Source organism: Eutrema salsugineum, unplaced genomic scaffold, assembly GCF_000478725.1.
Source record: "Eutrema salsugineum unplaced genomic scaffold, Eutsalg1_0 scaffold_7, whole genome shotgun sequence".
In the NCBI taxonomy this organism is placed as follows: Eukaryota; Viridiplantae; Streptophyta; class Magnoliopsida; order Brassicales; family Brassicaceae; genus Eutrema; species Eutrema salsugineum.
In genome coordinates this window covers 1,892,879-1,958,592 of record NW_006256486.1, presented here as the reverse complement: position 1 = coordinate 1,958,592, position 65,714 = coordinate 1,892,879, and the positions used below count along the sequence as shown (strand labels likewise).

The 65,714-nt window shown below is 34.8% G+C and overlaps 8 protein-coding genes and 1 pseudogene across 9 annotated transcripts; 4 read left to right on the top strand and 5 right to left on the bottom strand.

Annotated features, from left to right (window-relative positions):
- The first annotated feature begins 4,802 nt into the window (after nucleotides 1–4,802).
- On the top strand, nucleotides 4,803–7,048 carry LOC18010555 (auxin-responsive protein IAA18). Its single transcript, XM_006392914.2, has 5 exons — nucleotides 4,803–5,420; nucleotides 5,790–6,091; nucleotides 6,207–6,339; nucleotides 6,555–6,622; nucleotides 6,715–7,048. The coding sequence occupies exons 1-5, from the start codon at nucleotides 5,140–5,142 to the stop codon at nucleotides 6,747–6,749; spliced, it is 819 nt and encodes a 272-aa protein (XP_006392976.1). The 5' UTR covers nucleotides 4,803–5,139; the 3' UTR covers nucleotides 6,750–7,048.
- Nucleotides 7,049–18,505: 11,457 nt separating this feature from the next.
- On the top strand, nucleotides 18,506–19,903 carry LOC18010554. Its single transcript, XM_006392913.1, has 3 exons — nucleotides 18,506–18,862; nucleotides 19,123–19,320; nucleotides 19,406–19,903. The coding sequence occupies exons 1-3, from the start codon at nucleotides 18,506–18,508 to the stop codon at nucleotides 19,901–19,903; spliced, it is 1,053 nt and encodes a 350-aa protein (XP_006392975.1).
- Nucleotides 19,904–20,117: 214 nt separating this feature from the next.
- On the bottom strand, nucleotides 20,118–22,625 carry LOC18010528 (pentatricopeptide repeat-containing protein At1g51965, mitochondrial). The gene is made up of 2 exons (XM_006392912.2): nucleotides 21,813–22,625; nucleotides 20,118–21,703 (listed from the first exon to the last, which is right to left on the bottom strand). The coding sequence occupies exons 1-2, from the start codon at nucleotides 22,596–22,598 to the stop codon at nucleotides 20,501–20,503; spliced, it is 1,989 nt and encodes a 662-aa protein (XP_006392974.1). The 5' UTR covers nucleotides 22,599–22,625; the 3' UTR covers nucleotides 20,118–20,500.
- A 1,593-nt stretch (nucleotides 22,626–24,218) lies between these two features.
- On the bottom strand, nucleotides 24,219–27,746 carry LOC18010527 (probable mitochondrial-processing peptidase subunit alpha-1, mitochondrial). Its single transcript, XM_006392911.2, has 13 exons — nucleotides 27,572–27,746; nucleotides 26,890–27,132; nucleotides 26,492–26,788; nucleotides 26,241–26,408; nucleotides 25,959–26,126; nucleotides 25,782–25,859; nucleotides 25,604–25,670; nucleotides 25,367–25,464; nucleotides 25,222–25,291; nucleotides 25,037–25,107; nucleotides 24,883–24,932; nucleotides 24,668–24,780; nucleotides 24,219–24,546 (listed from the first exon to the last, which is right to left on the bottom strand). Exons 1-13 carry the CDS (start codon nucleotides 27,608–27,610, stop codon nucleotides 24,500–24,502), a joined length of 1,509 nt encoding a protein of 502 aa, XP_006392973.1. The 5' UTR covers nucleotides 27,611–27,746; the 3' UTR covers nucleotides 24,219–24,499.
- A 454-nt stretch (nucleotides 27,747–28,200) lies between these two features.
- LOC18010553 lies at nucleotides 28,201–32,310 on the bottom strand (annotated as a pseudogene). Its single transcript, XR_002897364.1, has 7 exons — nucleotides 32,202–32,310; nucleotides 31,302–31,477; nucleotides 30,410–31,182; nucleotides 29,804–30,313; nucleotides 29,259–29,717; nucleotides 28,738–29,187; nucleotides 28,201–28,640 (listed from the first exon to the last, which is right to left on the bottom strand). The product of XR_002897364.1 is annotated as a myrosinase-binding protein 2 (transcript).
- A 4,700-nt stretch (nucleotides 32,311–37,010) lies between these two features.
- On the bottom strand, nucleotides 37,011–41,525 carry LOC18010552 (myrosinase-binding protein 2). The gene is made up of 8 exons (XM_006392907.2): nucleotides 41,414–41,525; nucleotides 40,506–40,725; nucleotides 39,963–40,406; nucleotides 39,263–39,865; nucleotides 38,726–39,172; nucleotides 38,103–38,633; nucleotides 37,558–38,016; nucleotides 37,011–37,438 (listed from the first exon to the last, which is right to left on the bottom strand). The coding sequence occupies exons 2-8, from the start codon at nucleotides 40,695–40,697 to the stop codon at nucleotides 37,193–37,195; spliced, it is 2,922 nt and encodes a 973-aa protein (XP_006392969.1). The 5' UTR covers nucleotides 40,698–40,725; nucleotides 41,414–41,525; the 3' UTR covers nucleotides 37,011–37,192.
- A 5,620-nt stretch (nucleotides 41,526–47,145) lies between these two features.
- Nucleotides 47,146–50,024, bottom strand: LOC18010389 (nitrile-specifier protein 2). Its single transcript, XM_006392905.2, is given in 4 exon segments — nucleotides 47,146–48,077; nucleotides 48,080–48,263; nucleotides 48,945–49,682; nucleotides 49,816–50,024. Coding segments are annotated over 4 exon segments (1,863 nt in total). The 5' UTR covers nucleotides 50,014–50,024; the 3' UTR covers nucleotides 47,146–47,334.
- Nucleotides 50,025–54,913: 4,889 nt separating this feature from the next.
- On the top strand, nucleotides 54,914–55,402 carry LOC112082827. The gene has a single exon (XM_024150355.1). The coding sequence runs from the start codon at nucleotides 54,914–54,916 to the stop codon at nucleotides 55,400–55,402; it is 489 nt and encodes a 162-aa protein (XP_024006123.1).
- A 3,438-nt stretch (nucleotides 55,403–58,840) lies between these two features.
- LOC112082826 lies at nucleotides 58,841–60,284 on the top strand. The gene is made up of 5 exons (XM_024150354.1): nucleotides 58,841–59,046; nucleotides 59,146–59,272; nucleotides 59,360–59,654; nucleotides 59,745–59,959; nucleotides 60,054–60,284. The coding sequence occupies exons 1-5, from the start codon at nucleotides 58,841–58,843 to the stop codon at nucleotides 60,282–60,284; spliced, it is 1,074 nt and encodes a 357-aa protein (XP_024006122.1).
- The last annotated feature ends 5,430 nt before the right edge of the window (nucleotides 60,285–65,714 follow it).

The window sequence follows — 65,714 nt, the reverse complement described above, 5'->3', positions numbered from 1 at the left end:
CTTGCCAGTGTAAATATGCGGGTTTTGTGGAATGGTACCACATCTAAAATAATACATTTTCGATGGCTTTGATTACTTATTGGGCCACGTTATTTGATGTGAGTCCATGGACCATCATAGGCATGACTGAAGCCGAAGCTTTATGCCATAATTTACTTATTCTTTTGGGCGATATAATTTATAGCTTCCCTTCGATGAGTAATTGTTCCTAAGCCTTTTTATTCTTATATCCTCTCGATGGATAATGGAGAAAACAAAAGAAGCTTTTTTCACTTTTTGGGAGTTGTGGTTGAGAACTTTTATGCCATTAGAGGGCCTTTTTCGTTGGCTTAATGCTTCCGATTATTATCACAATGATAGTAACTTTTAACTTTTTTAAAAAACTAACGAGTTCTAGCTTTTAGCTTCCAAAATAGTTCGTTATATACTTTTTTTTTTTTTTTGTCAACAGTTCGTTAAAATAATGTCATAATAAGAAGAATTTAAACCATAATGGTCATTAACAAACAAACAAAAAAGATCATTATGCCCATGGTCGAGTAGTATAAACGTACAACATACATTAGATGCGGGCTTTAACTGGTTTCGACATAAAGTAGAAGGCAAATTTAGGAAATCCACATAATTTGATCAATGAAATTTTTTAATGTCTCTGACATTTCAATTTATTAAAATTTAATATACAAAAGTTAGAGTAAAAAAAGGGTCAGTATGCATATAAAAATCTGTTTCATGAATTAAAAGCTGTTCTGTTGAATAGAATACTTCAGACTGAATCTTCGTAGAGAGAAATCAAGGAAGTTTATTCCAAATATTTTCCTCTGCTCAATTTAATTTGAATGTCTGCAATATGAGAGCTTATTCAACTAGATTGAACTCTTGTTTAAAATTTCACTAGACCTTAGTAGAGTGTTTAAAGTGCACTTAGCGCGTAATCAACAAATCAAAGTTGAAATGAAGTTTTTAGAAAAAATAAGGCATTAGATTATATATCTTATTTATTTAAGAATACATTAACTCAAAAGATATTGTTTAGTCATTACCATATTTGTGTATGTGTTAATAAAGTATGGTTTGTTTATTATACAATCTTTTTAAAAATGATATAGTTGTAAGTTCGACTTCATATTTTTTGCAATGTTTGCGACTGTCGCCATATTGTCAACTTATTCCTTACTCCCTCCGTTTTTTATTAGTTATCGTTTTAGAGAATTTTATTTGTTTTAAATTAGTTGTCGTTTTCAGTTTTCAATGCAACACTTATTAGTTTTTTATTTTTTAGGATTATTTTTAGTATGCAATTTGTTTTATTATTGGTTGAATTGTATTTAAATAGATAATTAATGATGTTTTTATATTGAAAAACTAATATAATTAATATTTTCTTGTGTGCATAACCTTAAAACGACAACTAAATAAATTCGGAGGAAGTATTTTTTATTGTATTTTTTAGTCTTCACTAAAATCCATTATAGATAATTAGATTTCTAACTTAAAAACAAACAAAAAAGTCAAGTTTTAAGAAATTTTTTTTTTTAATGCTTTTACAAAATTTTAGCTGATTATATTTAGGGGATTTACCCCCGAGCGTTTACTTACTGTCTCGGCAGTCACGAAGAATAAGATCATGTTTTTGAACAAGAAATTGAAACAATGTATCAATAACCAAACTAAAACCAACAAAAAATGATACCAACCTAACCATACATAAACCTAAAATAATTAATGTTATTTCAACAAAAGGAAGCATGTATTCATAAAAAGCAACGCCAGTTAAATAATTATCAAGTATTCACAAACACGCAGCACAAACATTCACAAACACTCGGCACAAACAATATTCACAAACACTCAACACAAACAAATATCACGTTGGATTTGGAAGCGAATCTTTTTGCACTATATAATGCATACAAATAATTGGCAAATAAATTCACTTTTATCATGCGATTAGACTCAGAAAAGTTCCTACAAAATAGTAAGTGCGTAAAATAGTTCGATGATAAAGCCTTTTCTCAACAACAAAAAAAAGTAGTTCGATGATGTGGACAAATCGAACTAATAAAATATAAAATATATAATGTAAAGAAGAAGAGTAAATCAGGATAATCATTTTTGGGTGTGGAGCCATATCAGACGACGCATCTGTGAAAGAGTATCATTTTACCACTACTATTGCTTTTTATTCGATTTGACATTTATTTCACGATTTGTTTTATTCCTTTTCCTCTTGTTTCTTTTTTGTTTTTCTGGAGTCGGCTATCTTTTTAATTGGGCGTCTGGTAATAATCGTAGCCGTTGCTTGTGCGTTTATTTGAGTTTCTACGGTTGTGATTAAAAGTTACTAGTCCTTAGATCTAAATCTAACTGTACAACTTTTGTCTACCGTCCAGATAGAGAGAAGAAAGTACTGTCAAAGTCAGAGATTCGGTCTCTCTAGTCTCTGTCTACTCGACTATATTGCCACGTAGCTTCCATAAAAGAAAAAGATAATCAAATCAAAACGCGCGATCTACATTGCACTATGAAACACAATCGCTATTTGTGCTTCCAAACCCCTAGAAGAGCAGTGTCGGTGTTTTTGGCATCTTGCAGCTCTCTATTTGCTTCATTAGAAAAATAGTAATCACTAATGACATAGGGTTTTGTGATTGGTAGCACAATTTAGAGTAGAAAGAGATGATCGAATTTTGAACCTCTTTTTTTCCAGTTACCAAATGAACAAACAGATGAATTCACAATTTAAATTAGCTGTTTGAAATTGAAACAAATTTTTTATAGACAGCCTAGACTGTCTATTACAAATTACCAACAATCGTTTTTTGTTTTTTCTCTTCTTACCAAACAATTCTAATTTTCGCAATAGCCATTCAACTTTTATTTGTATTAAATGTTACTTAAAATTCGTTCCGAATAATAAATATCATGTGATAGATTAAGATCGTGAGTAAAACTTTATGTAGAAAATAACTTTTTGAATAACACTTTGAAATGGAGGGAATAGTATGTAAGAAAACATTTATATAAGAGCTTATGACACATTACCATCAATTCAGATATCACAGAAAATTATAATATAAAGCACTGATGATTAAAGAAAGGGGAGTTAAAAAATGGAGTAATTAAGGAACCGTGATTAAGGTTGTGTGTCAGTCTTTTGTCTGCAGATTAGCCGATGAAGGAAGACTGAAATGAGATAGAGAGTTGTGTAATAAGGAGACAAGAAATGACTAGTGATCAATAATCCATTCCATGGAAATTCCCAAATTAGCCTTCGTTACTTGACCGGAACTCTCACGAACGAATTTTTGTTCGGGTTTTCAGTAAAATCATTGTCACACGTGGAAGAAACATGGCCAATGTGTTCATTAGATTAACCAAAAGCCTAACCGTTGAATATTGCTCTTAATTAATGGAACACAATAATTCCTGTTTGTATTCATGTAAACATGGACAAGCTCCATTCTAAAATCAATTATTTTACTTATTAGCTTTTGTTTAATCATTCGTGTGATAATTAAGAAAGCGACTGATATCTTATTTCAAATTTGATTAATTTTGTAAATGTTCAAATTTTACAATAAAAGCTATAGATGTATATATATTTTTGAACATAGAAAGCTATAGTGATATACTGTATAATAGAATGGTCTAACGTGATAAAAAGAGTTTATTTTGTACATATATTTATCTCGGAGCTTATTAAATTCGAACGATCAAAACTGTAGGATAACATGAAATATTCCTCGTATCACTTGAGTTTTAAATATGACCATAATGGCTGCCAAAGAAAAAAAGGAAAAAACATGACCATGATGGTAAATAGGTAACGTTTGGCTAGGTAATGTTTGGGTAGATAATTAAAGCAAATGGAAAACGACTTTAATAAAATGGGAATTAAAAAATCATCAAAATGAAAACTGAGATGGGTTTCGTGTATAAATGTCCAAATTCATTTAACTTTCCTAGACATTGGAATATGTGTCTTATGGGACAGAGTCGATAGGAGTGTGATCCTAACATACCAGAGAAATATCGTAGAATCGTCTGTTTCTTTTTACGGCAACCATATTTTAATATATACTTGTATTTATTCTACTCAGCTGCCTATATGTACTTGGTACTTACCAGAAATTTAGTGGCATTAATATGTTTACAGTTTACTAATTAATCGGTGATTGTTACTATTGACCTAATGTTAGTAATAGTCTCTTTCTTTAACAAAAAAAATAACATTTTCTTTTTCGAATTTTTGGTGTATTTAACCTTTTTTTATTCAATATTAATGAGATTTTTGTTAAACAACAGCTTTCAATGAATATGTTTATTTAGCTATACACTACAGAGTAGTGTGACAAATGAAAAAAATAGAGCAAAAATAGAACATAAATTAAAACTAACATTAAAAAAATGAAGAAAAAAGAGAGGGGTTTAAAAAGAGGCCTATGGGGTTGAATCAAAAGAGCACGCTTTGCTTCATCCACTTTTTTTTACCTTTCTTCGAGAGAGAGAAGAGGGTTGCGTGTGTTCCACACCAATAAATTCCTTTTTTTAATTAATTTATCTCTTTGTTTTACTGTTTTCCTTGGTCTCCAATTTATTAATTTCTGGTTTGATCTCTTTTGTTTTCGTCTGGTTTTATCACTGTCTCTCCTTCCGTATAAATCGGACTTCGTCTCCTCTTTTTGCTGTATTCCCAATAATCTCGTCCTTTTCATAATTAAGAGACAGAACAAAAAAAAAAAGTGAAAACGGAAGTGTATGTGAGAGAAGAGAAGAAGAACCCACCAAAAAGTTCACTTTTTTTTTTTTTTTGAAAAAAGTGAAGCTTTGATTTGTATAAAAGACCCACTGATCACCTCTCTCGCTTCTCACACCATTTTATCTCCCTCTCTCTTTCTCTCTCTGATGTTTTCTTAGTTGCTTTTAGGGGTTTTGAGAGTTGCAGGCTTGCAGCTATTTCGTTTTCGTTTTCTCTCTGCCCTTCACAAACCAAAAAAGCAAGAAATGTATTCATCTTGACGATTTTCAAGTAGACAAATTTGTTCTTTTGCGTGAACAAGTTGTCAACTTTTGAGACGAATTTCCAGCCTTTTTTTTCTAGTGTTTGGTCAAAGAACGCAATTTCTCTAAAACCTAATGGAGGGTTGTTCAAGAAACGGTGAAATCTCTCCAAAGCTGCTCCATTTGATTCCACAAGGAGGAAGAAATTCGTTTCACGATGACAAAACCTCTGTTTACAACACTGAAGAGAAGAAACTTGAGCTAAAGCTTGGACCACCTGGTGAAGATGAAGACGAAGATGGTACATCGATAAGAAGACACATCAAGAAAGAACCAAAAGACAACTCTATCCTCTCTCTCGCTGGCAACCACTTCTCTCCTTCTTTCACCACCAAGACATCCGCATCTCAGAAAAGGTTCAAAATCCTTTCTTTTTGTTAACCCCACCCGTTGATTTTACATCTCTGAGTTTTGTTTTCATCTGTTTTGTATCCTTTAGATATGATGATATTCACTTGCTATTAACCAATAATGGTCCCATCATCTGCAAAAAAATATTCATTTTAGTTTAAGATTGGATCTCAAAGTTTTTTACCTTGTCACATGTCCAAGTTTCAGGCTTTTTACTGCCTCTGTTTTGCCTTTTTTCAGATTTATTCACAGTATTTGCTCTGTTTCTCACTTTCACTTATGTAATCATCTTCAGATTCTTTTAAGAATTTCCTCTGTTGTTGATGACTCTTTATTAATAAGTTTCTTCATGTCTATGATGTATTGTGTCACAGAACTGCTCCTGGTCCAGTGGTGGGTTGGCCTCCGGTTCGATCATTCAGGAAGAATTTAGCTAATGGGAGCTCTTCAAAGCTTGGTAACGAGTCCAACTCCAATGGTGTTCTCCTCAAGAACCAACAGAGTGAAGATGATACTGGCCGAGGAAAGCCAACGGAACCAAAGAGACAAGGAGGCATGTTCGTGAAGATTAACATGGATGGTGTTCCCATTGGTCGTAAAGTCGATCTCAATGCGCATAATAGCTATGAGAAGCTATCTTTCACAGTCGACCAGCTCTTTAGAGGTCTTCTTTCAGGTAAATTTGCCCTTTGACTATTTTCTTGTTCGTGGCAAAAAGGCTCACAAAAGATTATTCGTTTCTCAACTCACATCTCTTTTGTGATTATTTTTTTTTTTTCTGATGTTATCAGCTCAAAGAGAATCACTATCCTCTGGAGAAGAAGAGAAACCAATCACTGGATTATTGGATGGAAATGGGGAGTATACTCTTACTTATGAAGACAGTGAAGGAGACAAGATGCTCGTCGGAGATGTCCCATGGCAGTAAGAATCTTTTTTCCTCTGTTTTGTTTTTTCTGAGTCTGATTCAGCTTTTTTCTCTATCTAAAGGAGAAGAATTAGATTCCTAGTCATATATTCATTATATCTAACCATACTTTGATCAATAACAAATATAAGAATCTTAGTTTGGTAATATTTTTTCTAAAAAATATTTGTGACTTAAGATATCAAAAAAGTTGAATTTTCTTGATTATCAGTATGTTTGTATCTTCGGTGAAAAGGCTGCGTGTGATCAAAAGCTCTGAGATTTCTTCAGCATTAACATGTAAGTGAAATTTTCGTCCTGAGATTTGAAAACATTTCACTGTCGTATGACTCGTTATGTGAAATTATAGGATTTTTATTTGAATTTTGCAGATGGGAATGGTAAGCAGGAGAAGATGAGAAGCTGAAGAAAGAACTTTGACAGCTTAAAGAAGTAGAGATGTTATAATTTTGCTTTTGCCTTTTTTACTCTGATGAGTTCTGGTCTTGAAAAGTTTCTAATTCAAGTCTGATGTACATGGTGCTTGGTTTGCTACATCTTCTTTTGACTTTTGAGATTTTCATAGATGAGTTTTGTTGGATCTCAAGATCAGACAATTAAAAGGTTGATTTTGGGTCTTGAGTAAATTACAGACCCTTTTAGGCATTATAGTCTCTTCTGTTTAAAGCTTTAGGATCATGATTACTCACACTTAATGAACACCAATTTTAAGTATTACTATAACTCACTATTTCTGCAAAGCATCTTTTTTGAAAAGAGGAAAAGAGAAATCTTTTTCTCTGCAAAAGTGCTTTAGCTTTCATTAACTCTACTTCAGCTATTGTAATGAACTATTGAGGGTGAAAGGTTTTTAAGACATCTAACAACTTTTCTTTAAATGAGTTGTAAGGACAGATCTGCTTAACCCGTTTCTATTCATATCTTGATATATATTTGTCTTGGCTAACAAAATTATATATATTATTAGAGAAAAACATCGGCACTAGACTAAATATCATCTCCTGATTAATGATCTAAATATTTGATCTAACATAATAAAGATTTCAGATTGGGTTGTTGCATACTTGCATGTATGTGATCTTGAAGAAAAAACTAGAAAAAAATTGGTGGCTATGGAATTTTAAGAAAGAGACATAAAAAAGTCATTGAATGCAATGAAGAGTCTTTTTCGTTGAGAGACTTGCCTAACTCTTCAAAGGAGCAATAGGAGACTCAATAGTTACTTTTTCTATCTGCCCTAAAATGAACATTGTATTTTCTTTTGTAGTCTACATTGATATGATGGCTGATCTGTTTTCCTCCACATTTTAGGATCATTCTGTCTATGACAAAAGAATAATATTCTAACCTAAGATGAAGCCACGTTTACTCTTTTAGTAATGAGTTAGATAAATTATTTTCATCAACATGTTAACGGCAAGTAACATTGAATCCTATAAAAAATGAGGACTCAAAGCTAGCGGACCAACGTTTTAAATCTAAAGAAAAAGAGGTTTGATCCTAGATAAAAAGATTTGATCCTAAAGAAATGCTTCAAATTCTAAGGAAAAAATGGCCAATGACTAATGCTCACATAAAGCCCGAATTTTAAGGAAAAAAAAGTTTAATATACTTATGAAAGGCCATATTTTGCTCTTGAAAGTCTTATTAAAAGGGGTAAAAAATTAATTTGGTGTTGTCGAGAAATTCTAGTCCAAAAAGATAGTATGAGCTTTGGTGTTGTTAAGAAAATTGAATCTCTAGGGAAATAAATATTTTACACTAACATGTTATTCTAATTTTTTTGATGGATCTAGAATTTGAAAGCGGTTTAAAAAACTAAAACGAATGATTAAAGGGAGAAGAGAGGACGAACAATTTAACGAACCAAAGAGATGTGTGTAATACTCCGTCTATTTTATAATAATTGATTTTCTAAGGTTTTATTCATGTTGCACAATAGTTAATTTTCTACATTTAATTAATGTTTGTCTGTTCTTTAAATTAATGATTTATAGTTAATATATGTTATTTTAACATATGTTAATTGAGATAGATGAATTATGATTGGTTTATTACAATAAAAAGCTGTTTTAGTAAGAGAAAATAATATATTTATAGCTAAACATTAAAAGTTTCTTAATTAGCGTGAAAAATCTAAAAAATTAATTATTATAAAACAGAGGGAGTATTTTTTAGCAAAAGGAAAGGATATTTTAACCAAAAAAGAAAGAAATGAGGTGTTTATTTCCAAACAAAAAGGTCTTTTCATTTTAAAAAATCATTAAGAGATGGATTTTCCCAAGTTGGTCATGGATATACAAAATTTGGTGTGTGTGTTGGAATCCGATATTAATAAGCATTTGGACTTGTAATATTGAGTTTGTGTGTGAATAAGAAATGAAGTTTAATAAGCAAATGGGCCTTATAAATTCATTTGAGATTTGAGTTTGAGCCTATGGAAATGAAATGTTCCTTTTGGTTATAACTAAAAGTGGAAGTTTAGTGGAAGTGTATTTGTCCCACATTGCTCACAAAGGAGAAAAATCTCTTGTATAAATATGACCTTCTCACAATAAGGGTCAACAACATTGTGGAAGTAAAAGGGCATTATGCAAAAACACCTACGCGCGCCGCCGCCGCCACCGTCGTCGTCGCCGGTGCCGGTGCCGGGCTCGGGCTCTTTGCTCGTTGCATTTTTTAATTGGCTCTTGGGCTCTTGGGCTCTATATAGCTGGGTGTGGGTCGTGGACTTCTTAGTTCCTGCGAAATATTTTTTGCATATTGAAAGGATAAATCTTAGGAAATAAAAGATTGCGTCCAGATAATAAAGGAAGATTTCCGAATCCTTTTACTCGTGGAAATAGGAGAATATCTCGTAATATTCCTTTTCGCAAAAGCTTATTCCTTGCAGATCAAGCTGAACCTTCCAGTATAAATAGACGCCCTCTTCTCTCATTCTAGATCATCGAATGAAGAATCGAATTCTCGAATACACCAAACACACAACAAATAATTCTTTCCAACAAATCCCTCTCGTCTTAATATCGTAAGTGTCTCGAGAGTTATAGTGTAGTATAATTTCAGTTCGCAGATTCTATTACAGGTGTTGCGCAATAGTCTCATCACGGTTGTATCCTGGGATTCAAAAATTGCAAACAAACCGTCACACATTACAGGCGATTTATTGAGTTAAGGAAAGAGATCATATCTCGACTCCGTGTTTTCGTCTGTTTTTAATCGGTTTTCTAACTCTCGTTTTAATCTCTTACCTTAACATATCGTTTATAAAATTGCTATTTTCTATTCGTGATTTCAATCGGATTTTCGCGGTCTTACAATCTTAACTCAATAAATCCGCTTCCTGCTTATCGCTTGAATCGGATTGAATTTTGCGAAACAGTTCTTATAAACGGTTTTTGAGAAAACGAGTTTTTAAAATCGATCTACAAAGTGTCTGCGAAAGTTTCTTAGCTATTTCGTAGAACTTTTGATCTGTTAAATACGAATCTTCTGAAACGGTTTATGCGGCAGTCTTAGACAGGCCCGCAAAACGTGTTAGGGTTTAAGAACGTCATCAAAAGACGATTCTGGGAACACCTATTTTCGAGTTCTAAGAATACCTATTGGTAATATCTGTGGAAACTCAAAGCGAATCCTTTTCGGAAAAACGCTGTTCATAGCGACTTAAACGTTTTAATTGCTGATTTGAATCTTGGTTCTCAATACTAACTTCAGTTATCTTCTGTGAACAGATTCAACTATGACTGATGGTGATGTCAACATGACTACCAATGGAAGCTCGGGTGAAGTCAGGATGCCAGCGTCGGTAACCGCATGACTTCAGCCCGACAAGTTCGATGGTTCGAACTTCAAGCAGTGGCAAGAAAGGATGCACTTCTTTCTGTCGTCAATGCAGCTGAGCAAGTACCTCACAGAGGATCCCCCAACAGTGCCAGACGGAAACAAAGATGTTACGATTCTGGTTACCGTTGAAGCATGAAAGCACTTAGACTTTCTATGCAAAGGGCACATCAAAAATCGCCTGGTGGACCAGCTGTTCGATGTGTACAGTGAGGTCAAAACTTCCAAAGAACTTTGGGATGCTTGGGAAAAGAAGTACAAGTCGTACAATGTCGACTCTGGGAAATTTGCTACAGCGAAACTCCTCAAGTTTGAGATGGTGGATTCTCGTCCCATCATGCCACAAGTGCACGAGCTGGAACTAATCTTTCAAGAGATTAGGACTGAAGGAATGAAGCTATGTGAGACATTCACAGTGAACTGCTTCATTGAGAAGTTACCTCCAAGTTGGGCAGACTTCCAGAACTATCTTGCTTACAAGCAAAAGGCCCTGTCTCTGGCAAATCTGATCTCCAGATTGCAGAATGAGTCACTAAAACGTGACAAAGTTGGAAAAGACGATGGTCAGATCATGACCCATGATGCAAACGTGGTTGAGTACAGAAAAAAGGGCAAAGGCAAACCATCCAACAAGGCTGTGCCTAACAAGTTTCCTCCACGAAACAACACTAGCTTCAAGAAGCAAGGTAGAGCACCCATGAAGAACAAGTTCAATGGGAAGTGCAACTACTGCAACAAGCTTGGACATAAGTCTTCAGAGTGTCGCCGAAAGGCTAAGTCTGAGAACAACCAAGTTCACTTGACTGAAGTAGACCTGTGTGCAATGGTTACAGAGGCTAACTTGGTGGAAGAGAACCCCAAGGCGTGGTGGTATGACACAGGTGCTACCACACACATCTGTATTGACAGAGAGATGTTCAGTACCTATCAGAAGTGCAAGACTGATGATCAATTGAAGATGGGAAACGTCTCCCAATCCAAGATTGAAGGTACTGGAAAAGTTGTGTTGAAGATGACTTCAGGCATGAAGGTTACTCTCAACAACGTGAAGCATGTTCCAGACATGAGGAAGAACCTGATCTCTGGTACTCTAATGAGCAAGCATGGTTTTGCAATCAACTTTGAGTCTGACCAGCTGATACTTAGGAAGAATGGTGTTTTCATAGGAAAATGTTATGTTAAGTCAGGATTAATCAAAATGTCTGTAATGACAATCCTGAAGAAAAACAAAGTTGTACCTGATTCCAAAGATTTAATTAATAAGAATCCAGTTGCTTATGTGGTTGAGTCTTCTAATATTTGGCATGAACGTTTAGGACATGTTAATTACAAGTCTATTCAAAGACTGATGAATTTGAACATGATTCCAAAATGCAAAATTAGCAAAGGCAAATGTGAAATTTGTGTCCAAGCAAAGCTCACAAAAACACCAGCACCTCATGTTGAACGAACTACTGAACTTCTTGGATTAATCCACACTGATCTGTGTGATTTAAAATATCTACCATCAAGAGGTGGTAAAAAGTATTTTGTGACTTTCATTGATGATTGTACAAGGTACTGCTACGTGTACTTGCTGCGTAGTAAAGATGAAGTCTTGGACAAATTCAAAGAGTACAAATTCGAAGTTGAAAAGAAACTGGCAAAGACCATCAAGATGGTCAGAAGTGATAGGGGTGGACAATATGATGGACCTTTCAATGAGTTTTGCCAGATAAACGGAATCATCCATCAAACTACAGCCCCCTATTCACCTGAATCCAATGGAGTTGCGGAAAGAAAGAATCGAACTCTGAAGGAGATGATGAATGCAATGTTGCAGGAATCTGGGACACCCCAGAATCTGTGGGGGGAAGCACTGCTCACCACAAATTATATCCTCAACAAAATACCTCATAAGGTAACTGGCAAAACACCGTATGAACTTTGGAAAGGTAATGTACCTTCGTACAAATACTTGAAAGTGTGGGGGTGCTTAGCAAAAGTCGCAGTGCCACCTCCAAAGAAGGTCACAATTAGACCTAAGACTGTGGACTGTATCTTTATCGGATATGCTCACAATAGTAGTGCTTATCGATTTCTGGTACATAAGTCAGATGTATCAGATGTCCAAGTGAATACTATCATGGAATCAATGAATGCTTCTTTCTTTGAACACATATTTCCATATAGGGATAAGCAAACTACTAAACACACTCGTGAAGAAAGAGATGTGACTACTTCTGTAAATGAGATGGAAGTAGAACAGGTTGAAGATGAACCTAGACGAAGCAAAAGAGCTCGTAAGGAAAAATCTTTTGGTGAAGATTTCATGATGGTCTTTCTTGTCGAGAATGAACCGAGATCTTACACTGAAGCCATGTCTACACCAGAAGCTCCATATTGGAAGGATGCTGTCAATAGTGAGATGAGTTCTATAATGCAGAATCATACCTATGAGATAACTGACTTACCTCAAGGGTTCAAAGCACTAGGGTGTAAATGGATCTTCAAGACCAAGCTGAAAGCTGATGGTTCTATAGATAAGTACAAGGCACGCCTTGTGGTTCAAGGATTCAGACAAAAAGAAGGTCTAGATTTCTTTGACACCTATTCTCCAGTTACGAGAATAACTTCGATCAGAATATTGATTGGCGTAGCAGCCTTGCGAGGCTTGGAAATCTATCAGATGGATGTTAAAACTGCTTTTCTAAATGGTGATTTTGAAGAAGAAATATACATGAAACAACCCGAAGGTTTCGAGGTTAAGGGTCAAGAGCACAAAGTGTGTATACTCGTGAAATCATTATATGGACTGAAACAAGCTCCAAAACAATGGCACGAAAAGTTTGACAATGTGATGATGTCAAATGGTTTCAGCATTAATGAATGTGATAAATGCAACTACTACAAATGTACTCCAAACGGATACATCTTACTATGTCTGTATGTGGATGACATGTTGATTATTGGCAGTAACAAAGATATCATTCAACAAACCAAGAACATGCTCAATGGAAAATATTACATGAAAGACATGGGACTTACAGATGTCATTCTTGGGATTAAGATCATTCGAACTTTAGATGGAATTACTCTGTCTCAAGATCACTATGCTGAAAAGATCCTAGAGAGGTTTAAGACCTACTCGAATGGAATCGCAAAAACTCCAATGGATATGCAAGCTCACCTAACCAAGAACACAGGTGAACCAGTATCACAGGTGGAGTATGCACGGGTAATTGGAAGTCTGATGTACTTGACCAATTGTACAAGACCCGATCTAGCGCATGCGGTAAACGTGTTAAGTCGCTACACAAGTAATCCAGGTCATACTCATTGGAAAGCAATAACTAGAGTGTTGAACTATTTGCGATACACTAAGAGTTATGGGCTACACTTTGGTAAAGAACCAGCAGTGTTAGAAGGGTATAGTGATGCTAATTGGATTTCAGATTCTAGAAATTCCAAATCCACAAAAGGATATGTCTTTACACTTGCTGGAGCAGCAGTATCCTGGAAATCTTCCAAACAGACATTCCTGGCCAGATCAACCATGGAGTCAGAGTTCATAGCTTTAGACAAAGCAGTCGAAGAAGCAGAGTGGCTTCGGAACTTCCTGGAAGATATCCTGATGTGGGAAAAACCAGTGCCAGCATTACGTGTACACTGTGATAGTCAGTCGGCTATTTCTCAGGCACTGAATAATCTGTATAATGGCAAGTCTCGTCACATACGAAGACGACATAAGACCATTAGGCACCTGATCTCAAGTGGTGTACTCACGGTTGATTACATCAAGTCAGCGGAAAATTTAGCGGATCCGTTCACCAAAAGCTTGCCGCGAGATCAAATCGTTAAATCATCTAAGGGAATGGGCTTATTGCCTATCACGAAAGAGGATGTTTGATGGAAACCCCACCTACGCGATTGGAGATCCCAAGAGGTTGGTTCAAAGGGACAACTAAATCAAACAGAATCTGAGAAAAGCACTGTAAAATGCTCAATTTTCATGATGAAAACAGTGCTTCCTGTAATTATGTAAGGTTAAGCTTTATGGATTTTAATGAGATAAGACCATAGCCTTCATATACATGTATATAGAGTATAACAGGATACTTTCTGTGTATGTGACAGGTACTTGGCAATCACCTAGTGAGTGTGAAATGAGGCCGTTTCTAGGAGAATAAAGACAAGGCTATACTCTCCAAGTTCACTCATGATAAACCAGGCACGTTCAAGGCCACAATGAACACAATAGAGAACTGAATGCTACGAGAAGACAAAGCTGGGTTGTATCTGTTGATTTGGTTTACACCAAAATCCGGGTGGTTCAAAACATCATGTTCACTTCCTGGAGAGTAAATCCGACAGATATTAACAATGAGTAGTACAAGGCTGAAAAATGCTACTTCTTCAGACACAGTTAGTATTCGCTTATACTCTCGAAAAGTCCGTCTGTCGAGTCAGTAGTCTAGTTTGAGTCTAGTCTGCATAGTCTATCGAGTCTGCATATGTATAGAGTCATTTCTATTCATGTGGGGGATTGTTGGAACCCAATATTAATAAGCATTTGGACTTGTAAAATTGAGTTTGTGTGTGAATAAGAAATGAAGTTTAATAAGCAAATGGGCCTTATAAATTCATTTGAGATTTGGGTTTGAGCCTATGGAAATGAAATGTTCCTATTGGCTATAACTAAAAGTGGAAGTTTAGTGGAAGTGTATTTGTCCCACATTGCTCACAAAGGAGAAAAATCTCTTGTATAAATATGACCTTCTCACAATAAGGGTCAACAGCATTGTGGAAGTAAAAGGGCATTATGCAAAAATACCTACGCGCGCCACCGCCGCCGTCGTCGTCGCCGTCGCCGGTGCCGGTGCCAGGCTCGGGCTCGGGCTCGTTGCTCGTTGCATTTTTTAATTGGCTCTTAGGGCTCTTGGGCTCTATATAGCTGGGTGTGGATCGTGGGCTTATTAGTTCCTGCGAAATATTTTTTGCATATTGAAAGGATAAATCTTAGGAAATAAAAGATTGCGTCCAGATAATAAAGGAAGATTTCCGAATCCTTTTACTCGTGGAAATAGGAGAATATCTCGTAATATTCCTTTTCGCAAAAGCTTATTCCTTGCGGATCAAACTGAACCTTCCAGTATAAATAGACGCCCTCTTCTCTCATTCTAGATCATCGAATGAAGAATCGAATTCTCGAATACACCAAACACACAACAAATAATTCTTTCCAGCTAATCCCTCTTGTCTTAATATCGTAAGTGTCTCGAGAGCTATAGCGTAGTATAATTTCAGTTCGCAGATTCTATTACAGGTGTTGCGCAATAGTCTCATCACGGTTGTATCCTGGGATTCAAAAATCGCAAACAAACCTTCACACATTACGGGCGATTTATTGAGTTAAGGAAAGAGATCATATCTCGACTCCGTGTTTTCGTCTGTTTTTAATCGGTTTTCTAACTCTCGTTTTAATCTCTTACCTTAACATATCGTTTATAAAATTGCTATTTTCTATTCGTGATTTCAATCGGATTTTCGCGGTCTTACAGTGTGTTCGTATTGTAATGTGTAATCCATTAAATTTAGAGTCATTGACAATAACAGTATCATTGATGCTTTTTGTCAACATCCGTCATCGAAGACAACTAGAGTATATCCCTTGCTTTGACGATTATGAAAACGAGACACTACTATAAATTCTCGAGAATTAAAAAAGCATTCATAAAACGGTCCATTACCCCATTTAAAACGATCAATCAGTGTCATTGATTATGTTTTAGCCATTAAGAAGGAAAATATATTATCTTAATTAGCACTTTTAAGTTTTAGTTACATTTTTATAAGAGTTATAGAGGGAAATGCTTGATTATGGGAAGAGAAGGTTTAGTTCTTCATATATAAATTAATGTATTTTTTCATTAAATTGTTTTTTAGTATTTAGAATGCTCTAAATGCTTTATGATTTTCTTATTTCATCATTTATATGAGATTAGTATCATTTAGATAATCAAGCAAGAAACAGACTTTTATAAGAGCATCTCCAATGTATTCCCCCATTTTTATCTCCAAAATGGGGAAACTGCAAAATGGAGTTAGATTTCTCTCCAATGTATTCCTCCATTTTCAACTCCAAAAAGAATATTCTGAGTATATTATTTCTTTTTATTTTATTGTTAATTACTAATAATGCACTCTATTTATAAAAATTACAAATGAATCCATTTATTTTTTTTTTCTTAAAACTTTCATAAATTATAATATTATTCTAAATTCAACCACTATAATATAAAAATAACATTACACACCATTTAAATAAGAAAACAAAGTACATTTTAATTTAAATATCACCATTTTAATTTAAATATCACCAAGTGGCATAAAAAAAACTAAAATGAAAAGAAAAATCGATGATGGAACATCAGCTGTTATCAACTCAGCAAAATCCGCCTCAATCTGGTTCATTTGGACAATATTTTAATGATCTTGGTGGATCTGGCAGTTTACCAGATTTTTATTAATCAGTTGTTGTAATAAATTTATTTTATGTTATTTGTAATTTTAGTACTTCTTATGTATTTTTAATTTTATATTATTTCTAGTTTCATTTAATTTTCTTATATTTTTTATTTTATATTTTCTCAAATTTTAAATCTATCTATCTTTAATTTTAAATTAAATATATATAATATAAATGATTAAATTATAATTTAAAAATATAGTTTTAAGAATTAATGAAAAGTAAATGATTATTTTGTAAATAAAAAAGTTCCCCTGCAAAATGGAGTTGAAAATGGGGTTACTCCGTATTTGGAGGAAAAAATAGCATTCCTCCATTTTGCAGGTGAAAATGGAGTAGGGTTGGAGAAAAATTTCCTCCAAAATGGCATTTGAAGGAAGAAATGGGGTAGGATTGGAGATGCCCTAAATCAATAGAGAAAATTTAAATAAATAAAATGGCAAAATAATTGATTAATACAAAATAAATATATTGGCGTTAGTCAAAGAGGGATGTGCAAGACGATTAATTTCCTTATATGATTTTTTCTAAAATACACAAAAATGGAAAGTGTAAGCATCGAACAAGCAATGATGGGTGCAAAACCATTGAGTAACCGGGGACAGTTACAAAAAATAGCCATGAATTTCGTATAAATTTGGTAACACTTTTAATACAAATTTTAATTTGCGCATCAGGTCAGCCCTGCTTAAATATGCTGGCTCCATAAATAAAGGCACTAGTTCTTACTTCTTATTGTGTGAGAGAAGCAAATTTTGTGGAGGCAGAGAAACCATTTTTTTTCTCACTCGAAGGCGAGTTCTACTTTTTATTTACTTTTCAGAATGTTGTTACATTGCGTTTAATTTCATAATGCTTTTCATCTTTTTTGTATTTGATTTTCCCAAAGGTGAACAATTTTGAACTGTTTCTCGAATATAAAAATGATTCCAAAGATTTCTTTTTTGTTTTGTTTGTCTCTCCATGACATCATTTTTGTCTTGCGTAATTCAGGTTTTCACGAGTACGTGGCAGATCGTGTTTGAATTATTTTTTTCTTCTTTTCTTCAAAACAATACTCCCTTTGTTCAGAATTATTTGATGTTTAAAGTTTTTGCACACAGTTTAAGGATTCATTTAATTTTTATTTTTTCTATACTAAAAATATTATTTATAATTCATTTAAATATCATTCAGCCAATAATAAGACAATCTGCAAAATATAAAAGGTCAAAAACTATAAAAATTCATTAAATTTTGTATTGAAAAGTGAGAACATCAAATAATTCTGAACAAAAAAACCTTCTAAAACATCAAATAATTCTGAACAAAGGGAGTAATAGTTTTGCCAACAGTTATTTATTTATATATTTACTACTCAAATTCTACTACACTCAGTGAAAAATGTGCAAGATTCGCAAACATATTTGGTCTAAACGGGTATAATAAGTATTGTCAGTATTGCTGTTCCGATAACTCTTTGTCAGAAAATAAGTAATGACTATTGACCCTTATATTATCCTAGGGATATAATTTTCAATTTTAACCCATTTCTTTATTCATAGTAATATTCTCCTTTTAGCTATTCATGTCAATGTTCTATAGTTGGATGCTTTGGATTTTTGTGAGAAAATATAACCAGAGACATTGAAACTTTAACAAGATAATAAAAATAAAAGCTTGAAAAATGAAAAGTAGTAAAAAGATATTTAAAATTCAGTGTAATTAAATTTTGGGTATTCGTGTTTTTTTGTCATTCTTAACAAATCTTTCTGAATCGTCACATCACAGACTACATAAAAAGAAAGTGTTGTTGGTTCTTCCATATCAAGATGGGCAGAGCAGCGAGATGGTTTAACGGATTATTTAGCACGAAGAAGAGCAGAGAAAGAATGAGTCGCGTTTCCGGCAATGATTCTGACAAAGGCGGTGAAGGTACCGGTTACTGCAATCTCCCGGCAGATCCTTTTCGGTTGAGAACTTTTCTGACGGGTAAAGAGAAGGATCAGAACAAGCACGCAATTGCGGTTGCAACCGCTACTGCTACAGCCGCTGAAGCAGCGGTTTCGGCGGCTAAAGCGGCTGCGACAGTGGTTAGACTGACTGGTGAAGGAAGACCGGGAGTTATCAACACGCGGGAAGAACGGTTGGCGGCGGTGAAAATTCAGAAAGTCTTCAGGGGCTCTTTGGTAATTTCACATCTTCAAATTACATTTATTTTCTCTTGAAAAAAATCTTGACACACCGGTATTGTTAAAGTTCGAATTTTTAATCAGAAACGATTGTCAATCTGATATTTTTTCCTTCAAAGATCATATTTGGAAACGGCATATTAAAGTTGGAATCTTTTTTTTCTTTCTGTTTTGATATGAATGTTAAAGCTCGAGACTCTTTTTTTTATTAGAAATAGAATCAATTGTCGATAATGTTTTTTTTTTTTTTTGGTTAGGCGAGGAAAGCGTTAAGAGGTTTGAAAGGTATAGTGAAGCTACAAGCTCTAGTGAGAGGATACTTGGTAAGGAAACGCGCTGCTGCGATGCTGCAAAAGATACAAGCTTTGATCAGAGTCCAAACCACGATGCGATCCAGACGCGTCAACCGCTGCCTCAACAAAGAGTACAAAATGGTCCAACCTCGAGATTCTTTTGTAAGAACCAATCTCATTTCCATTTGTTTCTTGTTCTTCAAGCCAAAACACAAAGACTAAAAGTGTGTTCTCTATTAATAAACAGGATAAGTTCGATGAAGCGATGTACGATGCGAGACGTCCAAAGATTGTAGAGATGGACGACAGATACAAAAGGAGATCGAAATTTAAGGAAGTGCACAATGTTGTTGCAATGTCTGAATATGGAAACGATTTTGTTTACAAAGGGAATGATTTGGAGTTGAGTTTCTTGGAGGAGAAATGGAAGTTTGCGACTGCGCATAACACACCGAGATTGTCGTCTTCGTCGCACCATCACGCAGGTAATAATCGCTACAATGTTACTAAGAGTGTTTGTGGAAACGCTTTGTGTGAGTATGGAATGAGTACTCCTGGCTACATGGAGGAAACGCAGTCGTTTAAGGCGAATTTGCGTTCGCATAGCGCACCGCGTCAACGATCTGAGAGGAAACGGTTGTCTCTAGATGACGTTATCGCGTTTAGGAGTAGCGTTAGCGACGAGAGATTGCTGCAACAGCAACTGCAACTGCAACGCTATTCTTGTTCCTATGACCCGCGCTGACTTTGATCATTGTAAATTTGCTTCTCATTTTTTTTTAAAACAACGTTCTTTTTCCATGAATTTAACAACAAATTTTCTTTTCTTCTTTTCGAATTATTTTTGTTCTTTTGTGCCATATTGCATCAACCTTGAAAGTTAGAATGACAATGGAAAATTGCAAATTTCTAAGGATTCCGGTTATAATCTCTCTATAAGACTATTTATTACATTTTCGATCAATCTTGTTCTGAACTTCTAAATTTCAGTTATTCAACAACAAGCAAACATTGAAGAAACCAGTACATATATTCCTTAACTAGTAAAATCTAGGAATGTTTATTATTCCAAAAGCTTATCAATCATTGATGATAACCTTAGAACCACAAAATTAAAGAACTATGTGATTCAAACCTTCAAACAAAAAAGTGTCATCTGATTTCTTATGAATCAAATCATTCAGCTTCAAGTACCATTTTCGCACAAATTGCCAATAATATGATCATCAGGCAGAGCGTTTTTGAGAAGACGGCATTTGTGAAAAGCTCATTGAAGAAACTCAAGAATCTGCAGTTTCCATTCTTCAGCCAAGGATCATTCTTAAAACCTCATTTCGCTAATTTACAAAGGGCTGACCACCCAACCAGTTACCGGATTCTTCCTACGAATCCGTGCTTTACCATGAGAGCCAGATTGCAACCGTTCAAGCACAGTGTAAGTAATGGAATCTGGTGTGAGTCCTTGCTGTTTCATCTTTGTGTACAGATCAACTGCTTCCGCGATTCTCCCACTCTTCTCTAGACAATCAAGCAAAATGTTGTACGTCACAATGTTAGGTTGACACCCTTTAACAAGCATCTCTTCAAACAATCTATACGCCATTTCTACTCTCTCTGTTTTCCCAAAGCATTCAATCAGAGTGCTGTATGTGACCACATCAGGGTCTAGTCCTTTTTCTTGCATTTCTTTGAATCTCACATGGGCCTCATCAACATCACCGTTCTTCCCCAGACAATTGATCAAAGAGTTGTAAGAAACAATGTCGGGTTTAAAGTCACTACTCTCAAGCTCCTCGAAGACTTTCACAGCCTCATCAACTTCTCCGACCCGACCAAAACTGGAGATAAGTATATTGTATGTGAATATATCTGGAGAAGGACCGTCTTTTTTCATTTTCTTGAAGAGATCATGTATATGAGATATTTGCTTTAGCTTCCCAAGCGCCGAGAACACGTTGTTGTACATCATAGTATCGGTAACTACACCTTTCTCATGAATCTTGCTCAACATCTCTATAGCTTCAACGGTTTTACCCGCACCGCACAAACTCTCTAGCATCGACATATAACTGTCTCTCTCTCCTTTCACAGGGAAGCTCCACATATCACAAAACAGCCGGTGAGCCTCACTTACATGCCCTAATTTGCTCAGCGTTCTAACCAAGTAAGAATATATCCCCTGAGTCATATACCTTTTAGACATCTCCACGATCCCATCTAACTTCACAAGCTGACCTTCAGCTACTAAGAGATTCAAAACCAGACTATATGTATACTCGTTGGGTCGACAACCCGTTTCCACCATTTTGGAGAAAACCTGGACAGCTTTATCAACCATTTTGCCTTTTGCAAGAACTTGCATCAGAGTATTGTAACCAACAACGTTAAGAGTAAGCCCTTCAGATATCATCTCATTGAATAGAACAACTGCTTCGCTATATTTCCCAATCCTCCCCATCGTCCTGATCATAATCGTGTAAGAATATTCATCTCCTCTACAATGCCTTTTCTTCATGTCTTCGAAAACTTGGCAAGCCTGATCAATCTGACAAAAGGCTGCACAGGATTATACATGAAACTCAACTGATAAATGAATGACCAAACACTTGCTTAGTTTGTGTGCACGAAAACAGTGAGAGCTCAAAAGAAAGTACCTTTTCATCTTTAGCCAAAGCATCAAGCAACATATTGTAAGCGAAGATGTCGAGTTTATGCCCTCCTCTTCTAATCTCGCAATACACATCGAATGCTTTTGAAGAATCACGAGATCTCAAGTAAGCTTGAAGCAGACACTTGTAGGTGAAAGAGTTCATCTTCAATTCCCATTTCTTCACCAACCTTAAGCACAATTGTAAGTCTTCTGTGTCCCCGAAGAAACCGATTAAGATATTCACGGTGGAGATGTTGCCACGGACGTTAGATTTCACCATCAGATCGAGAATCGAGCGGACACGATCGAATCTGTCAGGGAGATTTGATCTAGAGAGGATTAAGATGATGCGATTGTAGAGGAAAGGGTCACTGTGAGAGCTGGGGCAAACAGAGGGAACGAATTGGAAGAATTCGACGGCGAGGCGAGGGCAATTTAGGGATTTGAGAATCTCGGAAGCTTCGTCGGGAGTGAGGGAGAGTGAAAGGGAAGAGAGGTAATCAGAGAGGTCAGAGAAAGCATCAGAGAGATCAGAAGAAGCTCCGATGTCTCCTCCGCCGTGTTGGAGAAGGAGATTGGTTGCTCGGCAGATGAGATGGCGGCGAGGAAGAGGGTAGCCGCGTACGTCGGCGGGGAGAGGAGTAGGAAGGGAAATTTCGGCGGAGAGAGAGCGGCCGGAGGGAGATGATGATGTAACCTTGGCGACATACTTGGTGGCGTAACTCCGACAGTTGGTTACGGTGATCGTATCGACGTAGTTGAGGAAGCGGCGGCGGCGAAGAAGCCTCATTTTTGCGGCGGAGAAGGAAACGAGCTCTCTTGAGCAGAACTTACAGGTACAGCCTCGACGTAGACGAAAGTTTTTTAATGGGCTCAAATTGACACAAATGGGCCGAAATTTGACTTCAGTCCATCTATTATAGTAAATCCGAAGTGATTTGAGCTGTGGTTCAATGCTCAGCTTTTGATGTCATTTTAATTAATAAAATCCTTATGTTCTGATTGGTCAACTAATGTTATATTTTGATTGGTTGATATAAATTAATTATTATTATTTTTTCTATTGTTTTAGTGAAAAGTGTTAAATTACACTTATGCCATTAATGAAAATACTCTATTCTGATTGGTTCAGACCTATTTTCGGATTGACAGTTTAATATATATTTAGTGGCTAATAAATTTCCAAAAAAAACATGTTAGTTATATTGGTTGGTGGTCCAACTTTCTTAACCAACATGTAACAAGTTTGAATCACTGCCTCTTTAAACAATTTTTTTCTATTTCTCTTATTTAATTAATCTGTGTTTGTAAAAAAAAATCTCGCGATTAAAAATCGGAAACTTTATATTTATTTATTTTATGTAATTATTATACATTTATAAAACATGAATATGACATACCTTAGTTTATCATTTTTCAAAAGAGAAGTTTTCCTCAACGTCAATAATCAAAAATATTTGATTAACAAAAAAATAAAATCGTATCTAAGTATTTTGGATTACATAACAATCCAATAATCAAAATAGAATATTTGATGATATCAAAAATTATAATAAAAAAAAATGTGTTAGCCCTACATCACTTTTTCTATAAATACTTTGTGTCTCCTCTCATATTAGTCACAAGTTTTTTTCTTTTTTACATTTTGATCTATGATAAACTAAGGCAGTCACCTAGTTTATTTGTATTTCAATTTCTTTGTGTTTTGTGAATTCACTGAATTGTCGAAAACGAATTTATTTATCTCGATTTGGAGCAGAAAATGCATCCTTGATGTATGAAAACATTCTTATAGTCGTTGAAAATTAGCAGTTTCATATCTTATTTCGATTGAAGGAATCAGTAAATTGAGTTCTTATTGGTCGAATATCTTTAACTCCTAGTTGAAAATAAGTCAATATAATACAACATGGAAACTAATAGATAGTAGCTATAACTAAAAATCGCATCAGATTGAATGCGAATTTGAGGAACGAAGGATGGATACTTTATTTGAGAGAAAGTCTTCGGAGAAAATTTGTCATATTTTATTTTCATGTTTTGTTATATTGTATTGTTTATATTTTTTATATCTTGGATGTATTTTGATTGATATAAATAAATAGATGTTAAAAAAAAACTAATCTATTTATCTAAGAAACTTGTTAAAAAACGGTTTCGTATAAAAGCCATGCTTTTTTTTTTTGGTTATTTTCAACCTTTGAAAATATTTTGTATATGGTTTTCTAATGCACGATCTTAAAATTGAATTCTAGTTGGAATGTTATTATGTTAATTGATATACTGTACAATACTTTTTTCTTCCATGTTTAGTTCGTTTTCAATTTAAATGTATAAAACAAAATCGTTAACCATTGGTCTTCAATCTTGAGATGACGGTGCTCAAAATATGATTGTACCACATCGAACGTTAAAAATGACATGCAGTAAGTAATAATTGTACCGCTGAAGTTGTTTTGCACGTAGTGAAAGATCATTTATTGGAATACAAATATTTCTGAAAATTTGAGAGAGAGAGAACGGAAAAAGTCCGCCTTTTTGTAACTGTAGATGGAAACAAAATCCATTGAATAAAAATAGGACCACTGTTAAAAAAAAATTAAAATTGGTTGGGTCTTCTTCTTCTCCCAAAGATCTTCTTTATTTTACAAGTCCCAAAATATTGTTGATTTTTGGCGATTGTTTGCTGCTTCAACAAAATTTGTTGCTTACAGTGTCGTAGCTCGGAACAGCCAACACTGCAGAAAAAAACAAAAGTTAAGACGCCATATCTTGTTTAATTTTTTTTTTATTACTAGAATTCATAAAAAAAATACATATTCGGTAGAAGTAAAAAGAAAAAAGTGGAAACTTGTTTACCATCTCCAAAGGAACCCATTGTCAAGGGCTTTGAAATAATCTTGCCGGTGAAATCTGCAATGTCCTTCAAGGTTAGTTGGTCTACTGTCTTCAAGAATTGCTCAACTGGTTTCCTGCAAGATTTTTTTTTAACAAAACACCGTCATGCTCAAGAAGAAAGAAACTATGAGATTGACTGAATTTCTTCTGTTTTCTTTAATAAAATCTGCGTGTACCTCTCTCCGTACGTAAGTAGCTGCCTGCCAATGTCTTCTGCTGCAATCATCTGCAGAATACAACCGTTAACATGTTAATACCATCTAATGGTTTGAATCGAGTAATCAAATTGCTTTTTACGCATAACGATTTTATTTAAGAGTAGAGGAATACCCGAGATTCCAAATTCATCAGAACTGCAGATTTTGTGGCTGCCTTGGCGCGATCAAGATGCTTCTGGTTAACTGTCCAACGTATAAACAGAAGGAAAATCTTTCAGATATATAACAAAAGATTGGTTTCAACATGTTAGATTAGAAGAGGTAGTTCAGCGAAACACGAAGAAACAAACAGCATACCTTTTCCTCCTGCTACATCTTTCAGTTCTTTAGCTGCTAACGCGATCGCATTTGCAGCGAACTCGGGACTCTGCATCAAATCAATGGAAAAATGATGATAACTGATAAAAAGGGAAAAGCTTAGTAAGCAGTATCAAGAACTCACCGAGCAACCATAGATTCCAAACAATCCGGTGTCGTTAAAGATGCTAGAGAATGCAGTGCATGACTGAACTTGCTGATATTCGTTTAGAATACGAAGATCTGTAACCAGACATAGGAACTTGTATCACTATTACTGAACACGCCTAGCAGTGTTTGAAAATGTTACATGAACTAGTTCAATAAACGTAAAAACAGAAACCTCAAAAAAAACGCAACAAAAACACGAGATTTGACTTACAGAGCCACGAGTGCATTCCTTTTCCAGGGCCTCCAGCAGAGAATGAGCCACCTCCTCCCATAAGCATCTAATAGCAATTAATTTACATTTTAGTGAATCTTCACTAGTGGAAAGAATTTTATGGAAACAGGTGAAAAATTAACACAAGCAAAAAAGTAAACATTCAAACTATAGACACCTGCAGAACAGTGGCGATGACTGCTTCTTTCTCGTTGTTCCAGCCAGGCACCTCAAAGGCAAGCGCAAAGTGTGTAGCCTGAAAATGGCAGAACAAAAGCTCAGTTAGAATTGTGACATTAAAACCACCTTCATCTCAAACACACTTGTCCAATGACTGCAAATCTCTCATGAATACCTCTCCACCAGTATGTTGGCGAAAATCTCCACCAACATATTTAGATTTTGGCTCTGGTTGGCGCGCTACATTAGGAAGGTCAGAAGTTAATGGCTCAACAACTTTTAAAAGTTCCTCGTGTTCAACTCCACTTGCTGCCAGTACCATACGTGCAGCAGTAAAATTCTCCTGGAAAAAGCCCAGATCGAGTGAGTTATAAGAAAAAAAAAGAGGGCACAAACTTAAGTAAATGATTGTAATCACAGAGATGTAGATGGTTCTCAAAAGCTGATGCGGTCTTACAGTCATAAACTCCTCCAAGAGGTCCCCATTCAATGTGTCCAAAGCAGACTCTGGTGCGTACAGAGGATTTGCCAATGGACCGGAATAACCAGCAGAATGAATAGCTTCCATGAGGAATCCCATAGGGTTTTTTGCAAGTTCAGCTATCTCCACCTTCATCTTACGTAGCTGCGGAATCGACACATTACAATTAGTCACATAAATTTTGTACCTGAGTTATCAAAATAACAACAAAGGGAAACGAGATTTACCTCTTCATTCACTTCCCAATCCAAGAAAGCAGGGTTCCTCACACTATCAATAAGAACTTCAACCATTTCAGGGACATAGGTTTTAAGAGCATCAATAGTGTAGCTCATTTGCTCCCGAGAAGCAGATGCCGATGTGTTGCCTCCAATAGCCTCTATTTCCCTCACAAGACGAAGATGGCTTCGGTTTAATGTGCTCTTGAAAGCCATCCTTTCAAGCAAATGCGTTGCTCCATGGAAGTAAGGAGCCTCATAAATAGAGCCACAATCAACATACAAACCAATGGAAGCTGCAGGATTCTGAACCAAAAAAAAAAACACCAACATAACTCTTTTTCAGGTCATTCCTCGCATTTCCATTGATTATCAGAGAAATCAAACACAAATCATAATTTTTTTACCGGAGACATCTCTGAGGCGATTTTGAAACCATTTGGAAGAGTAGTGATCTTAATCTTGCTTGGCTCGACGAGGTCAGGAAGTGGCGGAGGAAGAGAGACGCCCTGTAATGGCATGTCCAATGAAGTAATGGAACCAGAGGACGAGCCAGTCAACCAGCTCAAGAAACCTGACGGAGAAGAACTCGTCGCAACAGCACTAGAACTTGCATATCGTGCCGGTCTCAAACTTCGGCTAAGTGATCCCTATAAAACACGAATATCATGCGTTATTACAAGAAGCCGATATTTTTTTTCCCTTGTATCAATCACTCGAAATTAAAAGAAAACTCGTCTGTTTTAACGAACAATGAGTTGCATACTAAGAATTCATGATCTCCGATTGAAGCAAAGAGGTACAAAAAGATATGAATAACAAGTCATTTCTCTGAATCGAAAATCGGATGTTCTCTGATCTATACCAATAGATTGACTTCAGAAGTTACGATACAAAATCTCAAAGAGAAGAGATCATTTGTAAACCTAATAAGTGCCATCACTGCCGTTAATTAAGCGGAAACTATGAATCCAGATCTACAAATTTTCCGAGAGTGATACGAGAAATCACTAAATCGAACAAATCTTTCATCACTCGAACGTTCCGAAAGCTTATTCAGGAGAAAATAACATTAAAAACGGTACCGACCTTAAGAGCCCTGGCTCGTGAAGCTGCCGTGCGATACATGGCGACTGGGAAACCCTAAATCGGAAATGAGTAGCGAGTCGACGGAAAGAGAGGCCGAGGCTGATGAATTGAGAGGTGAGAGAGACAGAGGATAGTCGCAGTTTTTTTTTTCCCTTTGTTTTGCTTTAGTTTATTCGATCGAGCAACTACTTGCTTGCTTCATCCTCGGCCACTTTTATTGTAGGGCCGTTAAGTAGAATAATCCTGACCCAGATAAGTATAAATAAAAGTAAAAACAGCCCGAATATTATACTGGGCTTGGCCCAATATAAATACAAGATTGAAATCCTTTTCGAAATTACGCGATTTACCCGAATTGCAATACAAAACCCGAAAAATTTGGTAATATATAAACCCGAAAAAGATTTAGTCGATAAATGTTTTAAAAACCGAACCAAATCAAAAAAAAAATCGGTTAATTTCAGTAGAATTTTCGTTCGGTTCGGTTAGCCCGAATTTCCATGCCTATGAATGTACTGTGTCAGAAGATAAAAAACATAATGTTAATGTAAGAAAACACCAATAGATTTAGAGTGATGAGTAATCAAATTTGTAGTATGGACAAATTCAGAGAAACACAAATTCAAAAGCACTGATCAAACAGACATCCTTTATTAAGAACAAACAAGCAACAACACGAAACATCACACTGCAATACAAACATAACACATAGTCCATCAAGAGACCTTGAGGTGACAAATCCACAAATATGGCTCTGATATAACTTTATTCATGTTTATTCATATGGAAATCAAGAGACAAACACAACAGGCTTTCAATTGGCGATTGGCGTGACATAGACTCCGATTTGATGAACCCAATCACTAGCTTTTCCATAAAACCCAACGATTTTTTGACCTTCTTCCTTAAGTTCAACATATTCTCCACCGGTCATTCCAAATGGTGGAGATGTTCGCTCGTTAGTTATGAATACCAAACTCGTCACCAATACCTCACCACGGTTCCCTACATAGACTTTATCATAGTAGACTCCTACTGCCTTGATGTATTCACCTGGATTAAGCTCGAACTACACAAAGAAAAGAAAGTTTCAAGAATTCAAATCTCCAGAAACATAGCAATGAAGAAGACTTTGAAAACAGATAGGGATAGAGAGAAAGAGTCACCGTTTCAACTCCAAGAGGTGACTTTTTGCCATGACCATCACCGAGAACTGTCTGAGAGCCCTTTGTATACTCAATCTCCACGAACGACACACCATCATTGTTTTGTCCTACATTTATTTTTCTAACGCCGTCGAAAGGACCATCATCCCATGAAGTTCCTTCGTCACCACCAACGGCTTTTAGCTTCTTGATAGGTTTCACTGGAGTTGAGGAGATTGGAGCGAAATAAGCTCCAAGAGAATTGAGACCAGTGTCGGCGAAGCCATGAAAACCGACGATCTTCTTGTCTTTAACTTCAAGTGTAAACTCTGTACCGTCTCCAGCAAATTCGGACACAAAGTAATCAGAAGTCTTTGTGCTGGTTTTGAACTGAAGTCCCTGAATGACATTGGACGCATCGTACCAACCCTTGACTGAAACTAGATACTCATTGGGATGACTTATCTCAATCTGCAGAGAACACGAAATTTTCAGTAATCAGAAAAACGTGAAAAAAATAATAATATTACATTTATACTGACCGTTGATTCGAAACTTCTTCTTCCTTTCACACCATGGAGGGTTCCTTCCTTTGGCTGCTTGTTTTCGAGATAATCGAACTTGATTTGATCAATACCTCGACCACTACCTACAAGAAGTATCTTCGTCACACCATCGTGATCGCCTCCATCGTCCCATTGAATGCCTCCCTTGCCTCCTTGTGCGTCCACTCTTTGAGTACTGGAATCGCTGCTAGTGTCGAAGTAAGCTCCAATGGCATCAATAGCAGTGCCACCACGTCCATGGAACCCAACAAGCTTTTCTCCATTTTCACCTTTGAGATTGAAGTCATTTCCACTCGTTTTACCGAATAATGGAGAGGTGATTCCATTGGAGGTTGTGAAGTATAGTGATGTGACAAGCGTCGCATCGTAGGTGAAAATATGATCGTAGCTTCCACCAACGGCTGTGATCTTGTCTTTCGGATAATCCACCGAAAACTGTATTAACAAACGAATTAGTGGCATACCAATTGAATAAAAACAAAATTCACACACAAAAAGACTTTTGATTGATTCAATCTAACCTCTTTTAGTTCCCCGCGATTCGTCCCATGTTCACGGATTTCGACCTTTCCATCTTTAATGTATTCTATCTTGATATAGGTCACACTTAAATCATCCGCTCCCACAGTTATTTTCTTTACACCATCAAAACGACCATCGTCAAATGCGTTTCCACCTTTACCACCAAGCAGTCCCGTCTTTCCCGAGGCATCAGGTTTTGAATCGTCTTTGCCGGGTTTGGTGTCAGTGTCAACAGGTTTTGTATCGTCACCTCCTTTCGAACTGGTGTCAAAGTAAGCTCCAATGGCATTTATAGCAGCTCCACCACGGCCATGGAATCCAACAAGCTTTCCTCCATTTTCACCTTTGAGATTGAAGTCTTTTCCACTCTGCTTACCAAATAATGGAGAGGTAATTCCATTGGAGGTTGTGAAGTATAGCGATGTGATAAGCGTTGTATCGTAGGTAAAAATATGATCGTAGCTTCCACCAACAGCTGTGATATGTTCCTTTGGATAATCCACCGAAAACTGTATTTGATTTCCCATTAGAAACACATGAATTAGTACCAAACCATTTGAGTATTAACAAAATTCACAAAAAAAAAAAAATTAATTCATTCTGACCTCTTGTAGTTCCCCGCGAATAGTCCCGTGTTCAAGGGTTTGAACTTTTCCGTCCTTTACGTACTCAATCTTGATGTAAGTCACACTGTATTCATCTGCTCCAACAGTTATTTTCTTCACACCACCAAAACGACCATCATCAAATGCGTCTCCACTGTTACCACCGATCAGCCCAGTCTTTCCGGGGCCATCACCTTTTGAATCTTCTTGGCCAGGAGGTTTGGCTCCAGAGCCATCACCTTTTGAATCTTCTTTGCCGGGAGGTTTGGTCCGGAGCCATCACCTTTTGAATCCTCTTTGCCAGGAGGTTTGGTTCCGGAGCCATCACCTTTTGAATCTTCTTTGCCAGGAGGTTTGGTTCCGGAGCCATCACCTTTTGAATCCTCTTGGCCTGGAGGTTTGGTTTCGAAACCATCACCTTTTGAATCTTCTTGGCCGGGAGGTTTGATTCCGGAGCCATCACCTTTTGAATCTTCTTGGCCGGGAGGTTTGGTTTCGGGTTCATCAGGTTTTGGTCCGATGCTACCAGCGGGAGGAATGGGAGCAAAGTGAACGTCTAGGGAGTTGAGAGCATTGCCGGAGGTTCCTAGAAATCCGGCGATTTGATTACCACTGGGTGCTTCAGCGGAAAAGTAGTGTTGAGTTTTGTTTCCGTAAGGGCCATATGCCTTCTTGTTCGTCTTAAACGTTAACGCCGTTATAATGTCTCCCGAAAAAGTCGTTCTATAGTAACCAGACAATCCCGTTATGTACTCGTCCGAGCTCAGTGTGAACTGCATGTGCCAACAACAAAAAAAGATATGTAATTAACAAACCACAATTGTTTAATATAATCTTTTACAGTTAAAACACTCTTAAATACTAAAATGTTGTTAGCACTGTTGTTACTAACTCCGTCAGATTTGGTGCCGCCGTTGCCACGTCGCTGAGACTGGAGGGTGGTTCCGACGTACTCGACCTGGATGGATCTGATGACGTCATCGAACGTAAGCTGAACTCTCTTCACCTTCGTGTGCTTTCCGTCATCCCAAGACATCGTGGCCGTTAAGACGATCAGTCAAATATATCCTGAAAATTATGGATAAAAATTAAATATTTCCAAAAAAAGAAGTTTAGACTTGTATATTACCTTTTTCCACAATATATTTCCAGAAAAATAATAACAAAACGCAGTTACTCTAACATCTTTGATTGGCCACTAAGGAGTGTGATGGATCAAACTCAAATTACACGATATATAATTGTACTTATTAACATCGAATGTGTTTTTCTGTATCTTTCTAAAATGAACCGGTCTGGATCTGGTTTAATTTCAACCGATCTAAACCTTACGAAGTCAATTCGTTATTGTGTGAAAACAAAACAATCTCTTTTATTTTTTAAAAGCCATGAAAATAAAATATATTAATGTACGACTAAAAACAAAAGAAAATTATATCGTTAAATTGAAGAATGGAAATTAACAATAAAACAAAACATAATGATAATGTGTATATAGAAGAATTAAAGAAAGGAAAGGAGACAAGTGTTACCGAAAAAACACGAAAACTATTGAAAATAAAATCGGGACAATAATTGATATCAACATGCATAGCCACAAAAATGCTTTGTTCATAAATTCTTGAAGGTCTTTTATTAAATACATAAAAACTTCTTTCATAGTCTTTGTTTAATCTCTACTGTAGCTCGTTTTGATCGGATGAATAGAATAATCTAGAAACTCGAAAATGAGAGAGAGAGAGGAGAGAGATAGAGAGAGAGAGAGTGTGAGAGAGAGGTAGAGAGAGAGTACCTGAGTGAGAAGATGTGGAGGAGGAGAGTGAATGCAATAATTGGGGATGGCAAATGGTTTGATATTTATTGCCATTTCGGTGATAAGGTTAGTTAACGTTAATTTTTTTGTCACATGGCGATATTCAACATTTTTTGGTTATACAAGAAAAAAAGAAAAAAGAATATCACCGACCATAAAAAAATGGTCTAACCAAATGAAGCCTAATTTTTTTTGTATAAATGATACCCTTGCACCATGCTCTTCACATGTGTAACTACTTCAGTGGCATTTTCTGTAATTAGGAATTTTAGAAAGAAAAAGATTCTGTAATTAGGAGAACATATTATTAGAGCCGTTAACGCGGTTTAGCCCCAGTTTTTTTTTTCTCGAGTCGATCGGCTATATAAAAATTGGGTTAGAAAATTATTAAAAAATCAAATTAACTAAAAAAGAATCGTAACATTTATTTTAATTTTTACAAGATAATTCCAGTCTCCTTTTGAGTCTTTGATACACTGATACTTACATATTTGAGAGAAAAAAACATTACAGTGGCAGTAGGTGCGATTCTCGAAAACGGGTGAATTTGTTATGAACGTTAGAGAGAATGGCTTCCTAAACAAATAAAAATCCAAGTAACTTATGAATTTAGCCCAAGTTTTGTCACCTCAATCCACTATTCCTCCGCAGATGAATATACTTCTGCATAATGATAAAAAATATGATATGAAGTTTTGCTTGAGCGACTAGAAGACTGTAATAGACCACGGTAAAATGCAAATTTGTAATAAATTTATTCACACATTAATAAAGAAATTTTAAATAAATATTTGTCATCATTCCTATTTTTTCTCTTAGTTTCTTCTTGTTTCAGTTCGAAAATCCCATCTCCCACAAAGAAGGGACTATAATTTACTACAGTACTGACGCAATGTAGAAAACCGATTTTGAAGCGGTATGTCTATGTTGGCTTTTCTTCAAAGACTTAATTAGACCAAACTTCCGGTCATTCCTCAGACCAAACATCTCTCGTCAAACGAAATTTCTGGATTTTTTATCATCTTGATTATTCAATCAAACTCACTTCAACTGAAGCAATCATTACAGTCTCAAATATCGGAAATTTTACGGCATCTTGGCTGACACAGCTATATTGTTCTTTGTTTTTTAATTATCGAATCTATTATATTAAAACAGAATTAATTTTAGTGTTTGTTTACAAACACTCCTAAAATTTTTTTTTAAAATATTTTTAATATATATAAATTTAATTTTGAAAATTAGATATTAATTTAGATAACTAAAAATTTTCTTAAATATAGGTTATATCTATAGTCTATAGATATTAATTTAAATAGACTTCCTTAAATATATGTTAGATTTAATTTAACATTTGAAATTTAAATAAGATTTTCAAAATAACACATATGATTAACAAATATCTTATTATATTTTTTAATCATATTCTATCAGATTAAAATTTCACATATTAAAAATAGATAAAGATTAATATTATATAATAATTTGATGGGACAAATTAATTTTTTTTAATAATTATGGTCTTATGCTGTTTAGGTTATTAGAGAATGCAAGATATTAGGAGAAAATTATTTCAAAACTAGTAAATATTTATATTATAAAGTAATATAAACGGACGGATTTATAATTACGGTTTCATAATCATGATCTTTCTCGGATTAATAAAATGAACGAGTTAGAAATTTATTTTTATAATAACAGTCATTTTTTATTAATAAAATAACCAGACTAAAATTATTTTATGATCATAGTAGTCATAATAATACTGAAAAAAAAAAAAAAAAATTATATCTAAACATAATTTTTTTTATATCACTTATTAAAAAATTATATTTATAAAGAAACATAAATTAGATTACAAATTTTGATTAAAACAAATTTTCCGTGCGGATGCACGTGATAAAATCTAGTTTAAGTTTATTCTTAGATAGTTAGAGCTAGTAATATTGGAATAGAAATAGAAACTATTGGCAAACAAGCCAAATCTGATTGTACCAGTTTAATATTTATTAAAAAAGGGCTGCACAGAATAAACCATGCATTTGCCATTTGGTACACCAAAAAAAATGACATAACATTTCAGTCATTGAATGACGGCTACGCAGCATGCATGCTTACGTGTCAATCATGAAAAAAAAAAAGTATTTGTAGTAGATAACCTCATGATTGTTCATAATTTGCAAAATAGGAAAACGCAATATTACTCTTCTGTATACTTTTCAATATGACATTATTACCCTTAATATTTTTCTCTCACAACTTCTTCTTCTTCATACCATATTTCCGTCGTTCATCTTTCTCTTTCCTCACAAATCTTTAATTTTTTTACAATCCTTCACTCAATCTCTTACACACACTCACCAAAAACACTTTATAAGATTATCTATGTCAAAGGAATGAACACCAAAGATATGGATGTGGATAATACAAAAATAGGTGGAAGTGCAAATTTGGCTGTGAATTTTCTGGGAATTTAGATCGATTTTGATATCGGCGACAATGGTTCATATATTGGGTTTTTCTGGAGATTGAAGATGAAAGTTGATGATTCAAGATTTTATTTGTCGTGTGAAATATAAAGTTAGAGCTATATCTAAATGTTTAAATGGTATAATAACATATAAACATTTAGAGGTAACATGTAAGTTAAACAGAAAATTATTAAGTTACCATGTTAAAACAAACGTTAGAGGTACAATACATAAATTAACGTATTACAATCAAATATAACTTGTAACAAAATCATCACATCTAGGAAAATGTTAATGTTCCGACGAAAAAGAACATAAAAGTTAACTGATATCAACTATGTTATCGTGCTAAGCTAAAAGTTAGCAGTTAACCTACATATTTACATAATACAATAATTTTTAACATGCTACAATAACATGTAACTTGTTACAACTAATTTTTCTTCGTTTTTAAATATAAAAGAAAGGAAAGAGAGAGACTGAGAAATGAGGGTTATATGGTAATTAACATTCCAACCAAACACTGTAGAGATAGATTTACGTCTTGTCATTCCTATTCAGCTAATTTTGACCAAGTTTTGGTATTTATAGCAAACTGACTAAAAAAAAAGCAACTTTAATATATCAATTCAATTTTTCTTAAGTGGTGAATCGCGTGTTTATACTTTATGATTTTTTGTAAACCCTCTAAGCTAAATTAGGACACGTATTAGGCCGTCGATTTAATATGGCCTAAACTTATAGTATTGGGTAACGAATCCATCGGATTTGGGAAATCCAATACGATAGGCCATCTATTCCCGGACTCCTCGTGTCTGACAATATAGATCACACTATCAAAAACAAAAAAGTTGGAAACTAAGTGGTCAGAAGGAGAGGAAGTCATATTCTCTATGTCCTAGACCTAAACTCGGTGATCTGAAAAGATCGGAATATAAAAAAGTGTGGCTCGCACAGGTATCCGGAAAACAAAATCATCCATCTGCAGCAGTCCAATCCCAATATCGAGGGATCCGAACCAGGTATGAATAAACTACTTAACCGGGAACATTATTCAAATTTCCCTCCATTCGACAATAAGAATATGTCTTAGTTTGATTTAATTGTCCACACCTTTACATATCCACAAGATTGACATTTAATTTGTTTTCCTAACGTATGTCAAGTGACAATGACTTTTCGCAAGAGCCAGGAAAAAAAAAGAGGTTCAGTAAAGAGCCATACCGCGTCTGAACCGCCAATCTGACTCGTATACTGAGAACAAAAAGGACGCTGCCAAGAAAAGTTGATGAGGCCATCAGAAGCATGACGCCATCATAAGATTCGAACCCAGTCAAGTCGGATCATGGGTCGACCCACCCAAACCACCGTCTATAGACCGATCCGGTATACTAGTCAGAGTCCGTAACTCCTTATAAATACTTTACCCTTTTCCACGAAAAAAGAGTTCACTTTAAATACTTGTGGTTCGTAAGTACATACACTTTACTCTTTTCTGACTATATTTTTGGTCGCTTTTCTTCATTACCACTCCACGGCGGTTCCTAACCGTGGAGTATTTTTTTTTCACCCTGAAAAGCCCAATTCCACTAAAAGGCCTGAGTAAATCCTACTCTTTATGAGGATTCTCGGTCCACTTTTCTTCATAAGTTTCCGGCTCCTTTCTGCTTTTTAATTGGCAATTAAGTGAAATTTTCGAGCTATTTTCTGATTTGAGCATCGCAGAGTTTTCGAAAAACACACTCTATCGTGTTTTCTGAATCTTCACGTTTTCTCCGATTTGTAGGAGACTTGCCCCTACTCGAAAACCGAAAATCCTCTAAACAGTATACATATTATACAAGTATTCAATTTGTTTCTTTTTCATTTCATTTATAGCATACGTATTCTATATTTATTTTATATATTATATATTGTTAGGTAAATTAATTTTAAAGGTTGTGAGAACTTTTTAAAAAAATTGTAATAGTTTTCTTTTATCCACTTTATTTATTTTAAAGTTATACAAATCCTAAAACTACTTCACAAAAAGCATCACAGTCCATTTCTTTCATTTTCCTTTATGATGGACACATTTTTCTAAAAACAAAAAAGTATGGCTTTAACTTTTTTACGTTCACAACAATTACTTTATCGTCATACAGTTTAAAGCCACAATCCTAATTATTAAGCAAACATCCTCCTTGATCTTGTTCGTGCGACTCATTCAAAGTTCCAACATATTGTGGTAAGAAGATAAAAATGTAGCAAATACTTACTAGCTAAGACAAAAACCTTTTGTAGTCGTAACAAGATTCAGAGAGAAACACAATCAAAATAGATCGAACAGACATCATTTATTAAAAACAACAAGCGACAACACAAACATCAAGTTGAAACACAAACATAACTCATAGTCCATCAAGAGACCTTGAGGTGACAAATCTACAAGTCTGTCTCTGATATAACTTTATTCATATGGAAATCAAGAAACAAACACAACAAACTTTCAATTGGTGATCATTTGGTGATTGGAGCGAAATAAGCTCCAAGAGAATAGAGACCAGAGTCGGCAAAGCCATGAAAACCGACGATCTTCTTGTCTTTAACTTCAAGTGTAAACTCTGTACCTTCTCCAGCAAATCCAGACACAAAGTAATCGGAAGTCTTTGTGCTGGTTTGGAATTGAAGTCCTTGAATGACATTGGATGAATCGTACCAACCCTTGACGGCAACCAGATACTCATTGGGATGACTTATCTCAATCTGCAGAAAACACGAAAATTTACGAGATGGAAATTTTAAGTAATCTCAAATCAACATTTTGACAGAAAATGTTCTTTGAGCTAAAAAAAAAATATATATATATATATATATATACTGACCGTTGATTCGAAACTTCTTCTTCCTTTCACACCATGGAGGGTTCCTTCCTTTGGCTGCTTGTTTTCGAGATAATCGAACTTGATTTGATCAATACCTCGACCACTACCTACAAGAAGTATCTTCGTCACACCATCGTGATCGCCTCCATCGTCCCATTGAATGCCTCCCTTGCCTCCTTGTGCGTCCACTCTTTGAGTACTGGAATCGCTGCTAGTGTCGAAGTAAGCTCCAATGGCATCAATAGCAGTGCCACCACGTCCATGGAACCCAACAAGCTTTTCTCCATTTTCACCTTTGAGATTGAAGTCATTTCCACTCGTTTTACCGAATAATGGAGAGGTGATTCCATTGGAGGTTGTGAAGTATAGTGATGTGACAAGCGTCGCATCGTAGGTGAAAATATGATCGTAGCTTCCACCAACGGCTGTGATCTTGTCTTTCGGATAATCCACCGAAAACTGTATTAACAAACGAATTAGTGGCATACCAATTGAATAAAAACAAAATTCACACACAAAAAGACTTTTGATTGATTCAATCTAACCTCTTTTAGTTCCCCGCGATTCGTCCCATGTTCACGGATTTCGACCTTTCCATCTTTAATGTATTCTATCTTGATATAGGTCACACTTAAATCATCCGCTCCCACAGTTATTTTCTTTACACCATCAAAACGACCATCGTCAAATGCGTTTCCACCTTTACCACCAAGCAGTCCCGTCTTTCCCGAGGCATCAGGTTTTGAATCGTCTTTGCCGGGTTTGGTGTCAGTGTCAACAGGTTTTGTATCGTTGCTGCCGGAGCTCTCTCCTTCACCTCCTTTTGAACCGGTGTCGAAGTAAGCCCCAATGGCATCAATAGCAGTGCCACCACGTCCATGGAATCCAACAAGCTTTCCTCCATTTTCACTTTTGAGATTGAACTCTTTTCCACTATTTTTACCGAATAATGGAGAGGTAAATCCATTGGAGGTTGTGAAGTAGAGGGATGTCACAAGCGTTGTATCGTAGGTAAAGATATGATCGTAGCTTCCACCAACGGCTGTAATGTGTTCTTTTGGATAATCCACAGTAAACTGTATTTCATTTTCCATTATAAACAAACGAATTAGTAGCAAACCAATTGAATATTAACAAAATTCACAAAAGACCCTTTATTTATTTTCACCTCTTCTAGTTCCGCGCTAGCCGTCCCGTGTTCACGAGTTTCCAATTTTCCGTCATTTGCATATTCGATCTTGATATAAGTTATACCATACATGTCTTTCCCCACAGTTATTTTCTTCACACCATCGAAAACACCATCGTCGAATGTATTTCCCTTAATACCACCAATCGGTCCCATCTTTTTGGACAACTTTTGGGATCCACTAGAGTGTGTCTCGAAGAAAGCCCCAATGGAATCAATAGCATAACCACCACGTCCATGGAATCCAAGAAGCTTTCCACCATTTTCACCTTTGAGATTGAATTCTTCTCCACTCATCTCACCAAATAATGGAGAGGTAAAGCCATTGGAGGTTGTGAAGTATAGTGATGTGATAAGCGTTGTATCATAGTTGAAAATATGATTGTAGCTTCCACCTACAGCTGTGATATGTTCTTTCACCGTAAACTGTATTTCATTTTCCATTATAAGCAAATGAATTAAGAGCTAACCTACTAAATAAGAACAATTTTTTAGAAAAAAATTATATATTTTGACCTCTTTTAGCTCCCCGCGATTCGTCCCGTGTTCACGAATTTCGACTTTTCCATCCTTTTCATATTCGATCTTGATGTAAGTTATACTGTACTCGTCTTTCCCGACAGTTATTTTCTTGACACCATTGAAGACACCATCGTCAAATGTGGTTCCCTTGTTACCACCGATTGGTCCCATCTTTATGGTAACAGGAGCTCGAGCTGGAGCTGGAGCAGGAGCTGGAGCTGGAGCTGGAGCTGGAGTTGGAGCTGGAGTTGGAGCTGGAGCTGGAGCTGGAGCAGGAGCAGGAGTTGGAGTTGGAGCTGGAGCTGGAGCTGGAGCAGGAGCAGGAGCAGGAGCAGGAGTTGGAGTTGGAGTTGGAGCTGGAGCTGGAGCTGGAAGAGGGCCAAAATGTGCACCAAGAGCATCAATTGCATCACCGGATCGACCACAGAAGCCAACAAGCTTGAAACCTTGTTCCTCGAACACAAATTTCCGACCAACCACATTTCCAAAAGCAGGGGAGGTTCTTCCTTTTGATGTCTTAAACCTAAGCGATGTAAGATAGCCATCGATGGTTCCCTCCACTAATGTAATATGTTCATTAGGATAATCCACCACAAACTGCAACCAAAGTTATTTTAATTTTTTTTTATTTCTTTTTCAAAATATATCTGAAAACACGAAACTACACATAGATAATAAATATATCGATAAATACCTCTTGTGGAGCCTCTTGTCTTTTCCCATGAGCATGTGGTACCATTCTTTCACCTTTTGCATACTCAAACCTAACATAACTCACAAACTTACCACCTCTTCCAACGAGTATTTTTCTAATACCATCGTAAGCACCATCGTCCCAAGCACTCCCCCCACTCCCACCTTGACGGTTAAAGTGCTTAAGGGGAGAATTAACAGCGAAGAAGTAGGGTCCAATGGCATCAAGAGCTTGACCTGAGCGTCCATGGAATCCAAGAAGCTTTCCTCCATTTTCACTCTCGAGCATGAATTCTCTCCCACCTGAATCTCCAAATCTCGGAGAGGTTCTTCTGTAGGAGGTTTTGAAGAATAGCGATTTGATGAGCACTGCTTCATAGTATCTAACATGACCGTAGCTTCCACCAACAGATGTGATATATTCATTCGGATATTCCACCGCAAACTGAAATTCATTTTCCATAAGAAACAAACAAACTATCAGCTTTTTAAGGGTTTGATACGAACCGATTGAAGAGTAACAAAGTCACAATAATTTTATTACCTCATTTAGTTGCCCACGAATAGTCCCATGCTCACGGGTTTCAATTTTTCCGTCCTTTTCATATTCGATCTTGATATATGAGACACATCCAAGATCTCTTCCGACTATTATTTTCTTCACACCGTCAAAAACACCATCGTCGAATGCTCCTCCCATGTTACCACCCATTGCTCCCATCTTTTGGGACATCATTTCCTTCTCTTAACTTTACACAGAAAATCTGAAAATTAATTCAAAAAGCAACAAAAAAGTAGTTTGTTATTTCAAATTCCACATAAGTTCACATGTAAAGAAAAACAGAGGAAGAAGAAGAAACACAAAACTCTGTTTTTCTTCTTATCATCACAGGAAAACTTGAATACCATTACTAGCTATTTTTTCTATCGAATTATTGTTTCTCAGGCTCCACTAATGGAAAATACTTTTACAAGACACAATGTCAATCAGTCTCCTTTGACTCTTTGACATAATTATACGTATAAAAAGCTCTGGATTTTAGCAAGTATACGAGAACCGTTATAAATACTGAGAATTTTAGGACGTATCACGTATCTAAAGACGGTTTGACTAAAACCTCTAATATCCTTCAATTTTCGTTATTTTGCAATTACAATAAATATTTTTACAGTTGAACATCATACAAAAAACCCGAGTAGTGTCTTTGTATATATTGATAAGAACGTATAATTCATGACTGCAAGTATTTATCAAAAAATAAAATAATTCACAACAACAATTGATGAATGGCCGATTATCAAATAGAAAACAGTTGATGCATGGCAAAACCGTATGATCCTATAACAAGGACGAAATTATATTTTATTATGATAATGTGAATAGAGAATGTTGACAGCTAAAAATGTGAATATAGAATCGTGGAGAAAAAGGAGGCAAAGATAGAGAGAGACCTTCAGGTTGGAGAAGAGCTGTGAGTGATCGAGAATGATATTGGATATGGGGTAGTGCCATAGTCCCTATATATTGACACTCGCTTTGTAGTGTTTTAGTTTTTTTACACTCCGTAATAAAGTTTACTCTCTGTCGTTTTTGAAATTTATCACATGAATATAAAACTTAAATTGTTATACAAATGCTAATAATTGGTGTGAAATTGAAAAGCTCACTAATACAAATCCTTTATATAAATTATATTCTCAGGATGATAAGAGTAGGTAAAGACCAAATAGATACCTTGAATTCTGATAAAATTTTAAGCCTACATATACCTGCTTTTTTAATTCATCCTATCAGGTTTAGAGTATCTACCGGATACATACTATAACATTTCTGCGTTTTTTCCCTGGATTTATTATATTTGTGTACAATGTTGTTTTCTTAGGTTTTATCACTTAATTAGCGGATGGTTCCATGTTTTTTTTTTTGTTTCAATCTTCCAAGTAATTAGTTTAAAGTTTTTTTTGTTGCACTCCCTATGTAAAGTTTAGTACTCTCAGTCATTTTTGATTGATCACATGTATTTAAAAACTTTACTGTTTCTTACAAATTTTAATAATTAATGCTCTACATTCTTTCTGACAATGACGGTAGTTGCGATTCTCGAACGGAAACGTGGGAGAAATGCTTCCCACGTGGTGTAAAAAACCAATAAAAATCCAAGTAACCGTCCGATAACATGACAAAAATGATACTCGTAAAATGGTGGACCCTAAATAGTTCACATGTCTTGGCAGCTAATAAGAAATGTTGTATCAGATGGCTAATGAATGAATAATGGCACAGATGGGACCCAACTAGAAAGTGATGTCCATTTTCTTTTGCATGTCACTTTATTGGCAACTCCATCTTTCATCTTGAAAATGACCTATTATTCTCTCCTTTTCGTACCGTGAAATTATTGATTTGCATTTTCTTTTTCAGAATTTATTTTTCTTCGTTATCACTGAAGATTTTTTAGTTATATGATTCATTTTGTAATTAGTTTTTTTCTAAGCCGTTGATTTTTGTTTCAATAAAGCATTTGGAAAGAACATAAAGTTTTATTTAAATTTAGAAAAATTATCATTTATTCTATTCAATAATTTCTAAATTTTCACACAAATGATACTTGTAAAATGGTGGACCCCAATTATTTCAGATCTCCTTGACAAATAATAAGAATTGTTGTATAAGATGACTAGGATCCAACTAAAAAATGGTATCCCTTTTTACATGTCAATTTTTATCACTCCATTTACTTTTCTTATCGTGAAATTATTGATTTGGATTTTTAGGGATCTTGAGTATTAACTATTAGCGATACGCCGATATCTAATATCTATCATAAGATATCAAAATTAAATATGTATATATCAATAATAGTTTAAAATTACTTTGATTAGAAAGAAAAATATATTTGTTTCTATTTTGCTCCTCTTTTACCATCACTATTATTGTTATTGTTCATAGATTGTTCATCAAACTCTACCAATACTATTCATTCAAAAATCAATGTTACTATTCATCACCAGAAAACATACTATTCATCACCAAAAAACATAACATTTTATATCTGTTAATGTTTTATTTTGTAACTAAATATTTGATATTTGTTACTATATTAAAAATAATATATGATAGTTGTTAGCGTGCTAACAGTAAAAAAAAATATTATTATTAACATGTTACAAATATTATTTTTAATACATTAATATATACTATGTTAACACGTTACTAGTATTAAATATTATTGCTAATATGCTAATAAGTATTAGATCATGTTAGTTATCATAATAACAAGTATCATATATTATGGTTAACACGTTAACAGAATTTATAAACTATGTTTTTTGGTAATGAAGAATATAATTTTTAACTTTTAAGTGATCAATATCGATAAAAATTTATGTATAATGTAGCAGCATTTTATGTAACTTATTATATTTACTTAAAACACGTTTTTTTGTTCTGAGAAAAGTAAGACTTTATGCATTGTTATTACTAAAACGTTTTTAGTTATAGGGTTTTTCTAATTATAATTTTCCTAAGCCGGTTATTTTTGTTTGAATAAGGTATTAAGAAAGAACATCCGACCAAAAAAAGATATTAAGAAAGAACATAAAGTTTAAATTAAATATGAATAATTATCATTTATTCTATTTAAATAATTTATCAATTTCACAAAATCATTAGCAGTTATTAATATTTTTAAGTTTATAATTATTTATAATGAAATTAGTCAAAATTAACGTGTTTGTTTTTGGTCAAATTTGTAACGTGTTTATAAGTGAGGAGAATTAAAGCGACTGTGGTCTAGTATTATAAGCTCATCAAAAATCGACATTATGTTATCTAAGATCTGCTAAATAATTTGCTAAGCGGTAGATGGGTAGACGGGCTCTGACTAGCATTTAAACCAAAAATCAATGATTAATCACTGATTAGTTGATGATTAGTTTTAATTAATCTATATTATATTTAATTTTTAATTACTCATATTAGTTTTTTTTAAATTTAATAATTTTTTTTCTGCAGATTAAATTTGTTAAAACATATATACATTGAAATATAAGTATCATTGAACTTTTAGACATATTTTTGGGCCAATTTTAAGGTTTTAGTTTACTAAAACAAAAAATATTGGACTAATATAAAAATATTAAAAGTTTTGGATTGATTTTTTAGGTTAATACTGTGGGTTTAAAAAAAAAAGTAAATTTTTTTTTTAAGAAATCACCAAATTTTTAAAAAATCGAATTTAAGTAGTTGAAAATCGGTTGACCGCCTAAACTCTCTGCCTAAAAACAAATCAGGGCAGCTACCCTCTCTTTTAGCACCTAAGACCATCTCCAATGGTTGCTTCTATTTTTTCCTCTAAAATAAAGGTGCATTTGTCTCCAATGGTTACCTCTATTTTTCCCTTTAAAAAAGAATATTCTCAATATATTCTTTTTGTTATTTGTTCTTAACACCTTTTGTTAATAAAATTTATGAATTTACCCTACTTATTGTTTTTTACAAAAACTTACATAAATTATAATAATACTAACTTTGATAAATAAAATTTGTGATTTAATCTGTTATTTTACTTTTTATAAAAATTTTCATAAATTATAGTAATACTAATCTTTGACTAAATTTTTAAATTAATCCCATTTATGTTACTTTTTATGAAAGTTTCAACATATTATAATAATACTAGAAGTAAAAATTCATAAACTAAAAAAGACATTACATCATAAAAAGAAACATAATAGTTTAATCATCTTTACTGATGTGTTTTTCCCATAAATGATCGACTAATTCATTCCGAAGTAAAAAATAAGCTTTTTAATCTTTGATTTTCCTAAACGGACCTAGAAACTCTTAGAATCAGATATTATTATCCTCTGCTATTTGGATTTTACAGAAGCGAAGTGATGAACAACAGCAACAAGATCAACACGCTCCTCCTTCATCTACTTTGTTTTGACAATATTTTAATTTTGGTGGATCCGGGAGCCAATTAGGAGATTATTAAATTATTGTTATTTTTTGTTTATTTTTTGTTTATTTTTATGTAATTTTAATTTGCAATTACTTTTTGTAGTTTAATTTCAAATGAGAATTTTTATATTTAATAATATCATATGTTTTAAAATTTTTTTTTAAACTATAACCAAAATTATCACATTTATATTCATAAAAAATTATACCTTTTGCATAAATAGAAATATTTAAAAGTTAAAGGACTACTTTATAAATAAAAAAGTTCACCTCTATTATAGAGGGAAAAAATAGAGTCCTTCTATATTTGGAGGAAAAAATAGCAATCTTTGTTTTAGAGGTGAAAATAGAAGTGGGTTAGAGTATAATCTCTAAAGGTGAGTTAGAGATGCCCTAAGCGGCCGATTTTTAGAACATCGTCTAAGATCGAGTCCTTTCATTTATTATAAGAATTACTAGACCGATCCATTGTGACTGAAAAAACTAGAAATAAAAATGAAAAAAGTCAGTAGAAAAGCAACACGTGAAGTGAATAGAATATATAGCTCCCACTGAGCTTATAATAATTTTTTTAAAAAATAGCTCCCACTGGAAGCCTATTCTGCATGTACACATATACGTCAGTATTTTGCAGGTACATACACGTTCTTTTCTTTATATGGGACGTAAGTTTTTCATGAGACTTGAGATAACCGCTTTCCACACATCTTATGTAGGAGCAAATCATAGTTTGGGATAGAGTTGGGAAAAACAGCTAGATTTACTTTAATCCGTTATTTTTTTTTTTAATTTGATCTGAATAATAGAACATTTGTAATTTTACGTTTGTCTATTTATATAGAATGTCCTTGTCCAATTATGGTCACCAGACCAAAATTAGGAATGGAAATTTCATTGTGTTCTTGGGGCAATAGTACGATTGGCTGTTGACTATTTACGCCCAATAACAGCTTATAAGTTAGAAGCAATATCCAATAGTTTAGAAGGAGATAGACGGTATTGGCCTTATTTTAGTGGATGTATTTGGGCTCTTAATGGGATACATATATCTGTTATGATGATTCCAGGTCAAGATACATTACGGTTTGTGAACCGAAAAGGAACAGCAAATCTTAATGTCCTTGGAATGTGTGATCTTTTTTTTTGACATCCTTGGAATGTGTGATCACGATATGCTTTTTACGTATTGTTTTGTTGGAATGGCTGGATCAACACATGACTCACGAGTGCTGGAAACAGCTATACGAGATGATCCAATGTTTCCTAAACCTCTTGAAAGAAAATACTCCATATAGATGTTGATATTTAGCTCCATATCGGAAAGACAAATTAAAAAGATGATACTCGATATCATCTTCAAAAGTTTATAAATAAGGAGTTTCCAAAAAATAATAAGGAAATGTTCAATAGTTGGCATGCATCATTAGTTCAGTTATTGAACGCACTTTTGGTGTATGCAAGGAAAAGTGGAGGGTTATTAGAGAATTTCCAATGTATAATATTTCGACGTAAAGAAATGTTATATTTGCAACAATGGGATTTTACAATTTTATTCGGTGAAACAAAATTAAAGATCTTGATTTCGAAGAAGCAGAAATAAGCGATAATATACATCAAAATGAGAACAATCTTTCAGATGATGAAGATGATGGACGAATAAATGAAGAAACATCAACAGAGGTTTATATGAAAATGGTTCGAGATCATATTGCCCAAAAATTGTGGTCCGACAAAAGACTTGCTTCTCGTCGTTGTCGGTTATAGGTTTGTCTACTTTTACTTTAACATACACGTTATTTGATATATTAAGAGGTCAATTCTCTAAAAAGAAAACTTTTAATGCTAAGTTATTAGTTGGATACTATTTTATAGATCAATAATGCAGATTTTTATGTTGTAGTTATTAAACACATTGTGAATGGAATGGAGACGCTAAAGTTGTAGACAATCGACTCTATCAAGAAAAACTTTTTTTCTTTTAAGTTATTAATTGTTGAATATTTATTGTTTTAAGATATTCATTCATGTTTCTGGTTACCATTTATTGTGACAATTTTCATTCATTTTCTTTATTTATTTTATTTATTTTTTTCCAAATGATTCTTTTTATTTTTTATTTCTTTATCATTCCTCTTATTCCTGATATTGTCACCGGACCTCAAATTAAACATCTTATTTTCTATATCAATAGTAAAGAAACCAAATGCTTGATTTCCACGCTTATCTTATTTAAGAACTCAGTTCTACATTTATTGATTCGATCAATAAAAAAAAACACACAGAAAATGAAGAGAAACCAAGCAAGAATCTCAGCTCTCAACTCTTTAGGTCTCAGACACCAGATCCTTCCCATGATGCAACAAACTACAACTTTTAAAGCTCACAATATTACCAACACCGAGCGGTCTTAAGCAGAGTCTACGCCATAGAAAAAGATGTCATCATAACGACCGTTGGTCGGAGACTTCCCTCCATACATCAACAACCCTTTTTTCCCATCAATGGACGCAGTCGTGGACGCGCACCATCCACGCGGGCTATGACCTTCCTCAAGCTTCTGCCACATCAAACTCTCTGTGTCCAACACGAAAGCTCCTCCGGTCAATTTCCCCGGACCCAAGTGAGCCTTTGGGTCCATCTCAATCTCACCTCCAGATATAATTATATATTTCCCTAGAACAGCCATCGAAAACACGCTTCTCCCCCACGGCTTTTCACCGCTTGTTTCCACTTTAGTCCACTTACTTTCAGCCGGATCAAAGCAATGAACATCATCCATTTCGTCCCCGCAAAACCCATACACAACCCAAATCTTCCCTTGCACAACCGCTAGCCCTGATCCACCTCTCGCTTTGCAAGACTCTCCTGGATTCGGAAGCTCAATCCACTTTTCATCAACGATGTTGTAAGCATGGAGTGTGTTGACACGTACCGTAGTACTCACTCCACCAAAGACATAAACGTTTTTGTCATCAGCAGCCATTGCGTGGAAGCTACGCGGTGCAGGTCCTTTATTGACGTGAGTTATGAGTTTCCACTCGCTTTTAACTGTGTCGTAAGAGTAGAAACCATTGTAATTACGGTGGCCATCGCGCCCACCGAAGACGTAGAGTGTAGTGCCGATGGCCACCATGCAAACGCCTAAGCAAGGAGTTCAGGAACGTCGCCGTTTGGAGGAGCAAGCGACCATGTGTGTGTCTTGAAATCGAAGACGTAGAGGTGTTGATCAATGTGGAAATTTGGCGTTAACTCTCCTCCAAAAGAGTACATTTTGTCTCCAACCATTGCTATAGCGTGCGAGCATCTTGGTCCAGGACCCTTGCCTTTTTGCTCCACCTAAAAATAATAGTCACCACATGTTTCATAACACAATATCATCACGGTCACACATAAACAATATTAATCTTGTTTACTTGGTGTATTACTACGCAATCTGTCTCTAAGAATATTCAAACCGAACCAAAATCATTTCCAAATTTTTGAACCAAAATCAAATTGAAAATTTGTTACTTTTAAAAGTAAAAAATAAGAAACTTCGATATAATACAACATTTTGAAATTATTACTACTATTTATATTTGTTGTCCAAAATAATATATATATATATATATATATGTTTACCAAACCAAATAAAATATGAAATCTTCTGATAAACAAAAACTGAATATGTGGGACCAAACCGACTCGTGTAACCGCATGTTAGAACATCTTTAGCGATAGTTTTGAGTGTGTATCGTATTCACAAAATTAAAATAAAATAAAAAAAGTAGGAACTAGGAAAGAGAGAGAGAATATTTGAGAAACTTTCGGAAACTCAAGAGAAACTATTAAAATATCTGTCTCTTTTTGAATAATTGATTTTTTTATTTGTGGGAGACTATAATAATACATGTCCTTTTTTAAATGGTTGAATTCTTTATTAATTATGTTAAAATACTAATATAAGATTACTAGAAACACTTTTAAAAAAACTCAACCAATATATAATGATGCTCTTAAGCCCTAATTCGTACGTACCTGGATCCAATTGCCACGCAGCATCTTGGGAGAAGCCGAATGAGAAATATAAGCTCCGATAGAATGAAGAACGTCGCTCGAACTGCCATGGAATCCAGTGATTTTGCCGCCTTCGAGCAAGAACATATCCCCCGAGGGCATTCCAAAAGGCTGAGAGGTTATGCCCTTGAATGTCTTGAATATAAGAGTCGTTATAATTTCTGTCTCCGAGCCAAAGAGTTTCTCGTAGTAACCTTTCATAGATGTGATGTAATCGTCTTGATCAACCTCGAATTCCTCTGTTCCTAACAATGTCTTTTTTCCGTGCTCGTGTGCCTCTCTTTTGCCATCTTTTTCGTATTCGAACTTGATATACGCTACACCCGAATCTCCTTGACCAACAGAAACTTTTCTTACATGATCAAAAGTACCATCGTCGAATTTTTCTCGGCCATTTCCTCCTTGAGCTTCTAACTTTTTTAGAGGAGGACTCGAGGACGAGGAAGACGAAGAGGAGGAAGAGATGGGAGTGAAGTAAGTTCCAAGAGAATTGAGATGAGAATCAACTAATCCATGAAAACCGATGATCTTCTTGTCCTTGACTTGAAGTGAAAATTGTGTTCCATCTCCATCAAATTCATATCCAAATATATCAGAAATGTTTCTGTTAGTTTTGAACTGGATTCCTTGAATGACATTGGAAGAGTCGAACCACCCCTCTACAGAAATAAGGTACTCATCGGGATGACTGATCACAATCTGGGAAAATCGAAGATCAAAATGTCACTAGCCTCCAATAAACATTCTTATTGTACTTAGATGCAAAGTAATAATAATCTAAAAATATCCTACAAGTAGCGTTGTCGAATAAAAGAAAGAAATCAGCACGCACCGTTGAAGTGAAACCTCTAGCTTTCACACCATGTAAAGATCCTTCCTTTATCTTTCCGTTCTTAACATAATCGAACTTGATGTTCTCAATCCCTCGACCACCAGGTGCAACGTATATCTTGGCCACACCGTCATGATCTGCTCCATCGTCGAATGTCTTTCCCTTGATACCACCAATTGGTCCCATCTTTTCGGACATTGTTTTTCTTTTCTAACTTCTGAGAAAACCTGCAATATTGAATCTCTTTAAAAAAAATACACAAATTGACAAGAAACAACAAATAACAAACAGAATGTGGTGTCTTGGTTAAGAAAGGAAGAAGAAGTAAGATCAACTATGTTTTCTACTTATTACAAATGTCATAGGAGACGTTAGTACCTAGATAATAACGTTTTTTTCTATCGAATAATTATTTCGCAGGCTCCATTATGGGGAATACTTTTTTCTTTGTCAACTATGAGTAGTATTTTTGTTTTGTGTGAACACATTGGAAAATACGTTTACACGACAATTTCAATCAGTCTCCTTTTGAGTCTTTGACATAAAACTTAAAGTGAGGAAATCACTAGATAAAAACAAAAAAAACTGGCTTCGAGCAAAGTATACGAGAAATATATACCAATTACATAGAAACATTAACAATCCGAAACTTATAGGGCATATTTAAAAATAATAACTTTTTATTCTTCAGTCTGTAAAATCTGAAAAGTTAGTCCATATCTTCCAGGTCTGGGAGGACACTGACATTTTTAATATGCTTTCCCCTATCTTTGTAACTAAAACGAATCTTTGCTGAATAGAAGTAATAGTATACAGAAACACCCTAGTAATATATTGTTTTTTTTCCTACATGAAGCATCTTTCTTATTTCATTCATAAGAACAATCTTACACAGATGATTTACCTTTAACAAATAAGCTGAATAACGCAGTAGTATACTTGTAATGATAATAAGTTAATAACGTAATAACAAATGTTAACAAGTATAAAACAAATCATACATGGAAAAAGCATGTCTAATAATTTCGAGAGAGAGAGAGAGAGAGAGAACGACCTTCAGGTTGGAGAAGAGCTGTGAGTGATCGAGAATGATATTGGATATGGGGTAGTGCTATATACCCTATATATAGACAGTCGTTTTGTAGTGTTTTAGCTTTTCACACTATATAAAGTTTAATTGGGTTTTACAAATTTTAATAATTAATGAGAAATTGAAAAGCTCACCCATATAAATCGTTTATATTCTCGTGACAATGCGATTCTCGAAACGGTTGCATTGTAAATTTGTAATAACTAAACGTGAGAGAAATGCTTCCCACGTGATTTACCAAACAAATAAAAATCCAAGTACCCCTAAATTAGTGAAACAAAAAAATGACTAAAATCATACACTTATAAACTGGTGGGCTCCTAACAGTTTTCATGTCCTTGATAACTAATAATTAAAACAATGTAGAATAAGATGAACGGCTATGCAGCGTCAAGGCAGGACCACGGTTACGGTTATTCTTAACGTGAAAAGGCTGACTCCTATGTCCCATGAATAGGGAAATCCTTGGCGTATTTCATTATCGTGCAATAATTGAAGTTTCTTTCTTCCGAGTACAAAACATTGCGTACACTGGTTTAACCTACTAGAAACTAGAAAGTCTTCTTGGTCTTTTCACTCCGGTTAATCTCTCAATCGAATAGGATGTGTGGAATTAACGAAATCTCACAATCGCTCACGAAGGATCAAGCAGAAACGTAAATTACACTAAACTTTGTCCAGTTCAGACGCAAATTGCGACCCTATATCTAACTGAAGACTCCTCAGAATCCAATCATAGGTTTTGAGATTGACGTCTAAATCAAAAAAAAAAAAAAAAAAGAGATTGACGTCTAAATCATTTGTATTGTAAGACGTGGTCTCACCGGGTACATCAATCGCCATGAAAAGGTCCAGAAGCTGTTTACTTGCATTTTATGAGGCTATTAGGTCAAAATTACAGGCTTACTTATTTTCATGTTGGTTATTTGAAAAATTGTGAACGTTTGAATCTTTTTTTGTCTTCCTTGTATTGTGTATCTTTAGGGTTTGAAGTACTTCAATTCTTCAACATATTCCACCGGAAGTAAAGCGCCAATAATTATCTTCCGTTATAGTTTGGTGGCTATTATACAACTACTCACGGTTCTGTTCTTTCAACTTTCAGAATTTACCTTTATTATCCAAGGAAGTAACTCCATTGCTACAAGATGAGATTTATGGTCTGTAAGGTAGTATTTACATTTAATATTTTTTTTTTTAAAAAAATTCTCTACGGAAAGGTTTTACTTTGGTGATATTATCTTAGTCAGTTCTTTTTTTTTTGGTAAAAAATTATCTTAGTAAGTTACGACTTCGCTACGTGTCTAACGAGCATGGCGATTGGCGGACACATTTTAATGTTGTCCATTGTATATGGCTTCATTATAGATGATCCGGAACCAAAACTCTGATGAAGTAAAATAGGGAGCTTTTCCCACTGCATATCATGATTCATGATGGAAGTCTTAAATGCTGGAAAAAAACACCTCACAATCAGACTTCGTAATGAGAAAGATAAAGATAAAATGTATTAGTGTACAACTTGACCATGCATGAGAAAGATATAGATAAAATGTATTACTACGTACAGCTTTGTCAGGGTACGATCGATCAGTGGGGGAGCCAGAAATTTTTTTTCCTGGTGGCAAATGAGAGTATATGTAATATTATGGGTGTGGGCATTGATATTAAACTTTAATAAATTACAGCAATTTTTAAAATTCGTTGGAGGCGAATGACCCCATCTTATTCCATTTCCCTCCGCCACTGCGACCGATCCATGACGCTCTGTCATAAACATATTTAATACATTAAAACTTCTATAAACTAATGATGCTGGGACTTTGAAAATTTATTTGTTTCTAGAGATACTGATGAATCGATATTAGTTTATATGAATACTTTTTTTTTACGGCAAACAATTTTATTGATTTCAAATAAGGATTACAAAGTCATACAGAACTTTCAGAAAATAAATTATTACATAAGCAGATATATGCGCCATATAGTGAAAAAGATACAACAAAATAAGTGATTTGATGATGCTTTCCATAGATAAGTCTTACTCGCTAACGAATCATAAAATTCGTTATTTTCCTCTTCGTATTTGATCTTAATCTGATGCGAAATGTGCGTAGCTAGCATCTCTTGGCTATACCTTTGAATTACACACCGCATGACAAAACCCAATGCTTCCGGTAATAGTTCTGGAACTTCGACAATCTGATACCAGTGAAATCGTATTAGAGTCTTCTTGACATATTTCGACTTTGATTTTCTCCTTTCTGAAATCAAACTTCTACATCTTGCCTCCAATTCTGCACAAGCGAGATCCGACAACAAAAGTTGAAAAGAAACTAATATCTCTTTTACATAAGGTTGTGCAAAAATCCCACTTTCATCTAACTTTGGTTGATGTGGTGTCATCGTCTTATGTTTTTGGTTAATGGCTACAGTTTTCTGTATCATGACCGAAATTCCGGGATCCCATATACGGCAATTTTGAGAAGATGGATTGGTTGTATCGACAACAACAATCCAACACATAAACCGATTAAACCGGAAAGAAACTCTACATGAGAGAGAGAAAACGGTTACCCATTGGAACCGACCACGCTTGAACGAAACGGGAGACAATCGCTGTGTAACATCATCAGTTACAGTGATATACCACCATAGGTGTCGCATGAAGAAACCACCATGAACGTGTAGTATAACCACTGATATCGTCAATGATCACTATCGCATTCAAGAAAAACACAACCATATAATAATTTGCTATATGTTGTAGATAACACTCCAAAATTCCGGGAACAGGCTAAGACAATAAAGGATTACAGGCCGATAGCTTGTTGTAATGTAATATATAAGCTCATTTCGAAGATTCTGGCAAATAGGCTGAAGACTATCCTTCCAAATTTTATCTTGCCGAATCAGTCGGCTTTTGTCGAAGATAGGCTCCTAGTCGAAAATTTACTCCTAGCCTCTGAACTTGTTGCTATCATAAACCCTCTATCTCCTCTAGATGTGCTCTCGAAATTGACATTTCAAAGGCGTTTGATACAGTGGAATGAGACTTTGTTTTAACGGTTTTGGAGGCAAAGGATCTTCCTTTGGATTTCCTTCATTGGATTCGACTATGTGTTTCCACTGCCTCGTTTTCAGTTCAAGTCAACGGTGAACTTGCGGGTTATTTTGGAAGTTCGAGGGGCCTTCGTCAGGGCTGTTCTTTGTCTCCATACTTGTTCGTTACCTGCATGAACATATTGTCGCTAATGCTGGATAAGGCTGCTTCTCAGAACAGATTCGGGTTCCATCCAAAATGTGCAAACATGACTCTCACTCACCTTTGCTTCGCGGATGATCTTATGGTTTTTTTCTGATGGGACTCTGCGATCAATGGAAGGCATTATTGAGGTTTTCTCAGAATTTTCACGAATGTCTGGGCTAAAAATAAGTCTCGAGAAGTCGACAGCATATTTAGCCGGAATCTCTGTTTCACAACGGGAAATTATCTCTCAAAGGTTCTCTTTTGAGCTTGGTTCTCTCCCTGTTCGTTACCTGGGTCTGCCTCTCCTGACTAAGCAGATGAGATCATTGGATTATATGTCACTTATTGATAAGATTCGCAGTAAAATGTCAACCTGGACTGCTCGAAATCTGTCTTTCGCAGGAAGGCCAGAGCTACTTGCTTCGGTGATTGGAAGTTTAACTAATTTCTGGATGGGGGCGTATAGACTTCCCAAGGGTTGAATTGACAAAATCGAGAGTATCTGCTCGGCTTTTCTGTGGTCAGAGCCGGACCTAAATCCGCAAAAAGCAAAGCTAGAATGGACGAAAGTTTGCAGGCCGAAGAAGGAAGGAGGACTAGGTCTTAAAAATCTTCAGGTTGCAAACGAGATTTGTACTTTGAAATTGCTTTGGCGAATTATCACGTCAAAGAGCTCCCTCTGGGTGAATTGGTTGCGTGCAAACTTGATGCGAGGTGGTTCAGTTTGGTTGCCTTCAAACCTCTCTTCCGGATCCTGGATGTGGAAGCAGATTTTGCAGAGTCGGAATCTTCCGGAAAAGTTTATAAAGGTTGAGGTGCGGAATGGTAGATCGACGTTATTCTGGTTCGACAACTGGTCAAACTTGGGCAATTTGCTGGAGGTTACTGGGGTTCGCGGATGTATGGATTTGGGGATTCATATTGAGTCAACGGTGGAGGAGGTGATACGTATGCACAGACGGCAAAGGCATCGTCAACCCATTCTCAATAAGGTGGAAGACGAGATAGCAGGAGCTGTGTCCACCTATATGGAAACAGAGGAAGACATACACAAGTGGAAAGAAAAGACACACTCGTATAAAACGAGGTTTAGTACAAAGGCCACATACGAACAATTGCGATCTCATCATCCACAGGTCCCATGGTCGAATGCGGTATGGTTTAAGCATCACAACCCCAAGTTCAATTTCATTGCTTGGTTGACGCTGCAGAACAGGCTATCGACGGGTGAGAGAATGATAGCGTAGAACTCAAATATCTTTGTGGCATGTGTGTTTTGCCAAGCCACAATGGAAACAAGGAATCACTTATTCTTCTCTTACCCATTTACAAGCCAGATATGGAGAAACTTAGCAAGAGGTTTTCTGCGCAACGATTTCTCTCTTGATTGGGACACTATTGTTCAGCTCATCTCGTGTCCGTTAATGAGTACAATCCACAGCTTCATTGCTCGGTATTTGTTTCAAGCCACAATTTACACGATTTGGAGAGAACGGAATGCTCGTAGGCATGGAATGCTACCGGTTTCACAGGCTAGATTGATCAAGGAGATAGACAAAGGAATCCGGAACAGATTCAGTTCGATACGACTCCTTGGGGATACCAGGTTCGAGCTTGGTCTTCAAGAATGGTTCGCATCACGACATCACCATTGACGGACGTTCGTCGGTCCAACCTTTTTCTAAGCTCTGATTTTTATTTTTAAAATTATTTGTAACTATTAATCGCTCGCATCTTTGATGTAGAAACGCCTTTTTTTTTTATTCGAATAAAATTTAACATTCATTCAAAAAAAAAAACACTCCAAATTTCCCAAAAGTGATGGACTTCAAATCAGACAAACACTTAGAAACCCAACCCAAACGAAAAAGGAGGAAAATATACATACATAGATACATAAATATATAATAAAAACAGGGGTACAGTGCCGACACTCAAGATGCATCGGCCACCGGCCAGAATCAATGGCTAAGGATTTCTTCAGAAACTGTTTTTGTTTATCACCTAAAGCGTTGCCAGTTTAAAGGGATACAATCATTTTTTTTTTCTAAACCAAAAATTCTTCCACCCCAGTCAAGCCAAGTACTTTTATGAATATTCCAATTTCATTTAAAACTATTTCTTTTGTTCCTCTAGATCATATTTATTATGTTTTATGTTCTCTAGTCTTTTGTTATAATGATTTTCTCGTTTCTTTCATGATATATCATGTGTTACTACCAAAATATGAAGATAATGGTTTCAACTCGGGCGAAGTCATATCTAATTTTTTAGTATTATTATTTAAAACGGCAGCCAACGATCTTAACTATGTCCGTCTAGCAATCTACCACCACTCGCTGAAGAAATAAAGCCTAGTAGGACTCGTATCGATCGCAACCACAATATGTCATCTCATGATGCGGGAGTGTTTGGGTTAAATTGATGGAACAGATGGATAGCAATCAAAATTCTTCTAAAAAATTATAGGCATTTAATCACAACGAAAATAGCCAAGAAATATTAGATTATATCAGACCTAGAATGATGATGGACAAGGCACATAAACATAATGTTCGTGTGGAAGTCTTATTTGAGAAAGAAAACAATCTGTAATTGTTCTTATTTCGTTGTAAACTTAATCATTATAATAGTTTTATTTGTCTTGTCATTGACAACAATGTAAGTTTTAATTTTTATTTTAAAACAATAATTTTTTGGTGCGAGAGAAACAATAGACGCCATGGTGAAACACCAATTCCCGAAGCTCTCTGATATGATGGTTTGGAACCGGCTAAGCACGACCAGACAAGGAGGAGACAGGAGTCGGTACGAAGATGGCTTGCAAACATTGTTTGCGACAAGAAGCACTACAAGAAAGTAGGACTTTAGCAACGATTATTTACGACGATTACAAATCGTCGTAAATTCCCTTCGAATTAACGACGATTGCACGACGATTCTTAGAATCATCGCCAAATCGTCGTTAATTTGCGACGAAACATAATCGACGTTAAATCGTTGTGAAATAACGACGATCTGGCGACGATAACAAGAGTCGTCGTGAAATCGTCGTAACTTAGGGACGATTTAACGACGAATAATTTCTGTCGGGAATCAACGACGAATTTACGACAAAATAATAGGTCGGTCAAACACGTTTTCACCCGATTCTCATTTTTCGTTGTTAATTCGTCGCTAAACTACATTTCGTCGTTAATTCGTTGTTAAATAACGTTGTTAATTCGATGGTAACCCAAATAAAAATCTATATATAGTGCCTCCCATAACCCAAAAAAATCACAATGCTCCTAAATAAGAGTGATTGAATTGATCACTTAATTGGGAACAAGTATAAATTTTAAAATATTCACTTGGTAGTGAATATTAAATATATATACGAAATGTCGTCCATATACGAAATTCGAAAATGGATGTACAATCGTATTGATTCAACGGGATCATTGACAAAAGAATTCAGTGAGGGGGTTGAGGGATTCATGCATGAGGCGGGAAAACTCCCAAGAACGATTGCCAGTCGTATGATGTATTGTCCTTGTCCTAAATGCATGAATAGAAAATTTATCACAATCGCGAAAGTGTGGTTGCATATATTAAATAGAGGATTTATGCCACATTACTTTATATGGTATCATCATGGAGAAGGGCATAGAGAAAGTAGTGCAGGTAGTAGTAATAGCAATTATCAAGCATCAAATTTTGAAGACTCGTCAAATAATTTGCATCAAGATGAATATTATAATGCAGAGCAGCAAAGGTTTGATCATGATAGAATTTAAGACATGGTTACAGATGCATTTCATGAGACCACAAATACATTTGCACCTGTCCATGATGAGGAACCCAATGCAGATGCAAAATTTTTTTATGATATGTTAGGTGCTGCTAATCAGCCACTTTACAATGGATGCAAAGAAGGACAATCTAAATTATCACTGGCAGCTAGGATGATGACTATTAAAACTGATCATAACTTAGCTGAGACTTTCATGGATGATTGGGCTGACCTGATTAAAGAGTATTTGCCGGCAGACAATTTAGCAGCTGGAACTTACTATGAGATCTAGAAACTTATTTATAGTCTAGGATTGCCTTCTGAGATGATAGATGTCTGTGTTGACAATTGCATGCTATTTTGGAAAGATGATGATAAGTTGGAGGAATGTCGCTTTTGTCATAAGCCTAGATATAAGCCGCAAGGAAGTAGTCGCTGCAAAGTACCATTCCAGCGTATGTGGTACCTTCCTATAACTGATAGGTTGAAACGAATGTATCATTCTGAAAGAACAGCGGCAGCGATGAGATAGCATGCAGATCATTTGCAGACAGATGGAAAGATTACTCATCCGTCGGATGCTAAAGCGTGGAAACACTTTAAGTCCGTACATCCAGATTTTGCCAGAGAGAAAAGAAATGTATACCTTGGTCTATGCACAGATGGATTTAGTCCATTTGGTATGTCAGGTAGACAATATTCGTTGTGGCCTGTAATCTTAACGCCTTACAACCTTCCTCCAGATTTGTGCATGCAAAGAGAATTTTTATTCTTGAGTATTTTAGTTCCTGGTCCAAAACACCCAAAGCGTTCCCTTGATGTATTTTTGCAGCCTCTAATTGAAGAATTAGAGAACTTGTGGTATACCGGAGTTCGAACATATGATTTTGCAAGAAAAAAGAATTTTACTATGCGAGCAGTGCTTATGTGGACTATAAGTGATTTTCCTGCTTACGGGATGTTATCGGGATGGACTACGCATGGTCGGTTGTCGTGTCCGTATTGTCTTTATCGTGAGATCCCTTATGCACATTTGACGGTGCATGATATCATTGCACAGCCGGGCCGAGAGAGACTTACTAAACTAGATCCTGATCTTCCGCCGGGTGCACATTGGTATGAAATGATTAATTAAAATATATATGTTTTATTATTATTAATTTATATTTATTTTAATTAATTTTATTTATCTAAATTTTTATATTGTTGTTTTAGGTTTGGCATTCATAGCAAGGTTGACCGCACGGTTTCTGATATTATCAAGTCCTACTTTGTGGAGCCTCATTGCAATCTCACCCAGCTTTCACAGCATACCATTGACACATGGTTCAAAATATTTGCGGTAAAATCAATTTTTAAAATAATTTGTTGTTTATTTAAATGATTATTTAAATTATTCCAAAATGTAATTATGTGGTTTTTTTTGTAGCAACGGTATGACTGGGATGAGAAAGACCATAGCGAGGTGGAGAGACTCTTTACGGAGAGAGTGAAGCTTCGACTTATGGGCACGGTTTCCGATTGGAAGAAATCGTGGAAAGTCATTGGCGATGATGCAAAGCCTATTAGCATGGACCCTGAGGTGTGGAAGGGTTTGGTGCAATACTGGTTGATTCTGCATTCGCAGGAGGTTGCGGAAAAGTGTTCTATTTCTCGCAATGCGACTGATTCAGAGGGTCAGAAGAAGGTTTTTCCTCATACAGCTGGCCAAACACCATTTGGAGGTGTTCGACTGCAGATGGTATGAAATTGTTATTTATATATTTTTAGATAATTAATTTATGGTATTTGATATTATAATAACTTTTTTTTAGGCTGCCGAGAATGGAGGCGAATTCCCGTCATGAGAGAGGTTTTCGCGAAGTGTCATCGGAAAAAGGATGGCGCATTCGTTTCTGAGAAAGCCGAGCAGCTCTATAATGAAGTTACTTCAAAGGTTGCTGAGCGAGAGACCCAACTATCTCCCGGAGGTTCTTCAGTTCAATCCGGAGGGTTGACTACTCGTGAGATCGATCAAATCTTCGAGGAGGTATATATATTTAATAAATATTATTTATTTATTTATTTTTAATATTTTGATTTCTAATAAAATTAACTTTAAATTGTAGGTCGCTCCGAAATAGAAGGGAAAAGTTGTAGGGATGGGATCTATTAGAGACGTCCCGAGTGCTTCGTCATCCGCACCACACCGCCGAGGACCAGAAGATGATCCAGTCGTTCTACGGGCCAAGATTGCAACTTTAGAGGAGTCTCAAACCGCATATCACCAGGAAGTTCAGGAGGAGCTTTTGGAGTATGACTCCATCTTCGATATCATTGCCCTCTCAATCCCAGATGTTGCAAATGCCTTGTGAGCAAAACGTCAAAAACGTGCAGCGGAAAAGGAGGCAAGATTGGCGGCATGGAGAATGGCGACACAAGCTGCGGGTACTCAAGAAGCATCTACAAGTGGTTGAGCGACACAAGCTGCGGGTACTCAAGGAGCATCTACAAGTGGTGGAGAGGATCAATCACATGCTCCGGTTACAAATCTTGCGGACGATTTGGGAGATTTCAAAATTGATTATGATGCTTAAATATAATTTCTTTTTGTTGTAATAAAAATATTTTGTTTTTTTAATTAAAATAATTTTATTTTCATATTTTCGAATTAATTTATTCAAATTAATTTATTTAATTTAAATTAATATTTCCAAAAAATTTGGGTTTAAAAAATAAATAAACTTTCGTCCTTAAATCGTTGTAAATTACGACGAATTACCAATGATATGTTTACGACGAATTAGGGACGAATGTATAATAACGACGATTTAAGGACGATTCTTCGACCACGAATTTGCAACGAATTGCCGACGATTGTTTTTCGTCATTTAATCGTCGTTACTTTTACAACGATGTTACGACGAATGCTTCCCGACGATTTAACGACGATTCTTCGTTTCTCGCTAATTAAAGACGATTTTACGACGAATTACCAGTTACGACGATCAATATACGACGAACTGGAATTCGTCGTTAAATCGTCGCAAACCTCATTTAACAACGATTTAACGACGAATATGGTCGTTGTGAAATGGGTGATTTCTTGTAGTGAAGAAGTTCTTAGCATGAAATGCTCTATTTTAGGATTTTTATGCTTTTTATTTTTTAGCTTTGAAAAATTAAGAAACTGAGTTATAAAAAAATTATTATTTTTGAAAATAGTTTAATATTTTATTCAAAAAAATAAAATAAACCTCTATGTTATTATTTAAGAAAACATTTAAGAAAATGAGTTTTTCTAAATTATTACGTATCAAATTATTACAAAAAGATAATTAAAATAAAAAAAGATATAATTATTTTTGAAAACTTAAGAAACGAATTTGAAAATACTTGTTTTCCATTAAATATATTATTTTATTATTTAATTTATTAATTATTATTATATTAATAAACTATAGTTTATTATATTTTATTTGAATATTTATCAAAAAGTTAAAACACTATTTTACTAATTTTATAAAAAAAATTAAACTAGAAAAAAATAAATTTTATAAGAGTTTGTGGACAGACCATAAAATTATAGGTTTTAATGATTATATGTTTATTATTAAATGGTGCATATTAAATTAGTTTTAAAATGATAGATTTTTAAAAGTTAAGCAGAATAATATTTTAATTTTCTGCAAAACGAGTTAAATAAACTGATTAGTCTGGTTTAAAATTTCTAATTAATTAAACATATTAGAAAATTAAGGTAAAAATAAATTTTCTTAAGTTTCAAAATATCTTTTAGGAGAAAATTATCCAATTATAGCGTGGATTAAATTCTAATAAATATAAAAAAAAGAAAAAAGGGATGAAGTGGAAACTTATGTGAAAATGACAATTGAGCTATGAGACAGAAGCCGGTACAAAGTAGGTCTTTATATTTTTCCGTTATGAGCTACAGTAGTATTATTTAAATTATATATTTTTTTTTGGTCGAAATATGATTTAAATTATATATAAGATAAAAATCCAAAAGAAAACAGTTACAAATGGTATAAACGTGAGAGAAATGCTCTACGACTTCAAGTAATTATATTATATTTTAACGGCTCCACACGAATAAAAATAAATGGGAGACAAGCTAAAAACCTTTAAAAAATCCTCTTCCTTTTTAAAAAGTAGTTCTATTCTATTATTCCTGACTCCACATGAAGAAAAATAAAAGGTAGAGAAGCTAAAAAGTAAAAAACCTTTAAAGATCTCTTCGTTTAAAAGTAGTTCTATTATTTGTCTCCACAGAAAGAAATATAAAAGGTAGACAAACTAAAAACCTTTTAAAGACCCTCTCTTCCTTTAACAAAATAAAAATAAGGGAAATTAGGTGGAAGAGCATATTTCAGTGTATAAATTGGTACTATTATTTATTATGTTTAATTAATGAAAAATTACTTAGCACCCCACTTTCTCCTTTTAGCAATGTTATTCAATATAATCCACTAGCATTGTAAACTTTTTATATCTGACAACATTTTACTTTTTTCACAAAAAAATTCTCTCTTTTACAAAGAAAAATTCCTTCTACATAATATACTCATTCTCTTTCTTCAAATTTGAAATTCAAAATCTTCTTTTTTTCAGCTCTTCCTCCCTTTTCTCTCTCAAGCTCTTTCTCCGAAGCTTGGTAAACGAGAATAATCCACCGTACCACCTACATTTCTCGACCCCTAAGCCGTAGTTCTTCCATCACTGCTGAGTGACCGGTATAATTTTCAATCTCAGCTGCCATTTCGTTTGCTCAGCTCGATTTTCTCGTTTGTTCTCGTTTTTCCACAAATGACATCTCTGTAATTCTAGATATAGCATTACAGTATACTTAATACTAATATCTAGGACTGCGTTTTGTCAACTCGTGTTGCTTGTTTTCTGTGTAATCACATGTTTTTAATGTTAGATCTAGTTTTAGAGATTGGTTAATAGTTTGATTACAAAAATGGAGTGAACAATCCAGATCTACTTTATCTTTGTTCAGGTTGCTTAATAGGTGTCTACTTTATCTTTGTTGTCTACTAATAGTTGTCTTATATCTGTCTACTAATAGTTGTCTACTTTATTAATATATACAGAATGGCAAACAATGTATTTCTCCAGCTTCAGATGTATTGATCGATGTTTTTGTAAGAGTAGAGAGAGAATCTGTAGACTTCAGCTGCTAGACCTTATATTCCTCGAATACGGTTGGAAACACCAGTTGAAGTGCTGTGAGCATTGCTACCTGTTCACTCATTACCAAGTTGCGAGGAATGTTCTCGTGCCTTAGGTATCTACCATAGTAAACGACCTATGTATAGATGACTATGTTATGTACTCTCGTTATGAACATTTTCTTGTAGTCAACTACTATTTAATTATGAACATCTCACGTTGCATTTGTGGCGTACTACTTTATCTGTGTATTAATTGTTATACACTTTTTAGTTGTAGTTGAAATTTTTGTATCTGACTACTTAGTATTACTTGCTATTAAGATGCCTAGCGTTATGTTTTTGGATTTTAAATAAATAAAAAAATCGACAACAAAATAAAAAAGTCAGAAATACCCTTATTATGCTGTTCATAATAGCCTTGCGAAGAAACACTAACATAACATACCCGAATTCAGAGTCTGTTAAAGATCAGGTTTATAATTGTATAAATATAGTCAAACATTTTATAGTCACCTTTTTTGTATTCATCTACTGTAACTGTTCAGGCAACCGAGGATATTGCAGACTTCTCAGATCTGAATTCCAAGTCTGCTAAGTTCAAGTTCGTATTCATCTATTAATAGTCATATATTTTATAATAGCTTTTTTATTCCTCTAGTGATATTGTTCAGGCAACCAAGAATATGTTAGATTTTCCAGATTCAAATTCTGAATTTGCTAAAGTTCAGGTTCGTATACATCTAATAGTAACTATCTATTTTATAATCGTTTTTTTTTTAGTTCCATGATACTATTCAGGCAACCGAGGATATGTCAGACCTCCCAGATTCGAATTTCAAATCCGCTAACGACCAAGTTTGTATTTATCTATTTGTAGCTGTCTATTTTGTAAATGATTATTTTGATTTATATACTGTTACTGCTTAGACCACCGAAGATAATGCAGGTGCAGACATTCAGACCCGAATTCTGAGTTAGATAAAAGACAGGTTTGTATCCATCTATTAATAGTTGTCTATGTAATTCATATATGTAATCACATATGCACATATGTCTTATATTTATTTTGACTGTTCAGGTTACTGATGATAATGCTGGCCGAATCGATCGAAATACTGAAGAAGCTCGGGAACAGGTACGTAATCGACTTTTAATATCCGTCTATTTATGTATAAATTATAGACACTACTATCATTTTAAAGTCGATTTTTTATTATTTTTTATTATCTTAAAAATAGATACTGCTATTGTTCCAAAGTTGATGGTAACATCTCAAACTTTATAAAAATGATATGTCATTTTCGTGTCAGAGATAAAGCAGTGTTGGAGATAAAGGAGCAAGTGGTTTATGGTATTTTATCCACCCAAAAAGCAGTTGATTATTGCTATTTTGTTAATTGACCGATTTTGGACGCTATTTATCCAATTGTCAGACAAAAACCTATTATTCTTGCAAATCACCCTAAAAATAAAGTAAAAGAAACAAGACCACCTCTGTATTCTGTAAGAACATTTGGTTTTATGCAATACAATTTATTTTAAAAAAAAAAACAAATACTGAGACAAGATAAAAGAAACCTTTAAACGATACCCTTCCTTTATTGAAAATAAAAGAATCTTCAAAAATAAAATGTCCCTGTATCTTGATTATACATGCACAAAATACTGATCAGTATTTAAATACTCTTTTGTTAATTAATAAATTTGATCTTTTTAAAAAAATGCGTGCATGCATTCTACATTTTCTTAATTTTTTTTTTCTAATTAGTATCTAAGGAAAAAATTGTTTTCAATTAAAAAAAGATTTGGTATTAGATTCCCTTTTCCTAAATTCATTTTCGTTATATATATTCTTCTTTCTGGTTAAAATCTCTATATTATTATTTGAGTTTAGGGTTTAGAGATAGTTAGTGGATGATATGAGCGAATAATTTGACCTAAAATTCTTAACACACAGATCATAAAACAAAATAAATACGCTTTAATAAAATTGGTATTTAACACAACACAATTTGTATGTATAGCGAGACTTAGAAAGAATAGTATATTACACCTTACAAATATGTGTATCTCATAAAATATATAAGTAAATATGTTAGTGCTTTTTATTGGAAAATAATATTACATCAATATTAAAAAAAATGATTTGTAGGAAAGATAGAAATTAATAAGCAAAATTGAAATAGATTCTAAGTAAGGATTGAATTTCTGATAAAGAAATTGCAAGGGAGAAATCCACAACGAAATAAAAACTCTTTTGTTTTCTCATGTTTAGACACTTTCTTTCTGAAGTTTATGTTGGAATTTTTTTTATTATAAATCAAATTTGTTTCCTTTTTATACAAAAATGTCTAATTCTTAATTTGTAGGATGAGTTTGGATCTTGCAAATAATAAACATATGACAATTTTTGACACATAATAATGAATAACCATTTGTTTTAAATTCAGATAAAATCAATAATATCTAACGCCTCAACTCATTTTTTTGGAATAACAAAAAATAAATAAAAATAATATGCACTATAAAAGATTATTTATACCATTAAATATTTTAACAAAATAATGTCACTTAATTAAAGTTGCAAAAAAATTTTCGGCAACTATA

Coding starts and splice junctions, on each gene's coding strand:
- LOC112082826 (XM_024150354.1), top strand. CDS start 58,841: ATGCGAGCAGTGCTTATGTGGACTATAAGTGATTTTCCTGCTTACGGG. Junction 59,047..59,145: donor CTTCCGCCGGGTGCACATTG/GTATGAAATGAT, acceptor TTGTTGTTTTAG/GTTTGGCATTCATAGCAAGG. Junction 59,273..59,359: donor CATGGTTCAAAATATTTGCG/GTAAAATCAATT, acceptor TTTTTTTTGTAG/CAACGGTATGACTGGGATGA.
- LOC18010554 (XM_006392913.1), top strand. CDS start 18,506: ATGGGCAGAGCAGCGAGATGGTTTAACGGATTATTTAGCACGAAGAAG. Junction 18,863..19,122: donor AAGTCTTCAGGGGCTCTTTG/GTAATTTCACAT, acceptor TTTTTTGGTTAG/GCGAGGAAAGCGTTAAGAGG. Junction 19,321..19,405: donor TCCAACCTCGAGATTCTTTT/GTAAGAACCAAT, acceptor ATTAATAAACAG/GATAAGTTCGATGAAGCGAT.
- LOC18010528 (XM_006392912.2), bottom strand. CDS start 22,598: ATGAGGCTTCTTCGCCGCCGCCGCTTCCTCAACTACGTCGATACGATC. Junction 21,704..21,812: donor CTTTGGCTAAAGATGAAAAG/GTACTTTCTTTT, acceptor GCCTTTTGTCAG/ATTGATCAGGCTTGCCAAGT.
- LOC18010527 (XM_006392911.2), bottom strand. CDS start 27,610: ATGTATCGCACGGCAGCTTCACGAGCCAGGGCTCTTAAG. Junction 25,671..25,781: donor TCATCGCCACTGTTCTGCAG/GTGTCTATAGTT, acceptor AATTGCTATTAG/ATGCTTATGGGAGGAGGTGG. Junction 24,781..24,882: donor CTACTTACGTACGGAGAGAG/GTACACGCAGAT, acceptor AAAATCTTGCAG/GAAACCAGTTGAGCAATTCT.
- LOC112082827 (XM_024150355.1), top strand. CDS start 54,914: ATGTGGAAGCAGATTTTGCAGAGTCGGAATCTTCCGGAAAAGTTTATA.
- LOC18010555 (XM_006392914.2), top strand. CDS start 5,140: ATGGAGGGTTGTTCAAGAAACGGTGAAATCTCTCCAAAGCTGCTCCAT. Junction 5,421..5,789: donor ACATCCGCATCTCAGAAAAG/GTTCAAAATCCT, acceptor ATTGTGTCACAG/AACTGCTCCTGGTCCAGTGG. Junction 6,092..6,206: donor CTTTAGAGGTCTTCTTTCAG/GTAAATTTGCCC, acceptor TGATGTTATCAG/CTCAAAGAGAATCACTATCC.
- LOC18010552 (XM_006392907.2), bottom strand. CDS start 40,697: ATGATGTCCCAAAAGATGGGAGCAATGGGTGGTAACATGGGAGGAGCA. Junction 39,173..39,262: donor ATCGCGGGGAGCTAAAAGAG/GTCAAAATATAT, acceptor AATGAAATACAG/TTTACGGTGAAAGAACATAT. Junction 38,634..38,725: donor CTAGCGCGGAACTAGAAGAG/GTGAAAATAAAT, acceptor AATGAAATACAG/TTTACTGTGGATTATCCAAA.